Source organism: Gopherus flavomarginatus, chromosome 1, assembly GCF_025201925.1.
Source record: "Gopherus flavomarginatus isolate rGopFla2 chromosome 1, rGopFla2.mat.asm, whole genome shotgun sequence".
Taxonomy (NCBI): Eukaryota; Metazoa; Chordata; order Testudines; family Testudinidae; genus Gopherus; species Gopherus flavomarginatus.
Window position 1 is genome coordinate 106770302 of NC_066617.1, and position 67418 is coordinate 106837719.

Genomic DNA, 67418 nt, shown 5'->3' on the forward strand with positions numbered 1-67418 from the left:
TCCTCAGGATCCATTCTCCTCTGGGACTCCCTTTCACTCCCCCACAATCCCCTTAGGATACCTGCTCTGCCAGGACTGCTCCTTTCCCTCCACAATCACCTCAGGATCCCTCCTCCCCATGGCTTCCTCTTCTCCCTCAACAATCTCCTCAGGATCCCCCAGGATACATCTTTCCTCCCATCATCTCAGGATTTCCCCTGTGCCTGTGCTGACCACAGCTGTGGTGGTATCATATGGTGAGAGAGGCACTCTATTCAACCTTGATCCTGCAGGTTGCTGCACATTGGTAGAGTCCCACGGTCTTCCTTGAGGCTCTTTTTGGGGGCAGAGGCATGTAACAAATTGCAGGATCAGGGCCTCAGATCATGTAGGTATATAGGTCAAAATCAGCATAATCAAAATGCACCTGAATATTGCACCTGTTTTCTTGTATAGGGCCTTGGCTCTGCAGCATTCCCTCATCCCCCATTCTCGTTCTTTCCCAGCTTGGTTCTGTGCTGTTCTATGCAGATCCCATTACCAATCACAGCCCTCCTCCATGATTTTATGTCATATTGACCCATAGTCCCTTCTCAGTACTGCAACACCCTAGCACTCTGATACTGCTGTGCCCTTCACATCAGCTTTCACAGTTCTCTTCGTATCTCCTTTCTTTGTGGCCTTTCTCTATGTTCAGGGTATCTCCCTAGACACACTTGCTTACTAATGTAGATCCATCTGTAAACAGAAAAGGCTGTAAATCCCGTATAATGTCAAACAGTGTCTAACGCTCACACAAGCCAGGGAACATCAATGTATGGATCAGAAACTGCTTAACAAAAGATGAAGCCCTTTGCACAACTAAAATGAACATAGCATGCAATATTAACCGAAAGGAAGGGATCTTAATTCAAACCATGCCATCTGTCCATGTTGGTCACAGATAGATACCATATGCTAGAGTGACTTAAAGGACACTCCTGGAGAGGCTTGAATTCTGCTGCTCTCACTGCACACGTGAATTGTTTGAGATTCTGGTGCCAGAATTTGGCAGGGGGTGGAGAGGGCGTGTAGGGAAGACGCCCCCTCTAACCACACACAGCTGGAGAAGAAGAGGGAGGAGGGAAGTGTGGGGGGGTGGGGTTGGACCTGCCTTTCATGCTGAACTTTAAATACCTTTGCACTGCACAGATCTGTCAAGCCTAGTAAGGTCAGAAGGGTTTCTCTACAGAGAGAAGAGTGTATTACAGCCTGAGTATTCCTAGCTTTAAAGCCTGAACACAGAGGTTTGCAAAATGAATGGAGACCCTTTTCAGGTAGGTAGTGTGGTATAAGCAGGTGTATCTGGTATGGCAGGTGAAATGATACTGCTCTTTGGGGAGGATGGATGGCTTTTGCTCGTCTGATCTTGTACTGTGTTTGTGAGACATGGCATGTTATTATTCACTTATGGTATATGAGGATACAAGGCTACTGTATCAATAGTTGTGGTGCTCAGTCTGTTCCCTTTTGGACAGTTAATGCACTTTTCTGCTGTAAATTATATTTCTATGTGTGCAGCAGTGACAAAAATAAACAGTAAAACAGAGATGGAGAACCATTATAGCAACATCATAAGACCACTGCCAATGTATTTATGTATATATGGCAAAATAGAATAAGAAAAGAAGTGACCAGAAAGAAATTGGAGATCTCAAAATGTGTGTTAGAAGATGACAGTGCCTATTATGATAGCTAATTTCTTTACTGGCTTTGAGGGATTATTTTGTTAAATTCTGGGTTTTTATTGTCTCTTGCTACTTTTTTTTTTAAAGTTCTGATTGTCGTAGCTATTTTGAATCTGTTGCTTCTGAAAGTAGATGAAAATCTGCTGAAGCACATGCCATTAAGCTGTGGGCAATATTTTTACTGTAGGAACAAGTGAGAGAAGCAGTCCATGATCAGTGGTGTAGGTAAATTATTTGGGCTGAATTCTGTACTCATTTGCCCTAGTGCAACTGCATCAAGGTCAGAGTGGAACTGCAAAGAAAATGAAAAGGTACAGCAATTTAAAAATGGAAATTCACAGAAGATCAAGGCAGGGTACAATTTTCAATAGTACCCAAGTGACTTAGAAGTCTAACTCCTATTTTTCTTCACAAGTGCTTGAGGAGCACAAGTGTGTGTCTACACTTCAATTAAACACTCCTGGCCACCCTGTGCCAACTGATTTGGGGTGGCAGGGTTGTAAAATTGCAGTGTAGACATTTGGGCTCTGCTGGAGCCTAGGCTCTGGAAACCTCTCCCTTTGTGGGATCTCAGAGCTCAGGCTGCAGCCTGAACTCAAATATCTACACTGCAACTTTTGCAGCCCCACGAGCCTAAGTCATCTGAGTTGGGCCAGCCATGGGTGTTTAGTTGCACTGTTGACAAACCTAAGTCTCCTTGAAAGTCAATGGGATTTAGGCTCATAAGTGCCTGAGTCACTTTTGAAAATGAAACTTAGACTCCTAAGTCACTTAGGTGTGTTTGAAAAATTGATCTTGTGTCATGTTTTGAAGTAGGAATATATTTCCATTTATAAATATTCCAACTCTGGAGTTTAGTAATGTTGGGTGAAATCCTGGCCCCTGTGAAGTCAAAGGCAAAACTTCAATTGTTTTCTCTAGGGCTGGGATTTTGCTCTTCATTCTTAATTTAATGAACTCTGCCATTCATTATCAGACACTTTAGATTTTGAAATGAGTCATATTTTTCCTCAGAGATGTGTTCCAAATTCTGGAACATCATGTATGCCTGAAAGGCCAACAGCAGCCTCTATGCAAAACATTCAACCTACTGATATTACACTTACTTGCAAAATACTTGGGTCCAAACAACCACCTGCTGTCTGCATTAGGGATGGTGGCTTGGTCCAAAATGGTATTTAAACCAACTATCTTGTTTTTATTTTACTGTCTTAAAAGGACAGGCAGAATGAGGAGAAAAATGCTGAACTTAATTTATTCTAGAGCTCTTTTGGATTTTCCTTAGTCTCCACAGACACAAATTAATTAGGACTGGTTATCTGTGGGTTGTGTGCGTGGGTTTTTGTTTTGTTTTTTTACACAGGTAACAATAATTTAAGGCTCCAAATGCAAAATCTTCTCCCCAGGACCATCCTGTGCATTTGTGGCATGATCTTAGGGACTTGATCTCATAAGCCCATGAGGAATATAGGCAATATAGTCATTTGTGACAGGTTTAATATAATTCAACTATTATTCATATTAATTAAAGGAAAACAAAGTTGCTGTGCTTAGCTATCTGAGAATTAAAAAGATAGGAAATATTCTTTAGCATGAATAAACTGTGCAAAATATAAGAAAACAAAGTGCTCATACTTACATTAATACATTTTTAGGAGCATCTTTCCTAATAGGACCCAGTGTTGAGAGAGCAATATGGAACATAATTGTTTTACACTTACACCTAGAATGAGGAAAAGCTTTCTAGTTTTCAACCTTTCAGACACTTAGGAATAAGCTTAACTTTATGTATGTGAGTGATTCCACTGAGGTCAGTGAGATGACTCGTGCATAGAGTTAAGCATGTATCAAACTGGGCAACAAAATGGCAGATGAAAATCAGTGTTGATAAACAAAAATCAATAAACATTGGAAAACACAATCCCAACCATACATACAAAATGATGAGAGTCTAAATTAGCTGTTACCACTCAAGAAAGACATGTTGGAATCATTGTGGATACTTCTCTGAAAACATCCACTCAATGTGCAGCTGCTGTCAAAAAAAGCTAACAGAATGTTAGGAACCATGAGGAAAGGGATCGATAACAAGACAGGAAATATCATATTGCTGCTCTATAAATTCATGGTATGCCCACATCTTGAATACTGTGTACAAATCTGGTCTCCCCATATCAAAATAGATGTATCAGAGTCGGAAAAGGTACAGAGAAGGGCCCCAAAAATCATTAAGGGTATGGAACAGCTTCCCTATGAGGAGAGATTAAGAAGACTGGAACATTCTGGGTTGGGTGGGTCTCCCTCTCTTTTTGATTTTAAAAACAAACCAAAACTTCAAAGGGTCTCCTCTTTCTTCTGAGAGCAGAATGGGAAAACTTTTGAAATCACTAAAGGTTCCATGAAACTGTAATGAGGTTAGACTAAGGGCAGGGGTATAAGGGCCAACTTTCCCCAACACCAATGGGTGCTCACACCCCCTGGCCCTGCCCCAACTCCACCCTTGCCCTGCCCCCATTCCAACCCCTTCTGCAAAGTCCCTGCCCCAATTCTTCCCCCTCCCTGCCCCTGTTGGACACCTTCCCCAAATCCCCACCCTGGCCCTGCCTCTTCCTCAAGTGCGCTGCTTTCCCCTCCTGCCCCATCCCTTCCAGGGCTTGCCATGCAAATCAGCTGTTTCGTGGCACACACGCTGGGAGCCAGGGGGGAACATCGGGCACATGGTGCACCCAGGGGAGGAGGCAGAGGCAGAGGTGAGCTGGGATGGGGAGCTGCTGGTGGGTGCTTAGCAATTTTTCCCAGTGGGTGCTCCAGCCCCAGAGCACCCATGGAGTTGGCACCTATGGGTGGGGGGTTTGGCTGGGGTGCAGGTGTGTGTGTGTGAGAGAGATGTAAAAGGGTAGAGAAGGCTCAGAAAGGAGGAGAGAAGCCTTGGCTAGAAGTAGAGCACTCGGCAACTTCAGCTGAGCACCCAGCACCTTCAGCTCCAATTTACTCTTGTTCCAAGGCTTCAGTTTTCTGGTTCCCCACCACTTCTCTCTGAGCCAGGGAGCTCTGCCAGTCTCTGACCTCACTAGTGAGGTCTTACCCACAGGTCTCCTCCTGGCCTGGTCTCTAGACTCACAACTTGTTCCTCTGGATTAAGGGAGTCCACAGCTGACCTGGGGCTGAGTTGTGATTTAAGCAGGTTTTTCCAACCCACCAGAATCCAGGCCCTGAAAACAGCTACTCCACCAGAATTTGCTAACAGCAGCAGCTTCTGATTCTATGCTCAGTTTTTGCTCTCCTATCAGTATGAGTGACCTTCAAGCTTTCTCCCATAGGTACCTCCTTCTAACAGATGGGGACCTCATCTGTCAGACTGAGCTACTCTTCTCTCCCCTCCCCAACACTTAACTTTAGCTAGACTCCATGCACACATTTTGTGCCATGGGTAGTTCATTCTGATGGATGGGGTATCTGAAATATGGATATATGTAACAGGATTTTTAAAAAGATAAGATATGGAATATATGCACAAGTATATTACTTCATATGTCAGCATTAATTATAAACAAGCATACTTTTCTATAAACAAGGGAACATAAGTTCATAGTTTGGGGATAACTGCACTTCTGACTCTTCCTCAATAATCTCCTTAAGGGCATCCTTTTTCATTTTTGGCCTCTTACTATTACCTCTCTGTGGGTGGAGCCCTCTTCCTTCTTTCTCTAGGCTGGATGTGTAGGCTTGCAGACCCCTGCAATTCATTGTGATTATCTCAGCAGGTCAGATCACAGGCCAACATCTGCACTCGGCCCTTCTCTGCACCTATTCCAGTCTGAATTCTTCTCACTTGAGCTTGGTTGACTAGAATTGTATATATTATTCCAGATGAGGTCTCACCAGTACCTTCTACAACAGCATTTTTTTGAGTCTTCTCACATATGAACACTAAAATACAACTTCTGTACATAGAGTATCATTCCTATTTTTAAGTGTGCAATTTCTTCGAAACTGACATTTACCTTTACAAAATCTGGCTTCATTAGGTATGTCTAACAAAGTAACTACCTGATTATTTCATTAAATGAGTCACTGTTTTTCTTCCATACTGTTAGGGTGTCTTCTGTGGTTTCAACATTGCTACTATCTCCATCTTCCAGATACACTTCTAAAAACTAATAGTTTAACTTGCATTTGAAATATTAATTATACATAATTAAGAATGAACAATCAAAATTTGGCATTGCATACTTTGAGAATGAGTGGCCCACAGTTATGTCCATCCTGCTGTCTCTTGTGTAGAGGAACTTTTGTTGTCCAGACTTCCAGTTTCTTTATAGAAGGATCTGAAATTCATAATACACATTAACTATTCAACCTCTTATATTGGTTTCATTACTAAGAGAACTCGCAAAGAATTCAAAGCCTTGCCCCTTTTCTTAAATGAAGGGTTGTCCAAGAAATAACAAAATATTTAATGTTAAACTTTATTACTTTTTTTGTTCTGCTAAAAATCAAACTTTCCAGAATGGAAAACCACAACTGAAATGGATCATATTAGAATTTTCTGGCAATTTTTTTTTAAATTCTTGGTGTTAATAACTAGTAAAAATTACAGTAGATGTTTGCCTCTAAGAGGGCAAGATAGATACAGTAGTGTCCTTAGTGAATATGTGGAAGTAAGATCTATGCATAAGTGATTAAATTAAAAAAATATAGACCAAAATAACAGCTGAGAAAGGAACTTCTCATCGGAAAATCAAAGGAAACTGAAGACAGTGAATTTATCATATGGGGGAAAATTAAAACTTTAGAAATAAAAATTGAAAATTACAGAGTGCTATGCTAACACTATGAGGTGTGATAATTTGAGAGAAATTCAATTCGGGCACGCAGAACAAAGAGAACAAATTTGAGGAATATATAAAGCTATTTACAGACATGTTGCACTTATGAAAACTGACAAGGAATTCTTTGAAACATTAAAAACATGTATGAAAATGATGAAAGTTGTGGGGTGCATGTGTGTAAGTAAACTATTCCACTGAATCAGTCTCCTAGAGCTCAAATCCTCAAGAGTCTGAGGGTCTGGGCTCCAGGCTACACCACGCCTTTAACACCATGGGGAGGGAGTGCTGATATTAGGGTGACCAGACAGCAAGTATGAAAAATCAGGACAGGGGTGGGGGGTAATAGGACCCTATATAAGAAAAAGCCCCAAATATCAGGACTATCCCTATAAAATTGGAACATCTGGTCACCCTAGCTCATATGGACCATCCAGAAAGCAACACAAGCCCCTCTGCCACCCACACCCTACTTTGCAACCACTGCAGGTGACTCACTCTACCTCCAGCAACCTTTAACCCCTCCCCACATCACTCTCCCCAAGTTTTCCCTTCCCTGCCACTGTTTGGCAACGCAACTCCTCCTGCTTAAACCTTGGCTCATTCATCCTGTCCCCAATGTTGCCTCTTCCTCCACTCCCTCCATCCCCTTTACCCTCCTCTGTTTGTTTGGCTGCTGCACAAATTAAGCCCATCCTTTCCCATCCAATTTGCCTCCTTCCCCTCCCTCCTGCTTCCACCCCAGTACCCTCGTTTTCAACAAGTAGCAAATTCTGAGGGCAGTTAAGCGCAAAATGAGTGCAAGGGATTCAGGAGATGTCACTGAGATGCTCAAACTGCTTGAGCAGTGACGTGCTCAGGAACATCAAGGTAGCTAATTCTGCTGGGTTAGCCAATGTAGTTAATTTTGACACAATAGCTCCCTTGTAATTCTCTTCTCCAGGCAATCTCCCCTCTCTCTCTTGGAGTCATTTAACAGCTGAGTTTGATTAAGACAGTAGCTACTCAATGACTGAGACTCCTCTGGCTAATTTAATGCTCCCTTGAATACCTGTTTCCTTAAAGGAGCCTGTCCAGTCTTCACTACCCCTAAAAGGGCACAGCCTACCCTGTTCACAGTATACTCCTTCCCACAAGCTCATGTACCACCAGTGTTACAGAAGCCACAGTTTGGGAACCCCTGGTCTATTGTAACATGTCTGAGGTATAAAGACCTGCACACTGCAAAACAATTTTACCAATTTCCAAGCATAGAAAAGCCTCTGCTCCTGGCTTAAAAAAAAAAAGACTTGATTCAACACATTAAAGTTAAGGTAACAGGGAATTTATTAGGGTCTGAGTACACGGTTGAAGTCACATGATCTAAAAAGATCAGTTTTTATAGCTACTGTGCAGGTTTTGCACCTCTGATTATATGCCATGCCAACTCAGAACATCCTCCTTTGTCAGCAGGGCCGCCCGGAGGCGGGGGGCAGCAAGTGGAGCAATTTGCCCCAGGCCCTGGGCCCTCCAGGGGCCCCGCGAGCCCTGATCTGGCAGCGGTCTGGGTCTTCGGTGGCATTTCGGTGGTGGGGGGCCCTTCAGTGCTGCTGAAGACGCGAAGCAACTGAAGGGGCTCCCCCACCGCCAAAATGAGTGAGTATGAGCACCGCAGCTCCCCCGCTTTGCCCCAGGCCCCCTGAATACTCTGGGTGGCCCTGTTTGTCAGACATATTAATCTGAGCCTATTATGGAGATCTGTACAGGGTTCTAAATATTATTTTAATTGCACTGTTGTCTGGATTTGAAAATACTTTAGAACACAGCCTTTTAAAGTTAAATGCCCTCTCCACTTGCCTGACATTTGTGTAATGGATTTCGTTTTTCCCAAGAAAAACTGACTTGCATATGGAACATCAAACTCATCTGGTGCTAATATTTTAGAATTGTTTTCTCATTGTTAACATTTTTCCTCATTAAATCGCACAGAATATTGACCTTTTTCTTATACAAGTGCTTTTTGTGTGAATGGCTTTCATTAGGCTGCTGCCATACTGTCTACTACTGCTGTTTCCCTCAGGCTTCACAAGCTAAGTAGAGTTGAAAGGGGTCAGTATTTGTATGAGAAGCCTCCAGAAAAAACACATGTTGTGGGAAGTGGTGTTGATGATTCAATAGATGGCAATCTTTCCTTTACGCTGTAGTCTTTTACGCATGGTTTTTACCCACCCCTCCCCAAACCATCCAGACCCAGACCCCTCAATCACATGCTTATTTGTGCTTTGATCCCATGCTCATTTGCGCAACTGGGGGGATGAATTAAAGCTGGAACAGTTTCCCCCAGTACTGGTATTTTTCACATCCCATCCTAAACTATAACCTAATGTTGTTTGTGTGCTATGAAACAGCTGTTGGTTTACCCCCTAATGGCATGGTGAAGTGACCTCTCTACAACACTATTGCATGGTAAGTAAGGGATATAATCTAAAGTTAATGATTGCAAGGTGTTTTGAAATCCTCATCTGAAAGGTGCTAGATTATTTGTATTACTGTAGCACCTAGCAGCCCCAGTCCTGGACCAGGACCCCACTGTGCTGGGTGCTGTAGAAACACAGAACAAAAAGACAGTGCCTCCTCCAAATAGCTTACAATCTATACCAGTCCTTCGCTCTCTGGAGATTCCCCTTACTGGGAGAATCCTTTTTGTGCCATTTGAGCATCCCAAAGGGAGCGGCACCTGGCAGAAAATGTTCCCTCAGCCTCTGGTGATCAGTGCACAGTCTAACACAAGTACAAAAGCTGATCTGGAGAAGTAACAATTTTATTGTTAAAATGAATATTGTTCTGTGTATCACTGCACCAGAAAATATTGTCCCTCATGAGTCCTTCCCTTTTGACTTCAGGGGCAGCGTTGGAGGCACAAGGAAAGCCAGATTCCCTTGCCGAACCAAAGGTTGCAGACTCTCTACCTTGGCTATTAGCAAGGCCTCTATCCTGACATTGTTTTTCTCTTACACCGAACTCTCATTGATTTTAGAAGTTCTGCATGAGGAATAATCTCTGAAGATGACCCTGAAAATACAGTTCTGAAGACTATATTAGAGAAATGGAAGGGATGGTCTAGTGAATCAGGTGCTAGTCTGAGACTCCTGGGTTTATTTCCCTGCTCAGTCACAGGCTTCTTGTGTGTGCCCTTAGGCACATAACTTAGCGTCAGATTTTTCCAAAGGCATTTAGGCACCTAAAGATACAGATAGGCACTTGGTTAGGTGCTTTAAAAAATCTCACTAAGTTAAGTGCTGAACTCCTATTTGATTTAAATACCTGTGAGGATCTGGACCTCTGTTTCAATTTCCCCTTCTGTAAAACCAGGATAATATTACTTTCCTACCTCAGGTCATTTTGTGAGGACAAATACATTAAAGATTGTGAGGTGCAATCTCCTCATGGTAATGGGGGCCTGGCACACCTTAGCTAGTGCATGGCAGAAATTGTGCTTAATTGTTTGAGGAAGAAAACTTAATATGTTATGAATGAATATAAATGAAAGCATATCTTACCATCCATCACTATTCATTCAGCCTTTCATTGACTTTTTACATTTGCTGCACCATGTCTTTAATTTTGGTACCCACCCTGGGTGAAAGTCATCTCTGAAGTGCTATTTTGAAGGTGTAAGTGGTGCCTAGTCCTTGTGATGGTTCTATGTATTGCATGTGCATGTGTGTATGTAGTTCTGCTGAGTCTTAAGGGGATGATTTAATGAAAGGAAAATCTAAAAGAGTCTTCTTGCAATATATAAGAAAAAAAAAGTTAAATCCTCAAGTGTGCATGAAGCGAGCTTCGTGTGTCTGAAAGGTGAAGTGGGACATTGTTGGAGGCTTAATGACACCAATCATGGTACTTCCTTGAAGGGGTGGCTCATCCCAGCTTATATCAGAGTGGCCATAATGCTGTTCTAATTTACACTAGCAGAAGCAGCTCCCTATGCTAACACAGGATGGGAAGAGTACACTTTTTTTGGCTCTGCCTTGGCACATCCCCTATGCTGGGGCAATGCTCAGATGTCTGCTTAAGGCAGCAGTAAATCCACTATGAGTCGCTGAAGGAGGGCAAAGGGGACTTACTGCAGAGCAGAATAGGGCCCTACCTGTATAGTTGAATTTAAAAGAGTTTGTTTTATCTTTCAGGAGACTATGTACATTGAAGAAAACACACATAAAAATGATATGATCTCTTTGATTTTCTCTCTGAAAGAAAAGGTTGGGGCGTTGGCTAAAGTTCTGCGCATATTTGAGGTAAATATTTTGCTTTTCTCTGTCTTTAAAATGTCAGGACTTTCAATGCTACCCTCTGTTTTCACATGATCCTGACTTAAGGGCTGGGGGATGTTTCTTTTCTGGGCTCTAATTTTCCTTGTTTAGTTTCAGCCGAGAGATGACTTTTTAAAAAAAGACCCTCAAAACCAACTTTTCAATCTTTTTTTAACTTGTGCAAGGGTTAAAAAAAATCTGATTTTTTCCCTCCATTCTTAGAAAGTGATTTAGCAAACAAAATATACCCTAGAAGTGGTTGCATTTGACTAATTTGTGGACTGTGCCTGTGGATGTCTCCCTGTATTTCATATCTATGAATATATACAGATTATAATAGGGCCTGATTTTTCCATTCTTCCTTGCACCTGTGTAGTCACTGACACTTGTGCAAAGTGAGTGCAGACTCTATGTGTAAAGTGCTATCAGATCAGAATGGCAGCACTTTACACTCACTTTGCACAGGTGTTTCGAGCTACACAAGATGTGAGGTAGTTGAGAATTGGGCCCAGTATATGTAAAAGCACTTTGGGATCCTGCAGGAAGAAAGGAGCTGCATTGCTCTTAAAACGTCATCCACACACATTTCCCCAAATGTAGTGGATAATGTTTAAAAAAAGTCCATGGAATTCGTGACACCTTTGACAGCCTTAGTTGTGACACATAGGGCTGTGTACATAATCCCAAGCAAATCCACTGGTTTCTTTGGTTTTTAGAACTTTAATATTAAAACAATTGTTTAGGCAGATTACTGTAATGAACTGCAGACTACATATTATTGATTAGAAAATTGAATTGACTGGTAAATGAAAGGGTGCTGTAGTGGCATAATACAAATGGAAACAAAAAGTGTCCCAGGATGTCTTCAATTCATTAAATGGAAGGGGAGCACATAGCTATCAGAGCTAGTGTCAGTCTGTGGATTGCAGTATGGCCCTTTGACAGTATTTTCACTTCTTAGCAACATGTACATCTGAGGGGTTGTTTACACATGGTTAACTCTGTGTGGACATCTGCACAGAGATACAGTGACTGTGCGCTGCTCCCAGGTGCCCATCTCAGCACATTTTGCCATGCTCCTATTGATCCCTTCCATATCCCCATCCTGTGGTAAGAATGGGAACAAGAGATTGATCGGCATGATCTTATGAAGAAAGACTTGTGAGTCTGGAAGGGGGTGAGGCTATAATCAGCACTCTTCCCTGTGACCCTCTTCCCACCAAGGCCATGACCGCAGAATACCAGAGAGACAGAGTCTGGACAGAGGGAATTTGACAATGTCCAAGATGGGGGACATGATGACATTTACACTCAGCCCACCCAGCCCCCACTTTCAATAGGAGTTCAGCCAAAGGAGCAGGTTTTCCATTCTTTTCACCCCTTCCACCACATGAAGCAGAGGGGATGAAAATGGCTTTGGTATTCAGGTTAGAAATGGCTTTGTTGGTCACATTTGTTTGACTCAATTGAGGGTATACAGGGGACATATTTTCATACTGGGTAGCCTGTCTGCAAGCACCATGTCTGACCTGGTGGTGGTCCCTGGGCCCTTCTCAAAGGAGACTGCACATGGAAGAAATCTATGGATTTCTGGTTGTCTATGGGCATGTTTAAGCCTCATTAATCTGTTCAAAACTACGCCACATTTGTGCATGAAATAGGGCGGGGGGGGGGGAAGCCACCACAAAGACTACAAAATGTGGTTCAAATGAAATTGTTCCATGGAATGGAGTCTGCATTCTGTGAGTCTGTTGCCTACTAAAGCCAAGCCCAGCCCCCCACAGAGTTCTTCATATTGTGGTTCGAGGACCAGTGTGACGCATTTGGAGCTGCTCTGTAATAATTTGACTACTGTGTGTTGACCTGGCTGTTGGCATGTTTTCTGTGTGGCTATAGTGGGTTAAATCAACAGGAGAGAATGTATGTGCGGAGGGAACAAAGAGGAAAGAAAAGAATAGCTCCTGATAACTCCCAAGAGTTTATGGAGAGTGATAGCTTTGACATTGACCCTTATCTATTAGCTGTGGTGGGTTTTTTGTTTTTTTTTTTTGGTCTCCTCTTCAGCCAACCTACAAAACCAGTTTGGAACAGGACAGGAGAAGGCCAGCTGTCACAGGCTGACTAGCCCATTTGAGAGGGAGCAGGGTTCAGTGCATCTCTGATTACCTGCTGCTCAGCTGGGCTTAAGGGAAGGCACTTGGGGGGCTGTAATACTTTGGTCTAATTTTGGTTGCTGTGGTTAGTGCGTGGGTGCTGGTGGCCTGTGATATACAGAAAGTCAGGCTAGATGATGTGGTCGTCCCTTCTGGCCTTAAATTTTGTTTCACCTGGGCCGTATAAAGGGAAAGACACCAGCAAGAAAAGGGCTGCCTGCTGACCCCTTCAGGCATAACATTAAAGAGACTGATTGGAGAGAAAAGGAAGAGAGTGAACATGGCAAGAGGTAGCCAGACTTCTGAGCTAGAGAAGCTTGTCTCCAGGTGAGTCCTGAGAAGGCAGCACCTGGGGACAGGCAGCAGGATGTATAATATTAAGAAATGTGTTTTTTATCATAAAAAGTCATAGAACTGTAGGGCTAGAAGGGGCCTGGAGAGAGCATCTAGTCCCTTTCCCCTGCACTGAGACAGGATGAAATAAACCTAGACCATTCCTGACAGGTGTTTCTTCTAACCTGTTCTTAACTTCCAATAGTGGGGATTGCACAACCTCCCTTGGTAATCTATTCCAGTGCTTATCTAGCCTTCTACAGTTTTTCTTAATAGCTAATCTAAGTCGTCTTCTTGCTGCAGATTAAGCAAATTATTTCTTGGCCTGCTTTCATTGGACATGGAGAACTGATCACCATCCTCATGTTGGAAGACTTATCAGATCCCCCGCTCAAGACAAATAAAACTGGGAACATTGAAACCTTTCCTCATAGGTCAGGTTTTCTCAACCTTTTATCATTTCTGTTGCTTTCCTCTGGATTCTCACCAATTTGTTCACATTTCATAAACTGTGGTGCCCAGAGCTAGACACAGTAGTCTAGCTGAGGCCTCACCAGTGTTGCCTCCTGCGGTCTACCCACGACATACCTGTTGATATACACCAGAATATTAACCGATGTTGCAATTGCTTCACATTGTTGGCTCATATTCCATGTGTGATCCATTATGACCACCAGATCCTTTTCTGCAGTACAACTAGCTAGGCAGTTATTTCCCACTTTGTAGTTTGTGCATTTGATTTTTTTCCCACCTCCTAAGTGCAGTAATTTACACTTGTCTTTAGTGAATTTCATCTTGTTTATTTCTCCAGGTTACTTTGGAGTCTAATTCTATCCTCTGAAGTGCTTGCAAACCCTCCTAGTTGATGTCATCCACAAATTGTATGAGTATACTCTCTACTCCATTATCCAAGTCTTTAATAAAAATATTGACTAGTACTGGACAGAGGACAGATTCCTATAGGACCCAACTAGATATATCCTCCCAGTTTGATAGCAAACCATTAATAACTACATTGATTATGGTTTTTCAACCACTTGAGCATCCACTTGACCATAATTTCATCCAGACCACATGTCCGTCATTTAGAGAAGAAGCTTGTTCTAGGAAGAGGGAGCACTCAGCAGATGCCATCTGGGGAAAGGTGGCAGGGAACATAATATGCTGAGACAAGACACTTGTCTCCAGAAGGAGAATCTGGAGAGAGTTCACCTGGCCACAAAGATGGTGGGGGAAGTGGGATGTTTAAGCATTGAGCAATATGGCTTAAAACATTTTAAGGAAGAAGAGCTCAGAAATGGGTGGACTGGAAGCATTTTAAGGAGAGAGAGCTATTGTTGCTGGACATAAAAGTTTAGAATAGGGTAACTCTTTCTGTTTGAGGGGGGAATGATAATATGCCATTGTATTAATAAACAAGGCTGGCTTGGGCACAAACACAGGTAAGCCTGTTGTAATTCTTATATGGAGTCTTTAGTGCCATGGCCGCCACCTGCCTCTACTTCCCCTTCATCAGGACCTTTAAGAATTCACAAAGTTGCTAGTCACCTTCTCAGCCCCAAATTCTTTAATTCACTCTCCACCAAGTTGGCAACAAACCTTGTCTAAAACAGAACAAAGTTCCAAAACAGTCATCCATTCCAGAGCCACACATCGCCTCTCTTGGGCTTCTGTAGCTTACTGGCAGGCCTCCTACCTCTGGTAGTCTCAGATACTTCTCTGTCACACTCTCTTCCCTTGTAGCTTCCTGCTGCCTTATATTTTAACAACCTGATTTCTCTCAAGGTCATTGATCTTGTAATCAGGGCTGGTTTGGCCCCAGACTTTCTAGCCCACAGGGCAAGCCACTGTGTTACAGAGTCCCTAATGGGGGGCAGGGAGAGGAAGGGACACTGCAGAGCCACACTTTGTCAGAAGGATGAATGGCACGGCAGGCATGTCCTATTGTAGCCATGAACACAGGATATAAAAAGATTTTTGGCATGTTTAAAAAGGAACATTGCCTCAAGAGATGGGAAAGTTGTTTGGGGGAACCAGACTGCAACCCAGGCACCTGCTGGAGGTGTCAGAGGAATTAGGCTTGCCTAGGTTACTGGCAGGGGGTGGTAAGCCATTAGGTAACAAGCATTAGTGTAGATGTTTGTTTTAAAATCTGTTTTCTCAAAAAGCTTTGTTCCTACAGTTAAACAAATGAGACTTTGGTTTTAAGAAGGTGGCTTAGTCACTGTAAACTCCACTGGTCAGACTCCTGAAGAGAAGAGCTGCAGAGGCTGATCGTATTTGAACCTGCTCAGTAAGCATGGTTGATACACAGGGTACTGAAGCCCAGGGCCCAGTCTAGGAATGGGAATATTGCAGAATTTCACCCCAAGGGAGGTAAGAGCATGAGGCCTGACACCTGAGGGGATGTACTCGGAACAACCCAAAGGGGGTTAGAGGTGCATCTAGCCCTGCAACTGTGACACCAAGTTTAAGGGAATCTCAATGTGCTTTTGAGGAGCACTGTATTTATTGTATACAGAGAGCCATCAAGGTCATGTCTGTGGCTGAGGGACTGTCCATAGGTGCTATTGTGTAATTTTGTGCTTTGAAACTGAGCTCTTGTTTTAGTACAATTTTTACTTGTATCCAGAAGTGCACTGCACCCATCCTATTGATAGGAATTGGTGTTTTATCTGCTAGAATGTTACCACCAGAGTTGAATCACTTCTTTGTAATTGCTTCTATGCGTCTGACTGCTTTAAATTCAAACCATGTTTGGGTAGATCTGTTTTTGTCTTATGTTTATTCCTGATTTATATTCTTTCAATCGGTTTTCAGAGTTGGGTCTGTGACTCTGAAGTGCAATCAGCTGATGTGGATAACCATTCTGGCCCACAACAAAGGATGGGGTGCATGGGCAGGGTGACCATGTATCCCTTTAAACTAGGAATCTCTTGGCTTTCAGCAACAGGGGTAGAACCATGTTTTTAGAAGTGCTAAGCATGCACAACTGGGACCAGATTTTCCAAGAGTTTGCTCCCATTTAGGCAGCAAAATAAATGGCCACATTTTCAGAAGACCTCAGGAGATGGACTGCAAGTGGGATGCCGAACTTTCTTGAATATCTAGCCCTAGTGGTTTGTCCCATGCTTTGTAAGTTCTGGGACAAAACATCAGGGCCAGATGGAACACTAGAATAGTGACCTGAAGGAGTCATCGACCAGCTGAGCTGATGAACCAAGTAGCAGGCTGGCTGAGTGCATGTGTTCCTCAAGCATCATTTAGTACCCAGCCCTGCCACCATTTGCTACCCGGCTCTACTTCCATCCCCAGAAGGTTTCCCAGTGAGCCCCCCAACCCATCCTCCCCTGCAGGGTGAGCAAATCCTCATGGAGTCAGAGACTCATTCTTAAACTGAGCTGTGAATCTAGCTCCATCGTTATAAGCAAGTGGTTACAAACCTAACCTGAGCCAGATTCGATGTATCCACCATCCCTATGCCAGAGGTGAGTACCAGACCATGGTAGTCCATTTGAGGGATGAAAGGAAGCCTGTTTCCCAGCCCTTATTTACTACAGTCCAAATCTAGTCCCCATTAAAGTAAAAGGGAGTATTTCCCTTAACTTCAGTAAGCAGTAGATTGGTGATGACATTATGTCTGTAAGAACTGATATTCACCAGAATGTTTGTGGAAAGAGAAGTGTTGCAAATATATATCTGTGTACAAATATGCATGCAAATCTTCTTAAGGAACTTACATGGCTTTCATTAGTGTAACATCAGAGCAGCTCACAATCTTTAATGTCCTCACAACAACCCTGTCAGTTAGGGAAGTACTATATCCTTATTTTCCAGAAAGGGAAAGGAACTGATGCACAGAAAGAGAGACTAAGTGACTTGTCCAAGATCACACAGGAAGTCTCTGGCAGAGAACAGAATCCAGACTTCCTGTGTCCTAGGCTAACATCCTAACCACTGGACCATTCTTCTTCTGTGACACCCATGTGTCTGTTCTCAAGTACTCTCTCTCTCAGAAGTTGGGATCTGAAAGCTCTTTGTGGGTTTGAGTCAACTAGTCACATAGCAGAAGTAGTACCTTGTGACCAATCACATACCATCAATAGCAGCTGATTCTGCCAGCCTTAGTCAAGGTGAATAGTATTCATCCTGTCTTACTGATCTTAATGGGATTATGTGCAAAGCAAGGTACTGCCCACTGTAAGTAAGAGTGGCAGAAACTGCTTTTATGCTGTAAAGAAACACGTAGGATGTCACTAGTGGCTTTGACCACAGGAATGATTTTACAGTATGGTACACACAAACAAAACAAAAAACCCCTGTGCAGAAAACCATGGATGGATTAAACACTGGCCATGTGAGGTAAGGAAAATCCTGCCCAGAGCCAGATGGATTAAAATGTTTACTAGTGTGTGGTGTGTTTGGTTTTTTTGGGGAGTGGGGGAGGGAGGGGAAAAAGAATAATATTGTTATGCTGACAGATCTGGTCGTCGGCAGGTTTGAACCTGGGGTTTCTGGACCTTAGTGCATGAGTCTCAACTGCATGAGCTAAAAGCCACATGCCTGTTAGCTAAGACTGGAAAGCAGACTCATTAATCTTTCTTTCTCTCTCTCGGTGGTCTTGGTGCCATTAGCTGAGACAGAACACCACAAGCAGGAGATGTGTGGGTTACAATATGATGCAAATTGTTACCTTGCTTTCAAATAGGAATCACTTTGCTTTTGTTGAGTAACGTTCTTTTCGAATAATAGAACTTTGCCCTAAGGGCCAGGCTCTGATGCTTGCGCAGTGCAGCACTTCTTGATTTGCATGGCTGTTCTCCTGCAGTAAGTTGTTATATCATGTGAGTAAAGATACTTGAACCTGGCCCAGAAGTAAATGGTAACATTGAGTCAGACCCTTTGCCTTCTGAGCCAACAAAGATGACACTGGTAATTTTTTTTTTTTTTCTGTTTAGGGAGCTAACTTTGTGTTCAACAGATAATGACCACTTTGAAGTTTATCTCTTTGACCATCTGGGCTTCTGTTGAATTTTGGATTGTTTGCTTTTCCTCTTGTTTTGCATACAGGTTACGCAGGCACGGGCACGTTTTGCAAAGCAATTCGTCCCTAGAATTTAACTCAGTACATTAGTGGGATAAATAAGACCTCTCCCCCTTCAGTGCTCACACAACTCCCTATGTATACCTATTTCCACTACAACATGTGCCAGCTATAAACCTTTCCTTTGCTGCCCTGATTTGGACACAGAGGAGGGGTCATTTAATAGCTTTTAACTTCAAGACAGAAAGCACGGTAATGTACTGGGATAGCACTAATGAGAGCTGTGGAAATTACTGAGGTTTTTTCCCCCAATTTTTTTTTTTTTTAAAGGAGAGGGCATGTTTCTCGGTGATACAAAAGGAAAAAAATTAGTTTCTGGTAAGATGAAATGTTTCATTGTTGGGCATTTTAATTGCTTTTTTGTTTTATTAAAAGCAAAGGACATTTAGAAATACCATTCACAAAACCACAGGAGGAGGAGGTAGGCTCAGTTGGGACCTTGCCCTAGGTCCTGAGCAAGTAGCAGTGGATAGTTTCTTTTTCTCAGGAGCAGGCAAGGAACCAGACTGTGACTCAAAGTAACTATCTGGTTCCTGGTTCTGCCTTGCTCCAGGGGGAGAGAAATCTGCACTAGCCTTACACAGAAGACAGATTACTTCCTAGGGCATGCTGGCTCAGTTTAGCTGTCTGCTACATGAAGGGGCCGGGCAGTAGGGAGAAGGGGCAGAGCCCTGTGTGCTTTGTACAAAGCTACATGTTTCATGGTCTTTTAATTTGTATTTAATACATTCAGCAAACTGATCTCATGGGCTTTGCCACTTAGACACTGCTGTGATAAGTGCCTGAGAAGTGAGGGTCTCAAGATGGTTGTCACAATTCCCAAGTGGTGTCAGAAGGTTGTGACCACACTGCCCTTCCCCCAGTACTATGGAAGGGGTCCTAGCTAGATCTCACTAGACAAGAGGAGTGTCATGGACAGGGAAAGAGGGTTGCATTATAGAGACAATCGAGAATCCATGCCTTAAACAAACAGAGCCTAAACAAAATCTCCCCAACCAAAAAGGACGTCTCTCCATTGACTTTGAGGAAGATATTCAAAGACACTAGGCTCCTAACTCCCATTGACTTTCAATGGGAATCAACTGCTTAACTGTCATGTGTATTTTTTTGAAAACCTTCCCTTTTAATGGGACTCAAATCTTGCCCACAGCTAGCCAGGGGTGAAAACTGCAGTACATAATTGTATATAAAGTTGGTAAGAAAGAGCATGGAAATGTTCACTCTGGGAGTTTTTACTCAGTGTTTGACTGAAAATTCAGTAGTTATGCAGCCACATTGTAGGAATGTCATGATGGGTCTGAGGTTGCTCAGTGACAAAGGCCATGGAAACAAGCTACAGATGGATTTTTTTTTTTAATAACTGTTCTTGGTTTTTAAGAATTGAGTACAGGGGTGTGTGATAGCTCACAGAGGGAAGAAACAAGTGCACTATTGGAAACAGTAGCCTAGAACCCCATCCCCTCTGCTGTTCTCCAGATCTGCCAGCTTTCCTTGGGCAGGTTTCACCAGGAAACATCTCCTTTGCCTTCTGGCAACTAGGTAACCCTAGACAAGGGCAGGGGAAACAAAGGAGGTAACTGACACAAACAACCTCAACGCAGAGGTGTTTTGGAGGAATGTAGTACTGAGTTCATGCAGGCACACTCCTTCTGGCTGCACACCCAGCAAGGCGGAGGGAAGGAGTGTTCAAGGTGGGAGAGTCCATCTATCCTTTTTAGCATCTTAACATTATATAAGCTATTACACAAAATATTCCCTGTTGTACTCAAGTCCCCTGCTGCTGCTAGGGGTGCCGGTGGGTCTACGGGGATGCTGAGGATCTCCAGACATTTCTCATAAAAGCATGGACGTTTGTCCCTGACCCAGAAATTCCATCCCCCTAATGCCACACAGCTGTGCCTGGCTCTGTGCCCTCCCCGCTGAGGTGATAAGTGAAGCGATTGCTCTGTGAGAACTGTCACTAGGGAAGGTTTTGTATCCATAGCATGCTGCCACAGGGGAGAGAGGCTATTGAATTAATGGTGGGTCATATACAGGGCCTCAAAATAAAAATTTTTAAGGGGGAGGGATAGCTCAGTGGTTTGAGCATTGGCCTGCTAAACCCAGGGTTGTGAGTTCAATCCTTGAGGGGGCCATTTAGGGAACTGGGGTAAAAATCTGGGGACTGATCCTGCTTTGAGCAGGGGGCTGCACTAGATGACCTCCTGAGGTCCCTTTCAACCCTGATATTCTATGAACTATCACTCCTCCTTAAGGCTTCCTAATATATTTGTGAAAAAACATGTGAAAATATAACCTCTCCAATGATCTTTTGTTAAGACTTGTTAATGATGGGCCAACATCTGCCAGTGACACCTGCAGTATTGCCAATTCCAATCATTCAAAAATAATGAGACTGATTCACCCCACCCCACCCCACCCCACCCAAAAATCATGAGTTTGTCTTAAAAATCATGAGACTTTTAAAAATCAAATGTTGGGTTCTTTTCATTTGATGGTTTTTGAACTCTTAGGCTACACCTGGGTCATGTTTTCAGGCTTTTTTCTGCTACCGTGAAAGCTAGATGCTTACTATTTTTTTTCCTCTGTAAGGAAGTTTAAATTTTAAGCTCCAGGAGTGAGGCCTATAAGCAAAACAATAACTGGTGAGACTTATGCTAAAATCATGGGAACTGGCAACCCCACTGAAGACTGGAGGGTTACATAGCACAAACTGAGAGCAATCATTGACCCTGATGGTGAAATCTGTGATAATTGGTTACCTCGTGATAATGATGAACTTATAAATGGCAAATGTAGTGCCTTTAAATAAATGCAAGGCAGATAGCTATATGCTTACAAGCATCTCTGCAACTGAGCAATTCTGACAGGGGACTCACTCATGCTGAAGCCTCTTTCAGTTGGCCAAATAGTCACAAAAGTGCTGCAAAAGAGCCATAAATCCCACATAAGGAAGGCCCCCATGCAGCAGGTTTTCCACAGCAGGCTGAAGGCAGGAGTAGGGCCTGCTGAGGCAGGTGGGGGACTGGCCAGGATGTGCCCAGCCCCTGCGGATTCTGCACAGATGCAATAGGTGAGAGGAGCAATTGCAGTAAGTTCACAAGTTAAAGAAATAAAACACATGAGGAGGTGTGGTGTTTGGTTTTTTGCCTTCTGGTTTCTGAGCTTTTAGAGGATACTCATGTCAAGTTGACAAGCTTTCATCTGCAAGCAGGAGGGCTAAAAACATACTTAAAAAACAAACAAACCCTAAACCCCAAATTCTCCTTTTGGCTCCAGGAGCTGGAGCTTTAAGTAAAACATCAAATATCATGAGACTAACAATAAAATTGCAAGAACTAGCAACACAGATTACATCCTACTGAGTTCTGAATCATATAAAATATAATTACAGTACCATCAGTAGACACCAGGTGGAGAAGTTGTACCAAAATGAAATTGGGTGCTGACTAGAAACTCAAGTAACAGAGGGGCTGTAAATATCTTGAAGTGAAGGTGTTTGTTTACCAGTACTAAACATCTGAAAACATAATTATGCAAAACTATCAATGGGGAGGGGTCAATTTCTGTGACTGAATTTCTGTTTCTAAAACAGTGATTGTAACTTACATTTATATGGCTCCAAAAGGATCCCAAAGCCCTCTTTACAAAATGAGAACAATATATATTTATATAATACACAATTTTTTTGCTCATTGCTGAGATGCAGGTATCTCTTGAATGAAAGGCAAAAATTGTCTGAGAGCACATAAAACTACATCCTAGAGTCCGTTGTTTTGCATTATACAAGATTTTTAGGACAGGAAGTGAAGAATGCCCTTCGCAGAGATCTTCAGACCTGAAGGAAGCTTGTCTCTTTCACCAACAGAAGTTGGTCCAATAAAAGATATTACTTCACCCAGCTCTTTACTCAAAATTAGGGCCAACATGGCTACAACAACTATGCAAGCAACTGTCTTGTAAAGACAATTTTTCTGTGTTGTGTTCCTCTGAGCAAACTACTGATTGTAAACAAAATGGATCTGTATTTCTTATGTGCATTTCTATTACAATGTAATCAGTAAAGGATGTTATTGTAGTTAAGAGTATTGGTTTTAATGGAAATGAAAATAAAATCGTGTGTGTTTGTGTATATATTGCTAAAGATAGGTAAAGTTACATAATTTGTGATGGGATATATACAGTTCAAAAGCTACACGTTCAGTCATTGTTTGTTTTTTTTCCAGATGATAGTTTGAAATAAAGGCATTGCTTTCTGCCATCAGTTTGTAATTCAGGGTGAATTTTGATCCTGAGTAATTTAAGCACCATGGGCCTTTAATGCATCAGAATTTCAGATTGCTTGGACCGCATTCTGCCCCAGATTCTCTGCTATGCCCAGTATCTGCTGGCCATGGAGCAGATTGGTGGAGAGGGCTGCCAGACAGCTGGCTGCCCCTTTGTGTTTCTGAGGTTGGTTCATGGCTGGTCCTGTACAGTTTAGGGCATTGTAGAGCCTGATTTAAACTCTGCCAGGTAAGCATAATTACTGTTTTCCCCCTTCCATCACCTCTGTACAGATTGTATGTCAGGAACAGATGGGGAGTGGAGTAGGAGCTGGCTGTGCCAGATTTTCACAAGCTAAGGACTGAAGAATTATCAGATGGCCAAATATGACCAATTTCTGGCTCTACTCCTGGATCAGTGGAGAAGGGGGAGAGAACCTGGTTTCGCTTATACAGATGCAAATTTAGAATAGCTTCTCTGATTTCAGTGGAGTTATTCCAGAATTACATTGGTGTAAAGGAGGTGGACATTTGACTTGGTGAGTATACATCCTCTTTTAGTCTGACCAAAAGAAACCAGCATGAGTCTCTTCTGCCCCCCTGGTAAACTAGAAACAATCTGCTGTACAACATGATAGCAAATCAGTAGATATTTCCTCTATTTGTGCATGAGTTGTGCAGTTGGATGAGTAGAACTCGAGAGGACAAGTAACTATAATAAGCAAAATAACTCCTTTTGCTTTTTACATCAGGCCAGCTTGCACCGGGACCAGTGTGGGTAGATAAAATAGGGAGAAGGTACAAAACAGCCCTCCCCCATGTCCTGCATGTTGGCACCACGTCCCTTTGCATTTCAAGACCCTGCACTCCAGGCCCAAGACTTTCCAAAGGGAGTGAAGCAAGCGTAGCAGAGCTGACCTGTCACAAGAATACAACACATGCTGGCTGTCTGCCTGCTCCGTTGTTTGTTCTCCAAGGGCTCCTGGACAAATCATTGCTATGTGGCCCCTGTTGTATTCATTTAGATTGGGGTTCTCAAACTGGGGGTCAGGACCCCTCAGGGGATCAGAAGGTCATTACATGGAGGGGTCACGAGCTGTCAACCTCCACCCCAAACCCTGCTTGACTCCAACATTTATATGGTATTAAATATATTAAACATATGTTTAACTTATTGGCGGGGGGGGTTGCACTCAGAGGCTTGCAATGTGAAAGGGGTCATCAGAAAAAAGCTTGAGACCCACTGATTTAGATGAAACATACAGGCCAAAGGTGTTAATGCAACCCAGTCACTGTCTAACATTAAACAAGGTTCAGGGTTTGCTATGTAAAGACCTCAGTCTGCTTAGCACCATGGCAAACCCACCATTAAACATCCTTTTATTAATGATACAGAAAGGAAGGGGAAAACTGTTAAAGCATTTGAAATGTAAGGCTTTCATTTTAACAGCATCCCTTGTTGTTCCCTTCCTCTTTTTAGAAGGAACCCCCCCACACCCCTGCGTTTGACAGTCTTTTAAATGATATCAAAGATGGTAATGACTGTCCTCTTGGCGGGTAGAGGGGGGCGTGGGAGAGAAGAAGCTAGTTAGCAGCAGCAGCTTTAGCTCATGTCAAAGTCTGATCCCATTTCATCTCAGGTGGTGTTTGGGATTCAGCTGGAGTTGGGACAGGTGGTGATGTCATCTGGGTGTCTCTCTGGCCCGGTTTGCTCAGGACATCTCTCAGGATCAGGATGATGAAGATCCTGAGTCCCAGAAACAATGGGAGAGGCAGCCATGATCATGAAGCTTATTCGTAGCATTCATCTGTTCTTCTCTCTTCCCTCCAAAGTCTCTTTCTTTAAGGACCTATAAAGGCAATGGAGGGAATAGCCCATCCCTTCATTATTTTGTCTACCAGTCAGGCTTAATATCTGACACCAATTTTAATTAATTAATTTCCAGTTCCACATCTTCTATTTTTACCAAGCATGATTTTAACATAGTCCTTGAGTTTTAGCAGGAGGCTTTTTTTAGACTAATTCAGTTTTTCTTCTACCTTTTGCACCTGTTCCCATCAACATTTATTCCTATCGGCTATTGTGACATTTTATGAACTTTTATATACTTTTTTACAGTTGAGCCTACAATGAGGGTACATTTGTAGCCCCAATTATTACAATAACCCTCTGTCTCTCCCCCCTGCCAATCAGTACTGTCTGTGGGCTTCATTCTCCACTCCCTTGTTTGTTTTTTTGTTTATTACAGTAGTATCTAGGACCCCACCCCCCCAACATTGGCCTATTGTGCTAGATGCTGTGCAACCTCAGAACAACAAGTTCTTGTGCAATCATTTACACCTGTGCACAGTGAACATAAAATGTTACCGTCAGTGTGAATAGAGCATTCTGATTTGGTGGCATTTTACCACCATTTTGCACAGTTGTCTGTGACTATACAAGGTTCCAGGCAATGAAGAATAAGGCCTAATGGTCCAGATTCTGCCCCTGGTGTAAATCCTCAGTAGTTGCATTGACCTCATTGGATTTATTGTGGATTTACAATGGCCCAGCTGACAGCAAACTACAGCCTACTATCTCTGGTCTCTGTCAAAAAAAAAAAATAGTTTCAAGTAATTTTAACTTCTAAGTCTTGAGCCCTGTAATGATCTCTTGCCATCCAGCTAAAAAGCAGATACAAAGTAAGGTCTGTGTGTTCCACAGAATTTTATGGCTCTAAAACAAATTAACTGTGCTAAGCCCTAGGGACAAACGCATTCTCTGCATTCAGACAGCACAACTGGGGAGTATCTTTCAGGAACAGGCGTTGGTGAATGTGCTTTTGAACTTTTCAACTTACTGTACTGGTATTTAGCAAAACAACTTAAGGTAATCAGCGGCTTGCAGACACAGACACAGAAGAGCACCATGCACACTTCTTCCTTTTCTACCAGATTCTGAACTGCCTTTTGTAGCAAGGTGAATGAGGTCATTTCTGTGTTGCTGATGGCCAGCTGCTTCGCTGCACTATGCAGCACAAAGGGGAGAGCAAAGGAAAGCAAAACCAAGGAGCAGACAGGCCCAAATCTGAATTTTCTCTGTCTTCATGGGTCTCAGCTTCCTTTTGGGAGGCAGAATTTCATTATGGGCCTCATCCTATAGCAACAATGGCTGCAGTGGGCGTATGCCTGAAGAAGAAATGCAGGCCAAGATCCTACGTTTCGAGCTGGTTGACATTTTTTGTTCAAAAGTTTTCTCAAGTAAACATTGTGCTTTTTTTTTTGAATCAAAATTTCATTGGGAGAGACCCTGCTTTTGACTACATTTTTCTGGTTTTCCTCAAGAAACCAAAACCCTGTGTTTTTGATGAAAACCAGAAGAGTTGTGGAGAAAAACGTGGTCCAAAACAAAAAATGTCTTCAAACTTTTTCCATGGGAGAGAACATTTTCTGACCTGCTCTACCTAAGATTCAGCCACATCTCAGAGAGAGAGAACAGTCCTGCTCACTGAACGGAGACCCTGAAACACTATGAAGTGTTTCAAAAACACTTTGGAATGTGTATCTTAGATACAATATCTGATTGATAACATCTATTTAGCTTGTTAAGTCAGTGATTCCCGATGTGCATTTTGTTGTTGGTGCTCCCCTAGTGTTGGATTGGCAAATAGGGGCCTTTTCCTGTGCTGTTTCCTAGGACAGTTGCTGCCTCTTCTCCTTTGTTTCCATTATTTTTTCTCTCTTGCGCTATTCTGTTTCCATTTTCTCTTTTCCTTCTCATCTGTTTTTTTCTTCTGTGACTTTTTTTTAAATGTATGTATTTTTTTTTGGTGGGAGTGGCTTCCTATTCTTTTACTCTTTCCTGTTCTCTCTTGAGTCTTGTTACCCCCTCCAGTTTCCCCATTCACCTGAATGCTACCTGCTGTTCTGGGCGGCTTGCAACGGCACTTTGAAGCCATGCCACACGTGCTTCCATGGCTGGGCTGAGTGTCGCAGGAACAGAGAAAGCTGAGCTTGCAGCAGCTGACACTTGAGCTGCTCCCCTGTCTGGCTGCAGTGCAGGAGCAAAGAGAGTAGGTAGGCAGGTTGAAAGGAATTGTCCATTGCATATCCCTGCAGTCACAGCAGTAAACTTGCAGTAGGGTCTGAGGCAAGGAAACTGCACGCACAGAGTGAGGGCATATAATGGCTTTTCATTTTCAGCCCCTTGAGATTTGGATCACAAGATACCCTGCTTCTGGCTTTCCCAAACCTTCATTTCATTGTAATCGCAAATTATTATTGTGGTGTGGACCATTCACCAACAGGGGGATTTCAGCATGCTGTGATTCCACCTATAGCATATAGTGTCAAATTTCAACCTATTATCCCTTTTTCATAGGAAAAAAGTATAAACCTGACCCATATTGAGTCCAGACCTTCCCGAGTCAACAAAGATGAGTATGAATTCTTCATAAACCTGGATAGGAGGAATACTCCTCTTCTCACAGATATCATCAAGACTTTGAGAAACGAAATTGGAGTGACTGTTCATGAGCTTTCACGTAAAAAGAAGAAAGATGCTGGTAAGAAAATATTGACTGTGATAATACTGACTATAAAATTGTGACATCTGCCTAAACCACTCAGCCTTTTTGAACTTCTTCTATTCTCTTCAGTAAAGTAGTTTTCTGGGTTGACCTCTGTACCTGTGTTTCCCCTTCCACCCTTTATAGTCCTGTCTCCCATTCCAAAAAGTTGTAGGCATGATCATTTTCTGCAAATGAACAGTGCCCTTGCTGGTCAAATAGGCTATATTTTCATACACAGCTTTCAGCAATCTACCAAATTCATCTAGTATTATCTTTTGCTCCTTACACACACAAACAATCTGAAGAGGCCACATGGGCACAGGTGAGTTCCAAATGACTGCATTTGCTAAAGATACACAAACATGCAAAGCCTAGCTACAGCACACTGCCGCTGTGACCAGGGCCAGCTCCAGGCACCAGCGAAGGAAGCAGGTGCCTGGGGCAGCCAACAGAAAGGGCCAACACTCTATCTATTATTGGGACGGCACGTCTGTGTTTTCGGCAGCAATTTGGCAGCAGATCCCTCTCTTCCTCTTCGGCAGCCCTTCAGTGACAGCTCAATCGGTGCTTGGGGCAGCAAAAAAGCTGGAGCCAGCCCTGGCTGTGACTGATTTCCAGTGGCTTCTAGAGCACAGCAAGCACCACTGGATAGCTCAAAAAGTATTTAAAGGGAAATTACTCTATTCCGATAAACATTACCTAAATTCAAATGTATTTTTTTTTTAATGATGGTCTTTGCTTGACATGCACAATGCCTTTAGTCTTGCCAACCTCCAACAAGTTATGTAAAGCCCAGAATTAGCAAGTTACTAAAGCATATACCTAACTTTAAGTACATGAGTAATTCTATTGAAATCTATGGAACTATTCATGTATTAAGCACATGAATCATTTTAAACTGCTTTGCTGGAGCAGTGCCAGAGTGCTCAGCACCTAATTGAATCGAGCCCTTCATGTGCATTTCTGGTAATTTAATGCTATCTGGAGAAAGATTCAGAGGGGTAGCCATGTTAGTCTGGATCTGTAAAAGCAGCAAAGAGTCCTGTGGCACCTTATAGACTAACAGACATATTGGAGCATGAGCTTTCGTGGGTGAATACCCACTTTGTCGGGTGCATCCGACGAAGTGGGTATAAGGTGCCACGGAACTCTCTGCTGCTTTTAGAGAAAGATTGTCTTTCACCTTCCTAAGGAGGGCTGGCTCCTGTAAGTCACTAAGGAGAGCTTTAGAACAGTGGCCTAGAGACATTTGCAACTGCATGCCCTTTATGGTCCCTTGCTGAAGAACTTGCATCACTTTCCAAAGCTGCCATGTCTTGATCACCCTTACAGGGGAACAGTCAGGTGAAGACAGGCAGTTTGTTAACATTGAAATAGGATAATGCAGATTGTTTGAATCCACAGTGGAGCCCTTCTTGGTCACCCTTCATAGTAAGGGTCCACTTAGAAATAGTTTATAAAGAGTTAATTACCATAAGTGGTGTTATGATTATCAGCATCTTACAGATATGAGTAGTTTGAGCTATGGATGGTTTATAAATCCATCAGTAGAAGTTATGACAGATGCTTATAAGCTACCAGTTGAAATGTTGGATTCTATAACAATTGATTTACCAGTTCTTAAAACATCTGCTGGTCATGTATTAATTCTTTGTTAAAGGGACCCTTCGTGCAAAGTGTGATCATATTCTCGATTGTGTTTAATGCATAAAAGTTGCTGATAAAGGACCAAGTAACAAAATAACAAATGAAGTGTTGATTGTCATGGCTAACGCCAACACCCCTCATTGCCACGCCCCAAACACCCTAAATCTTGGTTAATAACAAACCAGCCCTTACTAAGGACTAAGGCCAATGAGGCACAGTCCAGCACTACGCTTGGTTTGAAGCAATGTAACCCATGGGGAAGTAGAGGAAGAAATTCTGCTTCAAGGATGTAGATTTCTTCTCTGACTTCCCTGGCAGGGATCTATTACTGCACCCCTTCAGAGAGTGGAAATCATTCCCCCATCTCTTCCACACTGGTCCTTTTCTACAGGCTGATCACCTCCAATCTCTTTCCCTCCCCTTCTGGAGCACTGTGCACCCCTTGGTGGATGGAGGGAGCAGGCTGTATCCTTCTTCAAGCTCAGGGGCAGCAGCTGTGTCTGACCCTTATGCAGGTTGGATGATGAGTGGGGAGGGGAGAAGAAGCCTTCTTGTGCACTTCCTCCCCCACAGTGCACCTACGTAAGAGTCAGGCACAATCTTCCCCCTCATAGGCGTAATCTTGCCCCCATAATCTCACTCAAATCTTTTGGGTCCAATCACACCCCTCTCCCAACCCATGAAATCAGGGAGTTTTTTCTACCTATTTCAGTGGGATCAGGCCCAACCGATCCTCATGCAGGCAAAACTCCCAGTGATTTTGATAGTAGTTTTGCCTTTTTAGGGAACTAGGGCATGATCCTGGGAGGTGATGAGTACCCTCCATTCAGGGCCAGCTTTAGGAAGTGCGGGGCCCAATTCGAACACTTTCGGTGGGGCCCTGGCAGGGATGACTTAAAAAGAAAAAAGTGTAAATAAAAGCCTTCCATTTCTTCCATGTATTATTTACTTTCCATAACTATATAAATAATAAAATTGTATATTATGTACATTGCATCATATATGCTGTTGATTGGTTATTAATGACTGCCGTTTCACATGTGTGGGTCCCCGCCACTCCCTGGGGGCGTGCACATGTGTGGGTTCCCGCTGCTTCCTGCCCCCCTCATTGAAGCAGGTGTGCAGGTTACTGGCCTGGGAACTGCAGGGCAGCAGTGGACATGGGGCAGGTTCGAGGCAGGGCAGGGGCTGACTGGAGGTAGGGTCTGGCTGCAGGCAGGGCAAGGGGTGTGGGGCTGGCTGGAGACAGGGGAGTGTGGGGCAGGCTGGCTTCAGGTAGGGTCACAGGGGGGTGCAGCAGGGGTTGGCAGGACTGGAGACAGGAGTATGGGACTGGCTGGCTTCAAGCAGGGGGTGCAGCAGGGGTTGGCTGGAGACAGGGCAGGGTGGGCAGTGCAGGGCTGGTGCAGGCAGGAGTGTGTGGCAGGGGTTGGCTAGAGACAGGGCAGGGGGTTTGGTAGGGGCTGGCTGTGGGCAGGGGGTGCAGAGCTGGCTGCAGGCAGCGGGGGCGGGGCTGGTGCGGGCAGGGCAGGGGGTGCAGCAGAGGCAGCTGGATTCCCGGCCCTTTAAAAAGCCCTCAAGCCCCCCGCTATCCCAGGGCTCTGGGGGCTATTTAAAGGGCCCGGGATTCCCCTGCTTCTACCCTGCCTCGGACCTTTTAAATAGCCGCGGGAGCCCTGGGGAATGCATGGGGGCGGCGGGGCTCCGGCGGCTATTTAAAGGACTGGGGTGGCAGAGGCAGCTGGAGCCCTGGCCCTTTAAATACCCCCAGAGCCCCCTGCTACCCCAGGGCTCTGGGGACTATTTAAAGGGCCCGGAGCTCCAGCCGGGGGCACGGGGCTTGCCGCGCTCCAGCCAGAGCTCCAGCCAGGAGAGCTGGGCCGCAGAGCTTGCGGCACTCCGGCCAGAGCTCCAGCCGGGGCCGTGGGGCTTGCAGCGCTCTGGTCAGAGCTCCAGCTGAGAGAGAGGGGCTGTGGGGCAACTGCGCTCCCGCCGGCGCTTTGGTCAGGGGAGCGGGGCCATGGAAGACCCCGGAGCAGACCGCAGCCAGGGTAAGTAAAAAAATGTAAAAGGCGCCTAAAGCGCGGGGCCCTCTTAGGCGCGGGGCCCGATTCCCAGGAATCGGGCGAATGGGCCTAAAGCCAGCCCTGCCTCCATTCTTCTTATTGAAGTCAGTGAGAGTTGAGAGTGCTCAGCACCTCACAGGATTGGGGCCTGGGTAAAGACATGACCCAGAAGTGTCATGTGAAGAAACCACAACACCCACTTTATTAATACCTAAATACCTCTTCATATACCAGATGTGATTTTAATAGGATTTCAGCTAGGATTGTCTTCAAATGCTTTTGGTCTGGTTCTTCTTCTTCCTTCCTTGAAACAACATAAAAGGCCATTAATATCTGCCCAAGATAAATCCTGGTAATCCTTTTACCATCTCCTTTGTGCCTGACCCATGACATTACATTTGGGGGAAAGAAACCTCCAGCAAATACTCTCTGGGGTCAATTTCCTCCATTCAAGTGACAAGAGAGAAAGGGTTATGCCTGGGCAGGGAGCTATAAGCACTACTGTTGTGATTCCCTCCGAGACCTCTTTCCACTCGGCTTCCCAAGAACTCAGTTTGACTCCCACCTTTGTTATTCGAGTATCTTTACTGGACACACAGCAGTGCTATGCTGAGTTGATCAGACTCGGATACAGGGTACATCACAGCTCCAAAGTTACCCAGAAACTTCCTCCCTTTCTATACATTACAAATCTCATTGCATTTACTATACATTGCAGCACACATTTTTGGATCGGCTTGGTTACTTTGCAGGAACCAATCTCTGTGCAGCATGTGCTGTCCACATGCTGACCACCATTCGACTTCCTCTTTACCTCCTCTCTCTATGCTTAATTTCCCTTGTTACCTAGTTCATAGTAAACAGTCCCTGTGTGTTTCCCCTCTTATCTTAGTTGTCTCGGATATTCTGTCTTCTTAGCCTACTGACCTATTTACTTACTTTATTTAGCACAAACATTCTGTCTTCAACCTAATGATTGATTTCCTTCCCTAATCATCTCCTCCAAAAAAACGAGGCCTCCCTCCAGGAGTTAATTACTCCAGGCCAGGCCTCAGCTACACTACTGTCACAGATGTTCTCTCTTTGTCATGCGTCCTCTTTCTGAATTATATTTTCAGGAGAAGGCTACAGACCCTGGCAAGTCTTTGCTGAGCAGCAGTGATTAAAGGTTTTGTAGACACTGATTCGAGCACAGAATAGAGCTCAAAATGTCAACAACAAAAAGACCACAGGAGAAATCATGGCTCCACTGAAGTCAATGGCAAAAATCCTATTGATTTAATCAGGACTAGGATTTCACTTCATGTTTCCATGTTCATCAAAAGGTCTTCTTGAGCCAGATTAATCTCTATTGACTTGAGAGCAGCAGAGATTAATTCGATCCCTTCTGATTGAAGGAATGACTGTTTTTGTTTGTTAGTGGAAGCAATTTATCATCAGAGAGAGAAAAGAGCAAATGAATAATTTTATTTTTATTTCTTCTGTCCTTGATTCCCTTTTCAGTTTCAATAGTTGCCATTAGTGGAAGGGCCCACCATGAGCTTAAATCTCAGAAAGGCTGTGCTCTAAAAGTCAGACTAAGGCAGGGGTGCTGGAACAATTTGTATAGTGGGAGTGCTGAGAGCCGTTGAATCAAACTGTAAACCCTGTATCTGATGGAAACCAGCACCTACGAACTAAGGCGGCTTAGGGAGCAAAACATACACAGGTTCAGAGTGAAATGAGAGACTAAGCTGAAGACATGATGGCTGAATTTGTCCCTTAAACAAATATAACAGTGTTAATAAATAACTAACATTGTCATGACAATGTCTAAATTGACTTGCCCTTTAAAATCATCACTGATAGATCTTAACATTTGAATCTTAACATCAGAATCTGCTGATGTTCATTTTTTTTTAAAATATAAAACTAAACTATATATCAACCCCCCCCCCGCACACAAACACACTAGCAAGCCAACCTCCCCTGTGTTGTATGTGGACACAGGCCTTTTTCATTGCCAAGGAAAATATTCTCCTTGTGAGACACATCTGTGTCAAGAAAGAAGCAACTTACTTAAGCTAGGGCAATAGTACCAATTCCTTATCCACCATCTATAGATGGGATTTGATTTTTCTTTGCTAAGGACTATGAGTTCAGTTCATCTGTGCACTTTACATGAATCTAGTGCAGGGCCACAGGGGTAACAAAGCGGTTTTGTTATATTTCCCTATGTTGCTTCTTGGGGACCAATGTGCCATCTAGCCTAGTGAAATTCTCTTTCCTCAAGTAATCTAATTGTGACAATCTGGGCTTTTTTTGGCTTGCTCTTAAATAGTTTTTGTTCATTTTGCCTGACGTTTGTTGAGTGCCGCTAGGACCTGGTCCAGCAAAGCACCTGAGCAATGAAGAAAAGGAAGAACCACAAGAATGATGTAAAGTTTGGAAAACATGCTGTACAGTGAGTGCTCTATCTATTTAGGCCAGGTCTACACTTAAAAATTAGACAAATTTAGCTACATCACTCAGGGCTGTGAAAAATTTTGTGCCCTGAGTACCGTAATTAGGTCAACCTAACTCACTGTATAGACATGGCTAGGTTGATGGAAGGATTCTTATGTCAGCCTAACTAGTGCCTCTCAGAGAGGTGGATTTATTATATTGGACTGAATTTAAAAACTCCTTCTGTCAATGTAGGAAGCATCCAGTGGCTGGACTGTAGAAATAAGAGCATATTGAAGAAAAGGCCAAGAGGTGAATTGATCATAGTCTGTAAGTACAGGAAGAAGACGTTGGATCTTTAGAGGGGTCTTTAATCTAGCAGTCGAAGGCATAACAAGATTGAATGGACGGAAGTTGAAACTAGGAGAATTCAAACTAGAAATAAGCTCACACTTTGAACAGTGAGGGTGATTATCAATTGGAATGTGTAGTGGATTGACCATCCCTTGAAATCTTTACATCAAGGCTGGATATATTTCTAAAAAAGTAAGTTCTAGTTCAACCACACGTTATTGGGATTGATGCGTGAATCACTGAGTGAAATTCTATGGTCTATGCTATGCCAGAGGTCAGACTAGATGGTCACAATGGTCCCTTCTGGCCTTAAAATCTATGAACCCTGTGCATAACTTGAAGCATGTTTTCAGTGCTTTACTGGTCTGGGACTTTAGTGTACTGATGATTTTTCATTTAGGCTCAGTTATCATTTTTACTCTTTTTTTTTCTCCCAAGCGCTCTTAATTGTAGGACAAAAGATATTATATTTTCCCCTATTCAAGCAATGAATAAAAGATTTAGATCAATAATATAACTGTAGCTTAGCAAATGCTAGCAAAATGTCATCATTCTGAAGGTAACTTTAGCTCTTCACATGAGTGATGTGCTGAAATGTTTCATCTGGTCAAATGCCTTTTGTGGAATTAGAGTTATTTGTTGCGAAAACACAGTGCATCTCTTCATGACTCTTTTGGGAAACAAGCTGAGTATTTGCAGACCCCTAGGAGCCCAGGAATAAAAGAATTAAATATTATTCTATTTCAGTGGTGGGAAACAGAGACAATTTATTGCATTTCTGAGACCGGCTGGAGGCTGAGGTTCTGTAAGAGCCTTGTTTGCTAAACCCTGGGGCAGGCCAAAGCATTTGGATCTGTTTAAAAAAGTCTAAACCTGTGCCTCGAACAGCTATAAATTTAATAGACCTGGCTTTGACCCTCCTCACAATGGTCAGAATGTAGGAGCTCTGCAGAAACTCCTAACTGCTTCCGTTTTGTTGCCCCACATATAAATAGCTTATTAGCATCCTATTATGCATTTGACCCCATGTTAATTTGGTCACCACTTGGGTGTCCAGTACATGCCTATAAATGCTGCTGTTTCACTTACAGACAAATCAATATTTATTACTGATCAGCCCATGTTCTCTCTTGAAGTCTTCACAGAGGCTCCCTGTTGCAACAGCTTGCTCTGGCAATTCATTAACCGCAGTGCAGACAGCCGGCATGTCTGGTTAACTAGCCCCCACGAAAACATGTCAGCAAACAAAATATTTGACAAATCCATCGAGAGCCTAATTTGATTTGATATTTTCAAACTGTTGCTAGCATTGTTGGGGAAGGTCTTTCTGAACTGCATTGTCAGACAATATCACCCAGCAGCTCTCCCCCATCACTAATTGCTCTGATTCCTACTGTATGTATAGGACAAAGGGGCTAAATCACATGCTGTGCTCAGTACCCTCGATCCCCATTGACTTGGATGCTGAGAACACTAAGCTCTCGACAGAAGACTCATAGGGCCCTGTTCAACCTTCTCCTGCTGCCCCTTTGTACCAGTGAGGTCAGTGCAAATGGACCATAGGGCAGGTATAAAGCCTCCCTCATCAGGGATTTCCCCTGCTACAGAGCCACTCCACTATCTCTGAACTGAATCCACGTGAGCACCAGGCTCAGAGGGTGTTCTGAGGTGGGCGTGGTGGTGGTGGGAGGAAGGGGTAGAAGAAAAGGAGGTGAGGTGAAGTTAGGCCAGAGAAGGGAGGAGAGTAGTGGAAGGTGGTGTGACTAGAGTGGACTTGTACCCTGGTGATTCTGGGGCCACTGATGCAAGGGTACAAGTTTGGGGAGCCCTGAGAGCTGCTCTGATCTTCACAATGCTCCACACTGGCCACCCCAACAGTTCAAATAAGGGAGAAACAAACCACCTCCCTTCTCTCCCTACTCTGGTGCCAGCCAAGGAATGAATCTGCCCCACGGTTTGTAAATCAGCCATTCGTAGAACACTTTGGTAATAAAAGTTTATTGGATACTATTTTTTGTCTAATTCAGCCATATTTGGAACAGAAATTTCAGAGGAATACCTCTTCCTCATCAAAATCCCTAACAGAACATCCTCTCAGCACATGCTGAAAGCATAGTAGGCTTCACAGTCACTAGTGGGCCTTCTGCTGTGTTCAGATCTGATGGGTTTTAGAGCTTCCCTGGGAATGGCAATATGTTGTGGCAATAATTAATAATGTAAATGTAGCTTCACGGTAGCACTTTTCCTCCCAAAATCTCAAAGCGCTTTACAGAGTGTTGTCACCCCCATTTTACAGATGGGAAAATTGAGGCATGGCATGGTGATGTGATTCACATGAAAGGTCACTGACAGAACTGGGACCAGAACCCAGGTTTCCTGACCATAAAGCCACTAGCTTAGTTGCCTAGGCAATAGTTGTAGAAGATGATGGCATCCTCCAGGGTTCTTGTATGAGGTTTGCCTTCTTTTAGTGTGTAGGCTGACAGTTACTTTTGTATCAAGTAAAAACAATATTTCATAACCGAGTCCCATTTGCTTACTTAATCTGAGGAGGTGGAGATTACTGACAGAAACTAGTCGAATATTTCTAAAGAAACAATGGAGCTATGGATAAAAAACAAATCTATCCAGTCATGAAAGTTTTTGATGCTACTTCTGCTGCCATCTAGTGACTAACTTCTCAGGTCAGATTAAAGTTAGTAGCATGAGGCTACAGAGAACGTTTCTTTCTGCAATACAAAGCCACATTCACTTTCATTAAAGGAAAAAAAATGATGCACTAAAAAGAGTCTGTTGGGATGTTTAGAAACTGTTTGCGGCAGGAATTCTAAAAGCACAAAGACAGTAGCACAACTCTCACATTAGTGTGCATAACACTGCCCTGGCACAGACGGACATGTCACGGAAGCATGCCACCCAGTAGTCATAACTGCAGACTGTTTTTCTGGGGCCTATGTGAAATGAGCTAGTGGTCTGACTCCAATTCTGATGTGCAGGTGTCCACATTACTTAAACCCTACCCCACAAATGCCGCCTTTATTGTTCAGCAGAGAGACCACGGGCTGAATAGACCTGGAGAGGGAATGATCCTCTCATCTCTTAGGTGGCCTATGCGGCTCAGGTTTGGGGAACATGAGCGGGGCACTGTGGGAGGGATTGCACTGCAGCTGGCTGTGCACCCTGGAGGATTTATACAGGAATTCTCTTTCCAGAGCTGTTGGTGCAGAACTTTTTGAGCAGCTGAGATTAACTAAATACCAAAATGTTAAACAAAATAAAATTGATTCACTCAGCAGCAGTGTCCTTGTTAGGGCAGAAAGCAGGGCATGAGAAGCATTTTAAGGCACTCACTGGAGGAATGGTGCAGCTTTATGCAAGAAAGAGGCTAAATTCATATAAGTCACAGTGCAGTTCAGCTGGAAGAGAGAACACCCAGAGCACTTGGGTTTTTAAACTCTAGGGCCCTCTGGGATGAGTGACTCCCATTGATATCAATGGCAGTTACTTGTACCCTACATGAAGAGAGTAAGGCGCATGAATGCAGAGTGCGAACCCCATGTGACTTCCAAGCTGAGAGCAGTACTGTTGTCACCACAAGAGCTGTAATGACCCCTCTCCTATTATAGTAATTGCTCTCAAGAGATTTGGGTGCCATTTTTCCCTCACTGATGCAAATAAAAAGAAATGGAGCTCAATCCTCTATTGCCCTGCACCTCATGTAGTTCTCACACTCATGCAGTGTGAGTACAAGCTGGATGCTAAAGACTCTGAAATCAGCGTTAGTAGCTTTTCACACCTACTGTGCACTGATGCAGATGCCTATGTGAGTCCTGGGGCAATGGACAATCAGACCAGTTCCTGCTGTTTGAAATGGCTTCTTATGCATTATTTCAACCTGCTGCAGAGTTTCTTGCCCCTTCCCCTGAAGCAGCTGACTCTGGCTACTGTCAGAGACAGGATACTAGACTAGATGGAACTTGACTCTGATCCAGTCTGGTAATTCCCATGTTCTGATAATTCAAGAAGTATCAATAATCAAGCAATAAATAATAACCATCACAAGCAAATGTAATGCCAGGAGCTGGATTTACTCTAGCTGCTTTGCATTGCTCCAACAAAGCAAAACAGCCATAAACCCAACTTAACTGGCTCATGAAGCTGGGTTTACTGTTGCATTGCATCACTGGTGCAGTGCAACACTTTCGAAAAGTACCAGTGAATCTAGCCTGGTGTTTATCCTACTTTATATTTATATCAAAGAAATGTAAAGAGTTAGATGAGACCCCAAGATAAGCTAAAGTGAAAAGAGGCTAATTTGTATTTTCTTTTCTGTTTTGTAGTGCCGTGGTTCCCGAGAACTATCCAGGAGCTTGACAGATTTGCCAATCAGATCCTAAGCTATGGAGCTGAACTGGATGCAGACCACCCTGTAAGAAACAAGTCCTACCTTTAAACAAAGAACAACATTATAGTAATTGGGATTCTCATGTACACATGTTTTATACCAGGGTAACTCTAGTGGTCCAGGGAGGCACAAAGGCAGTTCTCATAATTATGGTTGTTTGAGAACCAGTCCCTGACATAAATTAGATCAGTCTGGAGGCTGCTCTAACTTAGGCAAATGCCAGCATCACCAAGAATTATGGCAAGTGGGGATCTTCAGATCACACAGTAATCACAGGCACACTCACTTTCTCCCAACTACACATATGCAAAGGATTCTGGGATGCAATGTCTTGACGAACAATTTTTTGGCCACAGAAATTTGACAATCATCATATTCCAGCATGGGGATATTAAGAGCTTTTCTTCCTTTTATAATGAGCGTATAGTTGACACCTACATATTATTTGTTGAATGCCAATATGGCATTTATGATGCAAGCTCCAATAAAAGAAGTGGTCCCTGCTCCAAGGGGCTTGCAATTTAAATAATGAAAGTGCATTTGTTTGTGCTAGTGAGCACACGAATCCTTAAGTGTTTTTAAAGACTTTTCTTGATGCAGAAATACTTTCCATCCCCACCCCCTCCCAAACAACAACTTATTTTCTTGTCAAAACACACAGAGTTACATGCAGCACAATAGAAATTGCTGCTATTAGTTTAATTGAGACACGCTGATTATAAATAAATTACACGCAGTGTAGCAAAAATTGCTGCTATTAGTTTAATTGAGATGGGGGTGATTAGTCATTCACTGCCTATTGCTTAATTCAAAGTGCATTGTGTATCATGTACAATGATTCATGATATTCAGTGCGGTCATATGAAAAACAGAATGAAAGAAGATGCAGTTGCTTCAGCAAACTGAATCAATAGCCTTCTCATCTGTGGCACTGGCATATGAGCATGTCATAAAATGAGGTTGTTCTTGAAGGCAAAAAAAAGAAATAAAACTCAGGTATTGAAATGAATGAAGCAGCTCATTTGTAGCTGGTAGAACTAATTAGTTAGTGATCAGTTTCCTCTATGTTCTCATAAAATCAAAGCACAACCAGGCATATGGTATAGTAAGAAAGGACAGTAGAATTTAGGATGCAGCAAGGAGGAAAAACTAGGAGTCACTCAGTCGCTATCGTTTAGGTAGATGTGGGAGCTAAAAATAGGATAAACGTTCTATGATACCATTCTATTCTATAACACATAACTTTTCAAATCACCTGACCCTTTTTTGTGTATAATACTTTGATCTAATACAACTCTGTTGGATACCAGTTGTCCCCAGATCCAGTTTAATCTTGTACTGTGCTGGGGTTAACCAAATTATCATTATTATTTGTATATTGGAGTAGTAGTTAGAGGTCTCAGCTGAAACAAGGGTCCCATTGTACTAAGCCCTGTACATACATCTAGTGCGAGACAGTCCCTGCCCTGAAGAACTCACAGTCTAAACAGACAAGACAGAGAAAGGACGGGAGTATGCAGCATTGTAGCTGTGTCAGTCCCAGGATATGAGGGAGTGAGGGAATCCCTTTTATTCAACCCACTTCTGCTGATGGGAGAGACGAGCTTTTGAGCTCCCGCAGAGTTCATCTTCAGGTGAAGTCTAATCCTCACTGGCTGGATGAACCTTGTGAGAAATAAGTGTTAAGAGATGAGATTTTTAGCTTGAATATGTGGGGGAGCCATGCATCGGGGTGCACACTCCCAGTGTGGTAATGAGTGAAACTCTACTCTTTATGAGCCCCCTGCTTGGCAGCGTGTAGAGAACGGGAGGAGACAGGACATGAGTAAGGCTGGGAAATTGCTGCTAAACGGATCCTCTTGTCTCTCTCCCCCATACCCTCTGGTAGGAGGATGTGAATAGCTTGCATGCTCTATTTCAGCAAAGCAGTCATTCAGCCTGGGAAGAAGCAGTCTTCCCTGCTTGCTCTTGTGCTCTTGGTGTCCACACTGCGGGCTGGAACCGCAATTTTAGCCTAAGATCACTTTCCTGCTCCCTCTGAATTCAGTGTCAAAGTTCCCAGTGTCTTCAGGGGGAGCAGGATTAAGGCCTGAGCCCTGCATTGTTTCCACTAAGCAAGAGGAGTACATTTTAATTGTTTCTCCTAGGGTTTCAAAGATCCTGTTTACCGGGCCCGCAGGAAGGAGTTTGCTGACATCGCCTACAACTACAGACAGTGAGTGTGCACCACATGGACAGGAGATACACCGGTCACACAAGTGAATGCTTCCCAACCTGTCACTGCCCTTTCATCACAAATTCTTGTCAGGGATTTCCTTTTTGCTGTTGGCCCCTTCTTTCTTGGCATGTGTTTAAATCTTCCTGTAAATGCATTTATCCAAAATTACAGCAAAACAAAAGTAAATTGCTCAAGGCGGACATTCAAATGAGGACATGTCCTCCCCACCACACTCCAGCACCGAGCTTTGTTGTCTAATTGTACAACAGTATCACATGCTACTACAAAGACCTGAGCACTGAATAATGCAGCTTCTGGTATTCTCCATATTAAACAGTGGAGAGGGGGAGAGTGTATATAATTTACATTAAAGGAGCTGCACACACTATTAAAATAATGAATAACGTATGGTCCTCTTGTTAATCCAGTGCTTATTACTCTACTTTTATCATGTCTGATCCAGCTGCATTGAGCAATTTAGGTTCTCGTTTCACAAGCAAAATAAACAAATGAAGCAGATCCACTTCTCTAGGATGGACTTTGTTTTGTTTTCTGCTTTTTATTTCTTTTTCTGTTCATGGTCAAATCTGAATGACAATAGGAACTAAAACTGTTCCCTAAAGTCATTCATGCTTTTATAGTATTCCTAACGGGCTCAATCCTTGCAGTCAATAGTAAGTCTCTCTTTGACTTCAAAGGATCAGATCATGGCTTTCATGATTTTTAAACTATTATTATCATTATTTTATTTTATTAATTTTACTTAGGGCCCCACTGTGCAGGCTGTTGTACAAGCACAGAACAGAAAGACAGCGCCTGCCTCAAATAGCTTACAATCTAAGTTACAAGGCAAAAGATCCAACCTGACTGTTTTATTGCTTGAAAGGAGTCAAAGAAATCAGTGAGGAACCTGCTTGCTGGCTAGAAAGTTTGGGTAAGCCTCTATGGCCAGGTTCTGGTCTTAGTTACAGAGGCGCATCCCCACTTACAGGAGTACGTGGAATTGTAGCCTTTGTAACTGAGAGCAGAATTTGTCCCTCACTTTGCAGACTTCAGCCAAACTTTATATAAAAATAATAGAACAAGTATCAAAAATAGCCATTACCAAACCAGAAACAAGTTAAGAGGATGAGACACCGCCCCCTCCTCCACAGTATTACTAAATTGTCCATATCGGGAGATAGACCAGACTGGGATTTTATGTGTTTATTTCGTATTCTATTCGGAGTTCATAAGCGCCATGCTTTTAAATTATAGAATAATAGAACAGTGACAAGCTGGCAAAGAAATTTGGCTTTTTTGGATTCTTCACAAAGAGGAAGGGGTACCGTGTAGAACCCTCTGGTGCCACCCTGGGCTATCCAGCCACCCACCCAGTAGCCACACCCTCAGACTCTGAGCCCTGCAGAGATGCTCTGTTGCAGGTTCTGCAGAGGGGTGAGAAACAGTGCTATGGAGGCAGCTGAGTTCCCATCTGTGTAAAAAGGGGCAGATCCAGGCACAGAGGATCCCTGGTGAACTTGGAGCTTGTTGGGGAAGGTTGGGCTTTTGAAGAGTAACTATGAAATTCAGGTGCCATTACCTCTAAAAATCATCTACAAGAAGGAGGACAGCCATGTAATGAGCAGATTTACACTCTCTTGTCCTCTTTTCCTTTGATCTCTTCCCCCGCCCATCGCTTTCCCCTTGCACGTCTTTTCTGCCCATATCTGCTGCTTGTTTGACTCTCTTCTCTCCTTTTTCTTTTTTCATTTTACTCTTATCCTTCCCCAGCGTGAATTCCTCCTTTCTTGCCTTCTCTGTCCTTTGCTTTTGGCTCCCTTTTCTCTTGCCCCCTTCCCTCGTCCCTGCCCTCTTGATTTCTGGGACCTTTTGATTGATATTTGAAAGTGCGCTAAGCCACAGCTTCCTTCTCCAGCCCTGTGAAAGTGGCCCAGAGATTAATTAGGACCAGTGAGTGCTATAGGAACAGCAGTGGTCCCCCAGCAATCTTAATAATTCAAGAGCATGTTTAAAGCTCCATAGATCAAGGAGGACTAATGCACGCAGGCAGAAAATTACGGCGTTACTGGGGAGCAACCCCCAGGCTGAAATTAAAATGAGAGAGTGGGAGGCGGTGGGGTATCACTGGAGTTTAACAATGAATCTCTGGGCTTGGAAAGCCCGAGCATTATTCCAGGAGTGCTGCTAACCCTATTAAGTTGCTTAAAACCCTTTGATTTTTAAAAGCTGGGGATTCACCTATGGCCCTTTTCTTTATTGCTAAGGAATCTTCCTCCCTCCGATTAATTCCAAGGGAATAGGGAATGCAGGGCCACAGTCATGGTTCATGGTGCCTACCTCTTGTTAACATCAGCATGAGCTGCATGAACACATGACTGAGGGGGAATTTGACCCGGGTGTTATTAATTTTTAAAAAAAATCAAATTTACCAAAATCTGCATTTAGTGATAATTAGGAGCATCTCCATGATACTTAAACCAGTAAGAGCTGTGCATCTTGAGAACTGATGTTTTCCCGACCACAGTAGGAATGTCAAAACAAATCACTAGGCATGAAATGCAGCAACCTTCTGCACACCGATAAAGGAAAATCAATGAAATTCAGCAGCCAGTGCATTTTACTAGCAGATCATCATCAGCAGCAAAATAAACACAGTTTATTTTTGTGACAGTAGAACCAAGAGTCTGCAACTGAGATCAGGGCCCCATTGTGCCAAGCAGTGAACAAATACAGGGTAAGAGACAGCCTCTGCCCTTAAGAGTGCACAATCTAAATGGCAGCTTAGCTCAACTGAATTCAGTAGAGTTATTCCAGATGTACACAAATGGGAGTGAGAGGATGATCAGGCCCCTTGTGCATCACATTGTTTTCTCTCTTGCTGTATATGGGAAGAGGGATTTTCGTCACCTGCACCAACTCCTGTCCAGCTCTGGGTGGGAGTACAAGCACAAATGCCAGTGACACAAGCCACTTCTTTATATTGCTGGTTTAAGGTGTATCTATTTCACTGTGGATTAAAAATGCTCTTTGCTTTACAGCGGGCAGCCTATTCCTAAAGTGACTTACACAGAGGAAGAAAAGAAAACGTGGGGCACAGTCTTCAGGGAGCTGAAGACTCTCTATCCAACTCATGCTTGCTACGAACACAACCACGTGTTCCCGCTACTGGAAAAATACTGTGGCTACCGGGAGGATAATATTCCACAACTTGAAGACGTTTCAAAATTCTTGCAAAGTATGTTTGTGTTAAAATAGCCCAATAGAGAAGAAGGATGGTCCGGCTGTTAGGGTGCTAACCTGAGACTTGAGAGCCTGAGGTGAAATTTCCTGCTCTGCCACAGACTTTGTGTGACCTTTGTTACTCTCTGCCTCAGTGCTCCACCTGTGAAATAGGGATAATAGCATTTCCCTACCTTATAGGCGTGTGTCGAGGATGAATATATTAAAGATTGTGAGGTGCAGAGATACTGTGGTGATGGTGGCCATGTAAGTACCTTAGGCAGATATGGAGTTCTCCACTATTTGGTACCCAAGCTTATAGTTAAGGGAGAAAACTGATGCAAAGTTCTGTCCAGTTCCCAGGACCCAAAGGAGAGGCATAAACCAAGTCCAAAAGACATTTTAAAATGGAACCTTTTTCTCCCTAAAGGTTGCACTGGATTCCGCTTACGCCCTGTCGCTGGCCTGCTGTCTTCTCGGGATTTCCTGGCTGGTTTGGCATTCAGAGTGTTTCACTCTACACAGTACATCCGCCATGGATCTAAACCAATGTACACACCAGAACCGTAAGTACTTTGGCACTGAAGGTAGACAGGGCTGCATAAGCTGCAGAGGCTAACTATGCTGTTGGGTTAGTAAATAATAACTGCAATAAATACTATTGTTAAAAATTAGGGCTCTACCAAGTTCACAGTCCATTTTGGTCAATTTCACTCTCATAGGATTTAAAAAATCAAAAATTTCATGGTTCCAGCTATTTAAATCTGAAATTCCACAGTGTTGTAATTGTGGAGTTGTGGTGAGGTCGCAAGGTTATAGTGGAGAGGATTGCGGTACTGCTACCCTTACTTCTGCGCTGCTGCTGGAAGCAGCACTGCCTTCAGAGCTGGGCACCTGGCCAACAGCAGCTGCTCTCTGGCCACCCAGCTCTGAAGGCAGTGCAGAAGTAAGGGTGGCAAAACCATGATCCTTGCAACTCCCTTTTGGGTCAGGACCCCCCAATTTAAGAAATGCTGGTCTCCCCTGTGAAATCTGTATAGTATGGGGTAAAAGCACACAAAAGACCAGATTTCACTGCCCATGATGTATTTTTCATTGCCACGAATTTGATAGGGCCCTATTAATAATATACCCATCCTCATGGTAAAACACTACACTGTGCCATACTGAGGTATTCCCATTATATTGTCAAGTATCAGAGGGGTAGCCGTGTTAGTCTGGATCTGTAAAAGCAGCAAAGAATCCTGTGGCACCTTATAGACTAACAGACGTTAGTGGCACCTTAGTCTATAAGGTGCCACAGGATTCTTTGCTGCTCCCCCATTATATTGTTGCTCCTATCTGAACATTTTAGAAGGGATTTCTTGTCTCCTTAGCGAAAGAGTGTAGCTCTGTCTCTTCAAACTGCCCCTTCCTCTGCTAGCCCTTCTTGAACTGAACAGTTTCACTGACTGGCTGTCATAGATCTCTTATTCTTCCTTCTTGCCACATGTACAGTCCATTATGCCTTTCACTCCTCCTTTCATTTTCATCTTTAATTCTCTCTCTCTCCATTTTTCCTTTGATCTTGTTAACTCTACCTTGTGTTTATTTTCTTTTTCCTCTTTCTCTTTTTCTTTAAAAATAATCTGTTCTTTTTTCCATTTCTCCTTTCTCCCTTATTTCTTTACTTCCTACTCCTCTCTTCACTTCCTCCTTTCCCTCCATTTTCCCCTCACATCATTCTTCTTTCTTCCCTCTCTCTCGTTTCTTCTCATTCTAGGTGAAATTTGTTAGACCATTTTGTGCAGTGGGTGTTATCCTCCCACACAACCCCACCTGCAAATTGAAGGCAAATTCACAGTCCCTCAAGAGCCATTACCCCAGTCCCTGGTCTGCAATAGTGGATGTGAACCTTGTGCTCCCCTTTCACAAGGGCTTGGGGCCACTGACACATCATAACTGCAGACCCACTGGCCACCTCCCTGTTCCTAGCCTGCACTACCCCACTTCATTCCATGATGATCTATGTGGAGCTCTGCTCTGCTGCGCACAACTTACCATGTTCCCCTGCATGTCCATTCTGTAGCTGCCCACCTTGTGCACAGCAGAGTTGTACTGAGTGTCTTCCGCAGCCCCTGTGCTGCCTGGAGAATCTCATCCTCCTCTCTCTTTCCTTATTCCTTCCTATTCTGGGACAAAGTCTCTGCACTTATTTTGTGGAACTTAAGTGGTGCATAGGTCTTGAGCTGCTTCTTTTTGCAGGGCTGAATATACAGGGGTATATTTTACTGAGGGCCAAGATTTGCTTTACTGTTGTCTTCTTCAGCTGTTAGCAGTGATTATTGTTAACAAAATGAAAAGGGAGAAGTGTCCGGTGGTTAGGGCACTAGCCTAGGATTTGGGAGATCTGCTCCCAATTCCCTGCTTGGCCACAAAGTACCTTTGTGACCTTGGGCAAGTCACTTAATTTCCTTGGGCCTTAGCGCCTCTTCTGTGAAATATGGGAAACAGCACTTCCCTTCCTCACAGGGCTGTTGTGAGAGTAAATTTGTTATAAATTGTGAGAGACCCAGATGGCACAGCAGTGTGGGCTCCAGAAGTACCCGAGATAGAAATTCTTTTCCCTCTTGATCTTGGGCATTTCTCTCAAATGTGATTTCTCCTCCGTACACATGGAGAGACTCTGACACTAGGGTGTCTACGCATTTTTCTGAAATAAAGTTAATTCATACAGCTTATTTTCTCTAGTGATGTTTGCCATGAGCTCCTAGGACATGTACCTCTGTTTGCTGACATTAGCTTTGCTCAATTTTCCCAGGTAAGTGCATACATTACTCTATCATTGTAACTTAAGATGCCAGAAACTGGATAATTCAGAAAATTAGTAAAGGGTTATGGAGCTTTCAACTTCTAGCTTATTGATCAAATCTAGTTGAGGTCAGGTAAGTCAGTTTCACATGTAAAAACAAGTATTTATTATCTGTCTGCTGTTGAGCAATCTTTGTGAAAAGGTCTAGTTCTTTATGGACAGGTAAACATAATATTAATTGGCAGCTCCACTGGCAGATTCAACAAAGTTGCTAAGAACTGAATGGGCATAGAAAACACACTCTCTCATCTCCTAGAAGTGATCCCATCAGTCAGAGTTGAAGCACATTGGCCAATCTGTTATGCAAAGTATGCAACGTGATTTAAAATTTTGCTGTACATACATTTAAGTAGGACCTGTTTTATTTATTTGTTTAAAAAATTAGAATCAGTTCACATAAAAAACCCTAGTGTGTACAAAATATAGATTTCATTTTTGTGTAGTTTTGGTTTTTTAATCCATATCCTTTGTAGCAGGCTGATAGTGTTTGCCTAACACCCTTTTAGCAGGTGTTAATCCTGTTTAGAAAAGATTAAATAACATCTGAGTCAGATGACTTGTTACCTCAGTCTGATATACAGGAGCTGGAGTGACTTGGGTGGAGAGTAGCTGAGGTGAGGTAAGACTGGAACCCTCAGAGCTGTCAAACCTGGTGGAGAAAATTTTAGCTGCTACTTTGGATTGTATGTTGTTAATTTTTAATTTCTCTGTTAATCACACCAAACCTCAGGAAGGGATTGAGCTTTGGGCTATGTCTTCACTGCAAGAAAGGGTGTGTTTGTACATCAAGATAGCTAATTCAGTGTAAATCCTACTTGACACAAGGCACAGATCGTCTTTACCTTGGTGTAGTAAGTGGAGGTCAACCCTGTTATCTCCAACCCCCCGCAAGTGCACACCACCACACCCCCCCGGGGTTTACCTCAACTAGCTACATTGAGGCAAAAGCAATCTCTGAGTTGTCTCCAGCTAGGATTTTGCATCAAGATAGCCCTCTTTTTTGCAATGAGGATATAGCCTTTGACTCTGAAGCGTGCAGTCTGTGTTTTACAGCAAGTTAGCTATACACAGTCTTGAGTTAGGCTTGTATTTTTTCTGCATTTTGGGTATTTTACACCCATATGGATGGCTCTGTAACTCATACTCACATTTAGCTCCTGAGATAAGAGTAGGTTCTTTTCACACTGTGTCCCTAGCTTCTGGAACCATTTCATATGAGCTTATAGGGAAGCACATTTTAGGCGACAAATCTGAGGAACTGCCCCAGATTGAGGTGTCATTAGAGAAGGTTTTGGAACAGATTGATAAGATAAAGCAGTAGTAAGTCACCAGGACTAGATGGTATTCATCAGAGAGTTCTGAAGGAATTCAAATGTGAAATTGCAGAACTACTGACTGTAGTCTGTAACCTATTATTTTAAATCAGCTTCTGTACCAAATGGCTGGAGAATAGCTAATGTGACACCAATTTTTTAAAAGGGCTCCAGAGGTGACCCCAGGCACATTGAAGCCTGACTTCAGTACTGGGCAAACTGGTTGAAAGTATAGTAAAGAACAAAATTGTCAGACACATGGATGAACATAATTTGTTGGGGAATAGTCAACATGGTTTTTGTAAAGGGAAATCACGCCTCACCAATTTCTACAATTCTTTGAGGGGATCAACAAGCACATTGACAAGAGGGATCCAGTGGATATAGTGTATTTAGATTTTCAGAAAGCCTTTGACAAGGTCCCTCACCGAAGGCTCTTAAGCAAAGTAAGCAGCCATGGGATAAGAGGGAAGGTGCTCTCATGGACTGGTTACTGGTTAAAAGATAGGAAACAAATGGTAGGAATAAATGGTCAGTTTTCAGAATGGAGAGAGACAAATAGTGGTATCGCCAAAGGGTCTGTACTTGGCCCAGTCCTATTTAGCATATTCATAAATGATCTGGAAAAAGAGGTAAAGAGTGAGGTGGCAAAATTTTCAGATGATACAAAACTATTCAAGATAGTTAAGTCCCAGGCAGACTGTGAAGAGCTACAAAAGGATCTGTCAAAACTGGGTGACTGGGTAACAAAATGGCAGATGAAATTCACTGTTGATAAATGCAAAGCAATGCACATTGGAAAACCATAATCCCAACTATACATATAAAATGATGGGGTCTAAATTAGCTGTTACCGCTCAGGAAAGAGATCTTGGAGTCATTGTGGATAGTTCTCTGAAAACATCCACTGTATGTGCAACAGCAGTCAAAAAAGCAAACATAATGTTTGGAATCATTAAGAAAGGGATAGATAACACTGGTCTACAATTTTTGAGAAGTCGTCTGCTTCAGAGATAAAATGTGCTATTTATTATGTATTTTGATGAGCTGAATTCAAATATGACAATTAAAACAACTGATTGGCTACTATTTCTAAGATATTTAAGTTTTTACATTTTATGTCTATGTCTATTGTGTAGATAGTAGAATTTTAATCATAAATTGTAAACCTAGGTCTTTTCATGTGTTTATGGTTGCTTTACATGATAATATTTTTTAACCTGTCCTGTTTATGTAACACTTTAAAATCAGCAAAAGGGTTATAGAAATAAAATTTATTATGAAACAAAGGCAAAAAACTATTATGTACATAGTTTAGTCCTATTCAGTGTCTACTCGGCGCTTCTTGGCTTGTCTCTTGTATTCATTAAATGGAGCATCTCTTGTCACTGTCCAGCAATAGTCTGCAAGCATTGATGGGCTCCATTTGCCCTGATAGCCTGCCAGGAGATTCCACTGCTGTAGTCTGGAGCCCAACAGCTCTGCCTTACTCTTGGGTAGTTCCAAATCCCTGACAAGGTCATTCAGTTCACCTTGTGTTAGGAGGTGTGGTTCAGAGGAGGAGGATGGGAGAAAATGTGGTTCCTGTGACATTGATGGTTCAGGACCAGAAGGTTCATCCTCTTCCTCTTCCTCGTCTGACTCAAGTGAGAATGATTCTGGTGCATCAGGAACCAGCAGTCCTTCTCCATGGGGTACTGGGCCTATAGCTGATGGAATGTTTTAATAATGCACAGTCCACTTTTTCTTCTTTGACACACCTTTCCCAACTGGAGGCACCATGCAGAAGTAACAATTGCTGGTATGATCTGTTGGCTCTCTCCAAATCATTGGCACTGCAAAAAGCATAGATTTCCTTTTCCTGTTCAACCACTGGCGAAGATTTTTTGCACAAGCATTGCAGCATATGTGTGGGACCCTCCTCTTGTCCTGATCTCCAATTTTTCAGCCAAAGGAAAGGTGATAGGCTTTCTTAACCATCGTGGCTATACTGCGCTTTTGTGATGCAAAAGTCACTTCACCACAAACATAGCAGAAGTTATCTGCACTCTTCACACAAGTACGAGGCATCTCTGCTCACTTTGGCTAAACAGAAATGTGTCCCTTTGCAAAATCAAACACTGACAAATAAGAGAGCAGGACACTGTATGATTTCTAAAGCTGATATAGGGCAATTTGTTCAGCAGAGTGATGTAAGCTTCATTATGATTGCATCATCCATGACGTCTAGAAATAACGTGATGCAATTCATATAATGTATGACGCAATACCAGCTTCAGATTGCATCATTCATTGTTTTGCCTAAAAAGCAAGTACTGTCCAAACCCAGTCATAGATTTATTCATAGATCCAGTCAAAGATGTATTTTAGTCATTTCTGATTTAAATTGAGATCCCTTCCCTTTATAACTCACTTATCCTCCGCCATTCCCAAGTCAAGGGTTGTATATACTGACCCAATAGCATATCTTGAAAACTAGAGACAATCAACAATTTTAAGCATCATTTTCTTTCTCAGTGACCCAGAATTAGTAAAGTTGGACTACATTTATTTCAGAAGCATTTTGGCTGTAGAGCAGTGTAATAAGACAGAAAATATCATATTGCCTCTATATAAATCCACGGTACACCCACATCTTGAATGCTGTGTGTAGATGTGGTCACCCCATCTCAAAAAAGATATATTGGTATTGGAAAAGGTTCAGAAAAGGGCAACAAAAATGATTGAGAATGGAACAACTGTTCTATACGAAGAAATTAATAAGACTGGGACTTTTGAGCTTGGAAAAGAAACGACTAAGGGGGGATATAATAGAGGTCTATAAAATCATGACTAGTGTGGAGAAAGTAAACAAGGAAGTGTTATTTACTCCTTCTCATAACACAAGAACTAGGGGCCACCAAATGAAATTAATAGGCAGCAGATCTAAAACAAACAAAAGGAATTATTTTTTCACACAATGCACAGTCAACATGTGGAATTCCTTGCCAGAGTATATTGTGAAGGCCAAGACTATAACAGGGTTTGAAAAAGAACTAGATAAATTTATGGAGGATAGGTCCATCAATAGCTATTAACCAGGGTGGGCAGAGATGGTGTCCATAGCCTCTGTTTGCCAGAAGCTGGGAATGGGTGACAGGGGATGGATCACTTGATGATTACCTGTTCTGTTCATTCCCTCTGGGACACCTGGCATTGTCCACTGTTGCAAGACAGGATACTGGGCTAGATGAACCTTTAGTCAGCACTAGGGTATGGTGCTCAGTTAACATTTGTGTGTGGTGGTGCTAGATGGTTATTAAAAAGTGAACAATGAAATAAGGCATATAAGAAGCAATGTTTGCACTAAACAGCTTGAAGAACAATGATTTATTGTTGCAGGAAATTGGACTCGCATCCTTGGGAGCGCCGGATGAATATATTGAGAAACTTGCTACGGTAATTGAATACATTAGGATGGGATTTTACAAAGCTCTCAGGTCCGGATCTTCAAAAATTATTTAGGCACCTGATTCCCATGGATTACAATGAGTGAAGTGCCTCAGTACATCCGATGAAGTGGGTATTCACCCACGAAAGCTCATGCTCCAATACGTCTGTTAGTCTATAAGGTGCCACAGGACTCTTTGCTGCTTTTACAGATCCAGACTAACACGGCTCCCCCTCTGATACTCAACACCTTTTGAAGATTTGGGGTGGAGGGCTGGCCTAATTCTGCTTCCACTGAAATCAGTGGTGGAATTCCCATTTACTTTGATGGAAGCAGAATTAGGCCAGTGATAAGCACTTTGGAAAATCCCGCCTGTAAACACTTGCCTTAATGGATAATAAGAATGCTTATCCTATCAGAGCATTATTGACTTTTACAGTTGTGATTAAACATGAAGGGCCAGAGTATAGTTGCTCTAGCTGGACCCTTTCTGGTAAGGAGATACTGCAGTTACTTCATTTCTCCTGCAAATGTGCAGGAGGAGGCAGTTTTGACAGCCATTCCACCTGCCAAGGACTCTCCTCTTCCACCCTATGATACAAATAACTCCCTCTGACGTCAATGGGAGTTACTCATATCCTACTGTGGGAGAGTTGAGATGCAGAGCTGTATGAACTCCAGACGGAAGTCAAGCTGTGTTCTTTCTAGCTCAAGTAGCATAAGTAGGTTTGGCAGAATTCCATTTTTATTTATTTTTTTATAAATTTGACTGCTAATGTTGATGTTTGTTTTTAAGAATTTTAGACATTAAAATTTTCACAGTTGCACAAAATTTTGGTTTTTAGACTTTTTTGTTTTTTATCTATTTAAATTTTCACAGATGTGGGAAATAATGGGGTGCGGGAGACAATATTTATGTAATGACAGTGGTAGACATTAAGACTGAAAAAATTAAAGCTTCAGAACTGGTACAACACAAATTGTTAACAACACATGTCAAAATATACAAAGTAAATATTCTTAAATCAAACTCTAGTAAGTTCTCAGGCAGCATTTTTCTTTCTTCACCATTCTGTAAATTTCAATGGTTATCTTTGAACATTTTTTTCTTTGCTTTGTGCATGTACATTGAAATTGATGTTTACCAACATTTATTGATAAAAATCTACTCCTTCCAAGCCTAACCATAAGCAATCGTCAGGGTTCTGCTAACAATTTAGTCTCTTTTGTTCTCTCCTGCCTCTGTAATAGCTTGGTGCCCTACATGTGGAGCAGGAAACATAATCTGTGTCACTAAGGGAATAAAACTCAAATCTGTCAATGATTGACAACCTGTATTACAATCTATTTCTCTCTCATGTAGCTTTATTGGCTCTGTTCTGCCAACAAATATAAAGGCTGTAAAAAATAACTTACTCTGTCAGGAAAGTAAGCAGATCTGAACACACATGGGTCTTTTGATGGCTTAAGTAGGATGTAAGTGAAACATAGACCTAGTGCTGGCTCTCTTCAAAGGGGTGAATTTCATTGAAAGAGCAGATCTGTTCAGTAAAAAGGAACCCTTTTTAAACAGTCACTATTTAAACCATAGCTACACTTTAAATAAACACGTTCTCTAGCAAATGTAAGTTTCAAATACTTAAAAATCAGTGCCACATGGTCAGATGTTTTTTGCCTAGAGAATCATCTATTTCTGTCTAATTTTGATGTTAGGTCTATTGGTTTACGGTGGAATTTGGACTCTGTAAAGAAGGTGATGCAATAAAGGCCTATGGTGCTGGGCTGCTGTCTTCATTTGGCGAGTTGCAGGTTTGTTCCCAATAACACGTCATAATAGCTACATGATTCACATTCTTTTTTTTTATTACGTGTTTCTTATGTAAATGTTACTGTATCTTCACCTAGTACTGTGCATCCAGATTGAATTAAATGGAGTACTATAATTCAATGCAGCCAAAAGTTAAGACATAGACCTAGAAATAAAGAATGCAGGCCATACTTACAGGGTAAAGGAGTGGGAAATGATTCTGAAAAAGACTTGTGGGTCATGGTGGACAATCAGCTGAACATGAGCTCCCAGTGTGATGCTGTGGACAAAAAGGCTAAAGTGATGCTTGGAATCTTGAATAGGAGTAAGGAGGTTATATTACCTCTGTGTTGGGCACTGGTGAAACTGTTACTGAAATGCTGTATTCAATTCAATTCAAGAAGGATGTCGATAAATTGGGGAGGGTTCAGAGAACTGTCACGAGAATGACTAAAGTATTGTAAAACATGCTTTATAGCAGAGGGTCCCGAAGTCGGGGGCACACCTGTCCAGGTGGGCATGGAGGTATGGCTGGGGGTGCAGCAGGGCCTGGGCAACCCCCCATGGGAGGGAGTGCCACTCAGCCCCTCCCTGTCCCTGGTTCGGCTCTGGTCCTATCCCCAGCCACATCCCTGGCTCCTGGCTTTGTGTTGGGCCCCATCCTCAACCTCACTCTGGTTCCGCTCCAGGTCCCACACTAGCCCCCAGTGTGAGCCTTTGGGCATGGCTCCATTCCTGGTCTGGGGCCAAGGCTGGGAGCAAGGCCGAGAGTGGAGCTGTACCTTGCTGCCAGCCTGGCTGCAGGCCCCCACCACAGCCCGACTGCAGTTCTGTTCCCGCCCCAGTCTTGGCCCCTGTCCACGGCCCCACTCCCGGCCCCAGAACCACCCCCAACTTGGACCCAGCCTTGGCCCTCTTACCCCATCTGTATCTCCCCCCTCCTGGAGCTGTGGCCCACTCCTGGCCCCAGCAGAGGTGTGGGGGTGCAGACAGGGGCAAAGGGGGACATGATTCTGAAAGTTTGGGGACCACTGCTTTACAGTGATAGACTCAAGAAACTCAATCTATTTAGCTTATCAAAGAGATGGTTAAGGTGTGAGTTGACAGTCTTTACATATTTACAGGGAGAACAAATATTTGCTTGTGGGCTGCTCTATCTAGCAGAGAAAGGTGTAACATGATCCAATGCCTGAAACTGAAGTTAGACAAATTCATACTGGAAATACAGCACAAAATTGAACAGTGAAGGTAGTTAACCATTGGAACAACTCACCAAGGACAGTCATTGTCATAACATTTTTCCCAGATCTGGACCTTAGCGTCCAAAATATGGGTGTTAGCATGAAAACCTCCAAGCTTAGTTACCAGCTTGGACCTGGTAAAGCTGCCACCAGCCAGGAATCTATACAGTGCCTGGCACACTGTGGTCTCCCCAAAACCTTCCCTGGGGGACCCCCAGACTCAGATTCCTTGAGTCTCACAACAAAGGGGAATCAACCATTTCCCTTCCCCCCTCGGGGTGTTCCCTCCCTGGGTTCCTAGAGAGATATACAGAAGCAAGCTCTGTGAATCTAAACAGAGGGACTCCACCCTCCCTGTTTCCAGTCCTGGAAACACAAGTACTTCCCCCCTCACCCAGAGGGTATGCAAAGTCAGGCTTAGTAAATCTAACACAAAGAGATTTTCCCCCCTGACTTCTTCCTCCCACCAATTCCCTGGTGAGCTGCAGACTCAGTTCCCTGGAGTCCCCACTAAAGAAAAACTCCAACAAGTCTTAAAAAGAAGGCTTTATATAAAAAAGAAAGAAAAGGACATAAAAATGGTCTCTCTGTATTAAGGTGACAAATACAGGGTCAATTGCTTAAAAGAAAAATGAATAAACAGCCTTATCCAAAAAAGAATACACTTTAAACATTCCAGCAACTACACACATGTAAATACAAAAGAAAACAATATAAACCTTATTGTCTTACTATTTTTGTACTTACAACTTGGAAACAGAAGATTAGAAAGCCAGGAGACAGAAAGATCACTCTCAGAGCCGAGAGGGTCAGTCACAAGACAAAGAACAAAGAACTCACACCCCAAAACTTCCCTCCACCCAGATTTGAAAAAGTCTTGTTTCCTGATTGGTCCTCTGGTCAGGTGTTTCAGGTTACTCCTTTCCAGGTGAAAGAGACATTAACCTTAGCTATCTGTTTATGACAGTCAAGGATTCACCGTCATTAGCAATTAGTATATCAAGGTTGGATGTTTTTACTTAAAAATCAGTGCTAGTTCAAACAGATTTAGGCAAGTTCCACGGCCTATGTTAAACGGGAGGGCTGGCCTTAGAATCTGTGAATCTGTTATTTTGCATAGAAGTCATATTTCATAAATGTATCATTATATCCATTTAGGGCCCTGCTTCTTCTCAGTTTGAACTCAATGGTCGAATTCCATTTGACTTCAATGGGAAGAAGAGCAGGTCCTGAATAACTGAATGTGTGCGTGTCTAAGTAACATCCGTTATTCAAACAAAACCACTTTTTAACTGAAAGAAATCTCTCACTCTTTCCATGCAGTACTGTTTATCAGATAAGCCTGAAATTCAATCTCTTAACCTGGAGAAGACTTCAGTCCAGAAATACCCCGTCACTGAGTTCCAGCCTGTTTACTATGTTGCTGAAAGTTTTAAAAATGCAAAGGAAAAAGTAAGGTAAAATAATCGTCTCCATTATAGGCAATATCTTACACACACACATACCTCCCTGAGGCCTTTGTGGACCCCTGTAGCTGAGGAACATGTTCTCTGAATTCTTGAAGTTTAAGACTTCTAGTCTGGCTTTTGAAAGCTTCTTTGAGCTTTTGCTCTGCATAAGGGAACTGTTTGAATGAGTTCTGTAGTCAGCTTGTTAGCCCTGAAGTCGTCAGTTTTTCTCAGAAGTGATGCTACTCTACTAATCACATCCTGGGAAAATCCCTTCTAGGGATGAGAGAGTAGTTCAATCTCTATGCCTAGTCAAGCCTTGGCTTCTTGTAGTTGATGCTAACAACAAAATCCTTGGGATATGTTCTCCTTTCATAACAACTATTCTTTTCCGGTTCTGTTCAGTAGCTTCATCTGCTGTTCAAATCTTTTCCCCTTTTATTCCACAATGTAAAGCCTTAATAATAAAAATAACTATTATTATTTATGTTACACCTCAGGTATATATTTCCAACTTGGGCTTTACATAGAAATAAGATAATTGCCTATTTCCCTCATGGGACTGTACACATCCTGGGGTACAACCCAGACCAGAGTGGTTGTGTCACTGCCTGCCTGGTAACCATGGGTTCCTTACAATGCTTTACTGTTATAATTTCCAAACTGGGCCACTCACAAAGAGCTACCAGCATGAAGGTCACACCCTGAGTGTGTGCACTTATCTACAGCCTTGATCCAACAGCTCTGACCCCAGCAACCTGGCAGCAACACCCCAGTCACCCTCTGGCTTCCACCAGTCTTGGTTACTACATTCAGGGTGACCTCAACACACTTCCAGGTCCAAATTTTCCCAAAAGCATGTATTCAGCACTGTCCAGCCCTCTCCTGGACAGTTCTGATATTAGAGAGCCATTTTCCCTGTAAAGGGTCAGTATTCAACAGTTTGCTACTTTAACTGGAGTTACCAAACAGTTCAATTTAAACACAGCACTGAATTGGTTCAGATTAAAAATAAAACAAGTTTATTAACAAAACAAGATAGGATTTTGAGTGAATTCAAGTATCAGGTACTATGGTTACAAGAGAAATAAAAATAAAACTCTCTTACACTTGATAATAAATAAAATAAAACTTAACAAGCTAGACTTGGTTCAAGGTAAAATCTTCACATACATTCGCAAAAATATGGCTGACCAAATTCTCAGGTTGGGAACTCCTCTCAAAGTGAATGGTCTGGTTCTTTTGTCATCTTAGATGAGAAAGAGAGAGATGCCTTGGGGTTTCCTGCTCCTTACTTTTATAGTCCAGTTAACCTTTGAAGTAGATTCTTCTGAGGATTACCCCGCAAGACAAAATGTATTCAAATAGTAAAGGTGACATGAAGTCTGGTGGTGAAGGAAGCTCCATGTTCTTTCTTCTCACCCGTGTTTGCTGAAATGCTAATTTGTTTTGTCTCCTAACATCTCCTCTCCCTGCTGTCTTCAGGACCTTTTTTAATACTTATATGTATTACTGAGGTAAACACACATTTCTTTGTTCAGGATACTTCTGCCTGGGCATAACTGTGTTTTTGAGCATGTGCCAATAATATTATACAGGGGAATTCATAACTTTACATATGATGTTGCTAAATGCGTTTCACCATGATATTATTGATCAGTGAGTTATTAGTTTTCAAATGACACCTCACAAAGCATATTTTGTACAAAAATTATTAGAACAGTGTGTAGGATGTGAATACAAGGGAGATTTTGGTCACAGACTGCCTTAGTTTTTTTAGTCATCATTCTGTGTCTGAGCTGAGGTTTCCTCCTTCTAGTGAAGCCCTTGGGACTCTTGCTGAGATCTAGGAGGAACATTTTTTTTCCCTAGAATGCTGACACTTGCCCAAAAGAACCTGGACTGATACCAGCAACCTTTGTCATATAGACCACTGACTGACCATCACACAATAATATGTTTAGGCCAAGATTCTGTGTGGAGCTCCACATGAACACAGGGAGCAGCCCATAAAGAGTTTCAGGTGGGATTGTGACTTCAGTCATTACTAACATGGCCTGAATTCAATCTGGAGCTGCTGCTTCTTCTTTCATGTGGCTTGGATAGATAGCAATGACTACACATTTATGTCTAGATTTGATTGCCAGCACATTGCCACAGCAGTGAGCTGGTGAATGTCTTTCAGCCTCCAGCAAAAGAACAAAGGGGACATTCAGATATGACGTGCTCCATTGTTTGTGCCTGTTGACCACAGCTGCATGCAGGTGTCTGCCTTTGGAGCTGGGTTGCCTGGACAGCATTGCGGAAGCCATGGCCCTGGGAGTGGAGGTGGTCACCTGGAAAGGATAGAGGAAAACACCTATGCCCAGAAATATGCATGGCTGAACATAATCATCAACAAATTTTGTGTCAATATTCAGCTATGAGCCATAACCATGTGCACTTGTGGGGGGCTGGGAATGAAGGAATTTTGGGGTGATAGAATAAATTTAACACAGGAGTTCCTGCTGTGGAATTTGGTCCAGCTGTACAGCAGAGTACAAGAGGCCTTTGGTCTTGGCAGCCTATTACCTAGTCCTTGAGTCTCCCACTCTTTCTCTCTCAAACTTTTGAAGTAACCAGAACTGTAGGTGACTTGAGAAGCACAGACATTTTCCAAGGCAAGTTAATAATCTGGTATAACTTCAGTGACAGAGCTTTGGCAAATGATAGGTGTTGTGCCACAATTATGGGACCAGATCTTCAGCTCAGGTATATAAGTGCCAGTACAAGAGGCTGTAAAACAACCCTAATCCCTCAGCTGAGGACTCCCCTGCCAAGGCTGAGGAAAAGGTGTGGCCAGAATGAAACTGCACTCCAGTGATCCCTGACTGGCTTTCCAGCACCTTGGAGGCTGCTCCCAGCTATCAGAAGTTAGATGAGCCCTGAGGCTGCTCTAATGCATGTCAGGGTCTGCAACCCCAGGGACTGCAAAAGTGGATCAGGGGATCACATTCTGCATTACTAATAGGAAAATGGGAATTTAAAGGCTGGGAAATTCTGACACCTGTTCACTGGGTTAAATCAGTAGAAGCCAGTATTACTCCTACAATAGCATGGTAAATACTGCATAACAGGGTCTCTTTGAAAAACCTGAAGGATGGTTAATAAATGACGCACCTATTGGAAAGACTCTCAGGTCAGCCTCAAGGATATTGCTAAAGCACTGGAAAATACTGTAGTTGCCTACTCACGGAGTAGGTCTTCAGTTACTTTACCACATTGGTTTCGCTATCCTTCATGTCAATAAAAGCTCCTTCCAACTTAAAGGAGCAGGTTACTTAAAAAGAAACAGTTGTTTTCATAAAAGTTTTTGTCTTTTCTCCTTCAGGAGATTTGCTTCAACAATCCCTCGACCTTTCTCCGTTCGCTACAATCCATACACCCAGAGAATTGAAGTCTTGGACAATGCAAAGCAGTTGAAGAATTTAGCTGAGTCCATCAGCAGTAAGCAATTGCAGTTTTGTTATATTAGTTCCTCAAAAGCTAGGACTTGAATGAGGAGAAGTGTTTTTCTCCTGCCTCCATTAAAAACCTGATTCTCACTCCAGTGGGAATTTGATCAGCTCCTAAATGTTTTCTTTATGGTGTATAAAATCTGCTTCCTAATTTCACCCATCCCCCAAAGTAGTTTACCCACTGTATTGTTTGCTTTTTACAATGGAAATATCACATCTTGATGTTCTTCCTTTTGCTGGAGGACTTTGGCAAAGTTTGGAGACTGGTTGGTGATATTACAGGAGGATGAAACCAGAGTTGTGGCTCTCTCTGCTCCTAGTAAGGAAAAGGGGATAGTCACAGCCTTAGGCCGTCTGGATTTTCTTTCGTCATTTCAGGATGAGCAGTTCTTTCCAATTGACTGACTGGCCTGCTCAGAGCCAGCATCCCTGATCTTGCACAGCATCTATTGCTGATATAACTCCAGATATAAGAGCTGATCCTGCTGTCCGTACTCAGGCAAAACTTCCATTGAAGTTAATGTGCCCAGTCTATCACCCGCCTCTTTGGTTTCATTCTTTCAGGCCATGAAAATATGGCTGTGCTGTAGTTCATTGAAATATATTAAACAGGCTGTAAGACTAACAGGACAAACACTGATTTTTGCTATTTCATATGCAGGTGAGATGGGAACTCTTTGCAGTGCCCTCAAGAAGATAGAATGAAGGTTTTCTCAGCGTCCTCTCTTCCAAGAGCTACTGGCTGACGTGACTATATGCAAATGCCAATAATATTCTAGCTGTTTCACATTATCACTCTATTGAATGTGTGACTGTTTATGATATATATATACACACAGACACACACATATATATATATATTACTTAATTACTATAGCTTAGCAACAAAAGTGGCTTCTGTGGGTGACTGTGCTCTCTTTGGTTGCATATCATAATTCTGTTTAAAATTCACCCCAGCCCAGGTGACTATCCATGTCCCGCACATCTTTTCTGTCTGAATCCTGGAGGCTGGCAGAAGAGGGAATCCTTCTCCATTCACCAGCCTGTGGAGTTACTGCAGCCCTGGTACTGCATTGCCCCCATGTCCCAGTGACAATGTGGCAATGGCTAGCAGCAGATTGAACTACCCTGCCACATCCCTCCTACACTCCCATCCCCCCCAGCCTGCAGCCATGCCAGGTTCCCCTGGAGAGCTAAGCTCTGTATCCCTAGCTAGTACGCAGGCTATACATATCCTAACAAACCATGTCCCCTACATAGCAAATCTGCACCTCTTCCACCACACACGGGCGCGCTGCACAGAGAAGAGGCCACAGTTTGCCACCTTAACATGAGGCTTAAGTGGTACCTTGTGTGGGTCCTCTGCACTGGGATGAATTTTGCTGTCAAAGTTTTTGTTCTTCAAAAGTGACTTCAGATTTAGTCAAAGAGTAGACGCTCTGCTGTTACTAGTGGAGAATGTGTTTTCAGTATATTTCTGACTCTTTAGTGAAGATTTCTCTTCCAGTGTTAAAATATTGTGTTCACACCTTGTGCAATGTGTTCTCACAGCTCATAGTCCAAGGACTAAATTTGCTAGGTCACAAATTGGATATTTGAACCATCCTGAGCCAAGCAGAGCAAATTAGTGTTTCCCGTTAACAGTGTTTCCCATTAACAATTTTCCCATACACAAGTTTCAACCTGTGATGACAGGTTTCGGAGTGGTAGCCGTGTTAGTCTGTATCAGCAAAAAGAACAAGGAGTCCCTGTGGAACCTTAGAGACTAACAAATTTATTTGAGCATAAGCTTGGTTTTTAGCCCACGAAAGCTTATGCTCAAATAAATTTGTTAGTCTCTAACATGTGATGAGAGGTTCTAAAGCTGCGGTGGGCTTTACAAAAGTGATTTAAAAGTCCACTCTGGCTCCAAGTTTTTTGCCTCCCCAAGCACATGCTTGGAAGGCAGGTGCCTAGATCCAGCCTTGTAAGGATACCAGCTGGGACCTTTTTGAATAGAAGTATATTTATACAGAATGGCATCATTTTGGTGCTTTGAAGTATGACTTTTTATCACTGAGCTTTTTATTGTGTGGTAATGTCTGTGCAAACCTTTAATCCCTGGCACTTATTTCAAAAGTGAAAGTAGCCCATGTTCCTTCCCTTCTAGCATAGTGATACCTCTAAGGTGATTGTGTTCACAGAAGGATGATTCCACCACAAATTTGAAGTCTTTCAAAATAATCTGCTGCTGGCTTTCAAATCTTGTTGTGACTGCTACTGTGAATAACAGTAGAACAGCATCCATGGTGCTGTTGGAAACACAGGATACATGGTTTCCTTTATACTTAAGTGGAATTATTAAACAACTTTCACATTTAGGGTCTGATTTTGTCTCATTTACACAGGTGCAGGCTGGAGTGTCTCCAGTTAAGTCAATGGCATTACACTGGTGCCAAACTAGTGTTAAGTGAGGGGAGAGAACTGGCCCCCTCAGCATTTTAGAAATGGATGAAACAAACTGAAACTAGATTTTCTTACTAAAAATAAGCGTATGCATTTATTTTTAAATATTTTAAGTTAGTTGCATTTAGAATACTAGTTTTAGTGGATAGCTCAAGAAAGAAATTAAAATTTGTAAAAAATCTTTTAATTTCTTTTCTCTCTGGTAAACATATCATTCTGCTTTTTAAACTAAATGCATGTAAATGTTTAGTAAGCCAGTATTAAAGCAAATATTTACATATATAGAGAGTTCTTTTTAAATAGTGTGTCAGAAAGACTAAATTAAAAAAAATACCCAATAGGATTTTACACTTTTGCAGTATCATTCATGCAAGAACATCAAAATGCTTTAAAACCATTAACTCAGACATCTCAGATCCATGAAGCATTACCTGTATTTTACAGTCAGGGAAATCGAGGCACAGAAGTTTATTGGCATGTCCAGGGTCTCGAGCCTGAGATAAAAATTCTGGATCGCCGCTGTCAATTTAGGCTATTATAGTCTTCCCATTATCATGCTATCCAAGTACTTAGGGACTCAACTATGACTAAACTTCTGACCCCCAGTCCCATGCTATAACCTCTTCCTCCATGCTTCTTCCTCCAGTGCTTCTTGTAGAATAAGCTAAAATATCCATGGTGCTTTCATTCCTGACTACGGTGATCAAAAAGTTATGGTGAGACAGTTTTTGCAGTATCCAGTTGCCTCAGATATCCTTGACCCTTTTCAGTTTGGATACCAACCCGGTTACGAAACAGAGTCCACTTTAGTTGCATTGATAGAAGATCAGCTGTCCATGCTGATATTATTACAGTAGGTAGCTGCCTTTAATAGAGTTGATCATGATGGTGTTATTGTAAGATGGGGAAATAGAGTGGGAAGGAGACTTGAGATTTTATCTTGCTTGCTGCTGATGGTTTAATCTTAAAGTATACTGCTGTACTTAGCATGGACTGTATTTTTAAGTTATGTTAAAGGTGTATAGATAGAAGACCTGGTTAGCATTTAAATTAATCTAAATGAATAATTGTAATACCATATAAATTCATTATTAATAAAGCTGCAACAATAAATACAATGTAAAAACCACTGTATGAAAAGGATTTCTGCTGAAATGAGTTAGCTGCTTTTGGTTGATCTGTTTGTTTTTCCTGAAAGTGCCTATAGCTAATATGATTGGAGTGGCTTTTCATTCTTCTGTACACCCAGTTTCTTCTAAGCTCCATAAAGTAACACTAATAACGAATTATATATGCGCATCAAGTAGTGACCAGATGCCATATATTGTATAGTGCATTGTGATATTGTGTATTTTGAAGCATTTACTTTTCATCTTCAGTATGGGGGTTGGGATGTAATTCTACATCTTCTTTGAGTAGCATCTCTTGAGCAGGTTTTTCCGTCTCCACAAACGCACAGTTGAGCCAACACTTACTTTGGTGCCTCACTGCATCAACCATTTAACTTCCTTACCATTTATTTTCATTAAATTGCATATGTTCACTGTTACTTTTTATGTCAACAGATTGTCATGTTCTTTGCAGAGCTAAATAAATACAGTGTTCGGTACATATTAAGTATATATTTCAGCAGTATTGGGCAATGTAGTGATTGAGGCGCTGATCCTTGTATATGTCTTAAAAGCAATAGGTGAAAGTTTTGTTTTGTTTTATGCAAATAAAATTGCTAACAATAAAACCCATTAACCAGATGTAATTTGTGTAACCTGCTTTACTATTATGGAGACATGCTAGCCATTCCATAGCCAAGGCTATGCCACAACTTTCCATTAAACAAACAGGACCTTCCTGTCTTTAATATGTGCCCTTTAAAATATAAAGCTTTTGCAAGTAAAGTGAGATGATGGTGATTTGAAGTAGGAATCATATACTCCTATGCTGTTAATTGGAGCAGGAAGGGGAGGGGGGAGGGAATTCTCCTTAATTAAGCCTCATTAAATGTGGATCTGTATAAAAAATCCATGTCTCAGGCTAGAAGCTCTCAAGAAGAATGTGCAGATTGTGGCCTCCAGCACACCTCTCTCTCTCTCTCTCTCTCTCACACACACACACACACACTGCTGCTTGACTCCTGATATAGTATCTGCGGATGCCCTAAAATGGACGTAACCAGACACATTTCCTGGATGCACACAAATCATCCATTTTCATGTTCAAATGACCAGTTGGATGCAGGTACAATCACATGTAATCACAAGCAGCCAACTGGTGACTGCACACAAAAAATATGTATTCAAATGTGCAAGCTGGATCTGAGTCAAACCCCAGTGGATTACTCTACTGTGTGCCGGTATACGAGTGCCTATGTATGTGAGACTTAGGAGGAGTCTGGGTGAGGACTGCAGGATGAGACCTTTTAGAAAATGTAGCCTATTTGGGGAGCTATGGCTTCAAGTATTGACCACTGAGGTTAGAAAGTATTTTCCTGTAAGCTGCTGCAAGTTTGCCTGTATAATAATTTATTAAGATCTGGTACATTTTGTCCCTGTAAGGAGACCTGGAACTATAATATTTGTCACATAACTAGTCCAGTTGTGGTTGGCAGCTACAAATACAGTGTAAGAGACACACCCTACCATTAAGGGCTTACTGTCTAACCACCTGGAATTAATGTTACATAGGATAGTGTGGAATTAAGTCAATTTCTTGCCCTGGTCTTACATTGAGGCACCTCTAAAACACAGATGTGTTACAAAAGTTCAGCCATTCTTCTCTGAAATGTCACACATGTCATTGTTAATGCAGTGGTGCTTTCTTTTAATACTCCGCAGAGTGATTTTTGGGGAAGCTGGATTCAGAGCATGGATTGCAATGTTTGCATTAGCATTGTAGCCAGGAACTCTGTACCCTTAAAATTATTTGATCAGATACTTAACTATACTTGTAGCTATATAGTAAAAATATATAAGGTCTATATTTATGGTATAGAGACAATGTGGGTGAGGTAATGTCTTTTAATATCTGAAGAAGATCTCTGTGAAGCTAGAAAGCTCCTCTCTCTCACCAACAGAAATTGGGCCAATAAAATATATTATCTCACCCACCTTGTCTCTGTAATACCGTGGGACCAACACCTACAACACCACTGCAGGCAATATTCATAGTATAGGCAGACTCAAATAATGTAATTCACCTGGCACTGATTTCATGCCTAGCCTAGTGCAAAGCTCACTGAAATCAGTGTAAAGACTCTCACCTAAGTCAGTGGGCTTTGGAAGAGGCCAGTAATGGTTACAATTAAACATATGGGCCATATTTTAAATATACATTTACCGGGGGCAAATAATAGACATTTATGGTATAAAAAGAAGCATTGACATGATCACATTGTTCATCAACTATATTTTAATGCTGGCGGTTTTGCTCATTCAATACGGTTGCAAATTAATTTACCTGATGTATTTTTTGCAGTTATGACATCTATATAAGACTTCAGAGGATAACTTTGCATTTAATAACGTATTATAGAGTAAAACTCCTGTGCTTAACACGTTTCAAAATTGGTGGGGCTGTCAGCTAGAAACCCACGGAAACGGTTCGAATTTGTTCTTTTGCCCCTCAAGCAAATCAGAGGTGCCTTCGCTCCAGTAAACACTTCGCTGGTTTTCCCTCTGTGTGTCACGAACCCTTCAGAGCTCAGTCAGTAACTTCCATTGCTAGCTTTTAGCCTAGCCTGCTAGATCTCAACAAGGGAACGAGCTGGTGAACCGCAGCCTACGGGCTTTCTCATTCAGCTCAGCAAAATGGCAGCAGGACGAGCAAGGGGAGAAGTGGTTTGTCCCTGTTAGGTTGACTGATGCTGTTGCTACTTTATAACCACGAAGACTGGACGAGATTGTCCTTGTTAGTTTCAGCCCTGCGTTACCTGAGTCTGAAGCTAGAAGTTGGAGATCCATTCGCTGGCAACTTTGTATTTCTTAACATGGTTTTGATTTATTGTATTTTGCAGGAGGGGAAAAAAACAGGCAAATGGATGTTGCGGGACATTCTGATCTAATGATTTTGTCATTTCTTTGAATGAGAGTACCGGTGGTTGTAGGGCAAATATTAATATTTACACCTTTTACTGTCCAGATTTAAAAGTAGCATATAAGGAGGTTTTTATCTTCAGAGAGAATCAATCCCCAGCCTATCTTGACTGGCTTTCCACTCTGGGAAGGTTTTTATTAGGTGAACGCCGATAAAATTGTGTTCTTTCCCATCTCAGTCTGAACCTCTGCGCTGTGTCACGGCAGATTTGGATGTGAGAAATTAGTGTCTTCGCTGATTCATTTATATATATTAGATTCTATAGTAGGATTCTATAGTATATCTATAGATTATAGAGCGACATGATACATGTTTATATAGATGGCATTCTAGTTTATATTACCAGCTAATCACTTTTTCAGTTGCTGGTTTCGGTTCCAGAAAATGTGGATTCTGGGAGTCTTGTTCTTTGTTAAATACCTGGCCTTAATTTCACTGTGGATGTAAATAATACCGAATGCGGATTCCTACTGTACTCCCACTGAAAGCAAATCAGCTGGCAACCTCGGATCTCCTTGGATAATACTCGGAACTGCATAGGACTGTCTTTTGCCTCGTGGCTAGCTCAGAAACAATCGACGCTCAGAAGACTCGTGCTAATTACAAATAGGTGAAAATCTCACTATCTCGGCGCTAAATTTCTGTCTGTGATTAGTTATTACTTTTGCGGGAGGGCGTTTCACTCTGGGTCCTTATTCCCAAGCGACCAGACAAAATCAGAACCAAACTGACCGAGCTAGCCAACAAACTGGACTACCCTAGAAATCCCGGCAGTAAGAGTTTGGGCATTACAAGGGATCTAGGAGCAGGGAGAGCAGCTGGGATTGCTGCTTCTGGTCAAGACAGGAGAGTTTCAGCACCTGGGATAGCAGCCACCCCTGCCCTCATCTGACCCACAGGGAAGAAGGGGAATTCAGGGGGCTTATGGTAGATCATGTGTCGTTGTAGCATCCTTCCTGGAATCAAGGGAAGGTGATTTTATAAAGCTATAGGGCTCTTGGTGGTACATTTGTATGGAATACTTTCTATACAACAATGTTGAATTATTTACTCTTGTTATTAAGTGACAGTTTGGCCCAAAAGTTTGTCCAGTAAAATTGTATCATCGAGACATTAGCCTCGGCTGCTTTAAAAAAAAAAAAGATAGTCAAACTGGTCATGTGTGCCTCTGATTATGTTACATTTCGCTGTGCTAAAATGTAACAGCTTGGCGTAGGTCTGGCAATCGAAATACAGCTTTCAAAGCTGGGCAATGAACTGACAGCAACACAAAGGTGTGTGTCCATGTCCCAGATTGCAGAGTGATGGGAGGAAGAATACAAAAAAAAAATCGAAGAATGAAAACAAAACATAAAACGCCACGGACTGGAAATTGGTTTAAAACTCAAGAACTATCCTAGTGGAAATGCTGGCAGAATTTAATTCCGGATCCATAAACACAGACACACCCGAGACAGTTTACTAGAAACCTTAGTACTGTATGTAGAATGCGCATACAGCTTGGCGATCATCGTTCACCGAAATCAATAAAATGGAACAAGTGTCCTGCTTCTCAGAAGTTGCATGCATTTTATAGTCGTTGACCATCTAGTAAATGTCCATCATTAATCCGGAGCCAGGTGTTCCCAAGAGATGAGGCTTGAATTATCTACCAGAGCTGAACTCGTTTGCTAGGTAGCTTTAATCTGAGTGAAATTCAAAATACTGTTACAACATACAACATTACAAT

The 67418-nt window shown here is 42.5% G+C and overlaps 1 protein-coding gene across 3 annotated transcripts; it reads left to right on the plus strand.

Annotated features, from left to right (window-relative positions):
* Positions 1-1202: 1202 nt before the first annotated feature.
* Positions 1203-60434, plus strand: PAH (phenylalanine hydroxylase). Of its 3 annotated transcripts, XM_050945934.1 has the most exons (13): positions 1203-1295; positions 10705-10812; positions 27043-27226; positions 38064-38152; positions 40276-40343; positions 43388-43584; positions 43999-44134; positions 46299-46368; positions 51114-51170; positions 52876-52971; positions 55534-55667; positions 59029-59144; positions 59817-60434. In XM_050945934.1, exons 1-13 carry the CDS (start codon positions 1275-1277, stop codon positions 59858-59860), a joined length of 1320 nt encoding a protein of 439 aa, XP_050801891.1. In that variant the 5' UTR covers positions 1203-1274; the 3' UTR covers positions 59861-60434. The 3 variants fall into 3 exon arrangements, 2 of the variants coding, with proteins under 2 accessions (XP_050801891.1, XP_050801883.1); XM_050945926.1 differs by lacking the exons at positions 1203-1295; positions 10705-10812 and adding an exon at positions 25688-25922; XR_007773402.1 differs by lacking the exons at positions 1203-1295; positions 10705-10812; positions 55534-55667 and adding an exon at positions 25688-25922.
* The last annotated feature ends 6984 nt before the right edge of the window (positions 60435-67418 follow it).

What these genes read in the sequence shown, in the direction of transcription:
- PAH (XM_050945926.1), top strand. Translation starts at nt 25,692, where the DNA reads ATGCAGCACAAAGGGGAGAGCAAAGGAAAGCAAAACCAAGGAGCAGAC. An exon ending in AACTGGATGCAGACCACCCT is followed by an intron (nt 38,153 to 40,275) that starts GTAAGAAACAAG and finishes TGTTTCTCCTAG; the next exon opens with GGTTTCAAAGATCCTGTTTA. An exon ending in CTTCATTTGGCGAGTTGCAG is followed by an intron (nt 52,972 to 55,533) that starts GTTTGTTCCCAA and finishes CTTTCCATGCAG; the next exon opens with TACTGTTTATCAGATAAGCC.